The following is a 72,089-nucleotide window of genomic DNA, read 5'->3' on the forward strand; positions in this document are numbered from 1 at the left end:
GTTTAGTTTGTGGACACAACTCTGTTCCATTGATCTTTCTATCTATTCCTATGCCAGTACCACACTGTCTTGTTTATTGTAATTTTGTAGTAAATTTTGAAACTGGTAAGTTTGTTCTTTTTCAGAATTGTCTTGACTATTCTGGGTCCCTCGCACTGCCACATGTTTTTAGGATAACTCCATTCATTTCTGCAATAAAAGCTTGCTGGGTTTTGATAGAGATTTTGTTTAACCTGTAGATCATTTGAAGATTAATGCCATTGTAACGATATTAAATCTTCCAATCCAAGAACATGGAATGCCATTCCATTTATTTAGGTCTACTTTATTTCAACAATTTTTTTTGTTTGTTTTCAGAGTACAAGTTTTAGACCCTTTTGTTAAATTTATTTCTTAGGGTTTTTGTTTTTGTTTTTGTTTTTTTGAGATGGGGTCTCACTCTGTCACCCAGGCTGGAGTGCAGTGGCACAATCTCAGCTCACTGCAACCTCCGCCTCCTGGGTTCAAGCGATTCTTCTGCCTCAGCCTCCTCCTCCTGAGTAGCTGGGACTACAGGCATGCACCACCATGCCTGGCTAATTTTTTTGTATTTTTAGTAGAGACGGGGTTTCACCATGTTGGCCAGCCTGGTCTCGAATCCCTGACCTCGTGATTCGCCCACCTCGGCCTCCCAAAGTGCTGATATTACAGGAGTGAGCCACTACGCCCGGCCATTTCTTAGTATTTTTACTCTTTTGATCTATAGTAAGTAAAATTGTTTTTATCTTTGAATTTTTAAATTTTTAACACAGTTCAAATCAGTGTGTCTGATTTCATCTCCTTCTCTAACAAACCAGGGTGCCACAACTGCTTCAGTTTCTCTGCCTTCTCTTGGTCTATGATGACTAATGTACGAAGGTATCTGCTGCATCAAACTTTAAACTTCACGTTATCCTTATTTCTCTTGACCTTGACAGATCTGGCATCCTTTCACCTGGCTGTAAGCAGAAAGTCCTTGGTTTCCTTAACTTTTTGAGGCATGGCAGCATGTGAGGCAGGGAGAGGACACAGACCCACACAGCAAGTGGTGAGAAGCAAACAGTGGAATTGTTTTCTTAATTCCATTTGTTGATTGTTTATTGCTAGTGTATAGAAATACAACTGATTTTTGTATATTGATCTTGTATTCTAAAAACTTGCTCAACTTGTTTCTTAGTTCTAATAGTTAATTAATTGATTCCTTAGGGCGTTTTAATACAAGATCATGTCATCTACAAATAGAAATTGTTTTACTTTCTTTCTAATCTGGATGCCATTTATCTTTTTTTCTTGTCCAATTGCCCTCACTAGAACCTTTAGCACAAAGTTAAATAGAAATGGGAAGACGAGACATTTTGTCTTGTTCCTGATCTTAGACGTAAAAACGTTGTCTTCCGTTATTATGTGTGATATTAGTTTTTTCATAAATAAACTTTATAGTTTGAGGAAGTTTCTATTCCTAGTTTGTGGATTGTTAGCGTAAAAAAGTGTTGAATTTTGTCCAATAGTTTCTAAAATTTTTTTAGACAATCATGTAGGCTTTGTCCATTTTTTACTTCTTTAATTTTATTTTTATTGATACACAATAGATGTACACTTTTTAGGTACATGCAATAATTTAATTCTTTCATATAATTTGTAAAGATCAAATCAGTGCAATTGGGATATCCATCACCTTAAATATTTGTCTTTTCTTTATGCTAGAAATATTTAAATTATTTTCTCCTAGCTACTCTGAAATATACAATAGATTACTGTAAACTATAGTCACCCTACTCACCTATCAAACATTAATTGATTTTTGGTAAACTAATCTAATCTTGCTTTCTGGCATCAACCTCACTTGACCATGGTGTATAGTCCCTTTCATCTGTTATTGGATTCAATTTGCCTTCATTTTGTTGAGAATTTTTATCTATACTCTTAAGAAATATTGATCTGTAGTCTCGTGATGTCTTTATCTGTTTTTGTTATCAGGGTGATACTGGCCTCATAACATGGGTTGGGAGATCATCCTTACTCCTATTTTTTGGAAGAGTTTGTGACGAATTGATATTATTTCTTCTTTAAATATTTATTGGGTTTTTTAAATACATTTTTTTAAATGCAATTTGGGTAGCATGTCCAATAGGAACAAATGAGTGTCCACCCTTGAATTTCATAACCCTGGAATTAATCCATGTAATCTATGATCCACAACTGTATTACCAAAGTTCGAGTTACTCATAGGAAAGAGAAAGAAGTTCTCTAATTCGTCCTTAAAAGTTTTCCAAGTTCAGAAAAAAAAAAATGTTGAAGAACACGAATCTCCGCAGGAAATGGTACTCCTGTACCCCCAGCTCGCTCTCCCTCACGACCCCTCGCTAGGCGGGGTTCGGGGCCAGGTGAACGCTGATCTGATAGTTGACACGGGATGACTGTGGCATCATCCTTGCTGCCGTCAGTATCCTGAGAGGGAGGAGGTTGGGCCGGGAGGGTCTCCCGGGGCGGGGCGGAGGAGGAGGGAATGCAAAACAGAGCCTCGTCCCCGGAACCCAAGAAGCAGCAACGCCCCTCACTATAAATTCGGAGCTGCCTCCTCGCCGATGATTCCAGCGCCTGACACCCAGGACCCCAAGCAGCAGCGAGTGTGACAGGACGTCTGGACCGGCGCGCCGCTAGCAGCTCTGCCAGGCCGCGGCGGTGATCGATGGGGAGCGGCTGGAGTGGACCCAGCGAGTGAGGGCGCACAGCCGGGACGCCGAGGCTGCGGGCGGGAGACCCGCACTAGCGCAGCCGGCCCTCGGCGGGACGTGACGCAGAGTCCGGGGCGCGGGTGAGTCCACGCGGACCGCCAAGCATGCTTGGGGGACTTCAAGGGTGGGGTGCTAAGTTTCATGTTACGGTGTCCTAACTGCTGGCTCTATACTGGGAAGCTCTCGGGGACCAAGGAAAGAGCGACCATAGTTCTGGTCAGCGCCTGCCCCTGGAGCTGGCCACACTTTCCCAACTCAGGTGAGGGGCTTCTGGAACGGGAGGGAACAAGGTAGGTTTGTTTGCCACGTGCCTCGAAATTCTCAATCCGTTTTAACCAAACTCTTCCGTGTGCAAGGAAGAAATCTACAGAAATAAGATGCAACTCAATAAACTTTCTTCCTGAGGCTTTTAGTTAACTCTTGTATTTTAGCCATCATCTGAGCGGGAAGCCCGTATGACTCTGCAAGGCGTTCGTTTAAAAGTTGTGCTACTTTTGAGGTGAAGTTAAGAGTGTCTCCATCCACGCCCTCTGCTTCCCAGACAATGTCCCTGCACTGCTCACGTCCCTTTAGCTCTCTCCCTGCAAACCATAGCGGTGGGTCCTAGACACGGGACATCGCTCCAACCTGGGCCAAACTCTCCCACCCTCAGGGTTCCCGGATGTCCTTTGAATGATCAAACTGAGGAAGGAGAAGCAAGATGTCTCCACACCCCAATCCCTACAGCCTTAGCCAATGCATATGTGTAACTGAGACAGAATTTTAGCAAAAGGTCTTCTGCTTCCAGGACTAAACAGAGCCTCTGGCAGGCCACTGCCCGACACCCACCTCCATCCTCCAATTTTCTTAAATGTCCAGGTAAATATCTCCATAATGCCAGCTTGCTATAGTCTGCCGAAGACCTCAGCAATTCTTCCCCAAAGCGTCTCCTTCTGCACCGTTTTTTTCGGGCAACCATTTGTGATCTGGCTATTGAGCCCACCTGGGCCTCTTCTCTTTGTCTGCTGATAGCTTCGTTAAGTATTAAAAACCTACTCCCCCCACTCAGGAGCCCTCTCTTAATGAAAGTTTGGGTACTCACTTCCCCCAGGGATCAAATTTGGGACTTGGCTACATTTATTTCCTGTGTCATTCTGAGAAGAGAAAGTAATAGTAAGAGGCAAGAAATTTGGCACCCTATTGATCTATTTTATTACTTTTTTGAGCAACTTGTGCTTCCCGCTGAAGATGCTGCATCCCAACATGATTCTCTTATTAGTTACCACCTGAGGGTTTTGGATCTCCAGGTGTTTATTTCACATAGCATATGCTTTAACCCCCTTATAAGTCTTCTCTAAGGAAGAAACTGCCATACTTCCCTTGTCTTCTCTGGTGTTTCCCTAGCTATAAAGGCCCCACCTGCATAACCTGTCCTCAGGCTGTGATGTATTCCCGGGTGTCCTGGTACCTTCTCCTTCCTCTCCACCACCCTTCCTGACAGTGCAGGGGCAAGAAAGCATGGGGAGAAGGGAAATGGAAACTCCCACTTAACTTGCTGTGTGATAGTAAGAACATTATTTCACAACTCTGAACCTCAAGTCTCTGCCCATAAGGTCCCCTCCAGTGATATAATTCCTTAATTTCTTTTGTTTTTTTGGTTATTGCTTTAAAATAAAAGTCTAAGCTTAAGGCTAGGTTATAGAAACTGCCCATCATAATTGCTAGGTCTCAACATTTGCTTAAGTTTTGTGATTCTTAGTTTCAAGTCTGTTACCCACTCTCTCTCCCCGCCACCTTTTTTTTCCCCTGACTTCATTGTTCTTTGTTCCCATCCTGAGGCCTTGATTTCTGGTTCTCTTCTTTGACCTTAAACTGAATCAACTCTTCCATCATCCAACTCAGAAGAAAATTGGTTTTCTTCCACCGGTTCCACTGATGCCAATGGAAGACTTGTCTTCCTTGTGATTTGCAAAATGTCTTTCAGTCACAGGTGCTGCGGCAGTGCTGCTGTCCCACAGCATTCTAAGCTTCAATCTTTCTCTCTCTTATCCTGGGTCAGTATTCAGAAAAGGACAGATTTGTGGGTTGTTCAGGTTTCTCACTTTTCTTTTTCTTCTTTCTAGTTTGGGGTATTTGTGTATATAATTTTGTTTTGGTTTTTTGTTCCTGCTGCTACTTACGACTACTGTTGTTATTTCAATTATGACTAATTAATACTAATGACTAGTTTTCCCCTATGCTAGAGGGAAAATAAGGAAGAAAAGTTTAATCTGCTACTTACCCAAAGCCCAGGTAAAATGCTCAGCTGAGAAGGAATTTAAAACTCATAGTTTAAATGCATGATGCATGTCTGCTGTCATTTTATCTGTGCTGCCACAGTGTCCGTTCCAGCAGATAACTGAGAGTTGCTGTATTTTGCTTTCAAATTTGTTAGAGGGACAAAAATAGTGACCCCTCACATTTACGTGTTTTGGCTGCTTAATGCGAGCTCCTGCTCTCTAGCCGCGTGCTTATTAGTTTACCTAGCCCTTTTTCTGCTCAGTCATGACTGGAGAATGCCAAAGAGTCTCCCAAGTAGGCTACCAAGTTAAGAATTGTGTTTAGAAGTTTGAAGTAAGTCCAAGTGTTGTAAAGATTAAAACGTTGTTTTGAAGATATGCTGTGTCAATAAACAAATATGGAGCCAGAGCAACACTGACAAATCAGCTTTCCAACACATAATGATTGGAAAATGCTATTATTTTTCTTCAAAATTGTCCTAATGTTTCTTTTTCAAAATTGCCTAAGATCATTGGATTATGTGGTTTGTGTTTCTTTTCACTGTAGGTGCTTGTTAAAGCAGTATACTCAATCTCTGATAAGCAACAGTAAATTTGATCGATTTGTATCCTAAATTTAGCTATCACTTTACATTTTGTTTTATTCACAATATGAACTTTAGCTTCTAAAAATCAGCTTTTTAATAGCTTAATATATAAAGCCATCTTAAATCAAGGAATATCTATAGGGACTTAAGGTAATATTCAACTAAATTGGCAAGTGACTACCATTATCCTATTAAAGCTCTAAAATACAATGTTTCAATCACAGAAAAAAAAATCTTATAATTTAAAGAACTATAAATTGCCAGATGTTTCCCTAGTTATTACGTTAGTGACAAATTAGACAACTGGAAATAGAAAACAGAGTATATGTTTAGAACAGTCATAAAAGGACCAGTGACTATTGCTGCTAGCTGTGGTTGTATTAACATTAAAATATTTGCTATCTGATTTTTCTTCTTTCTTATCAAAGCAGATGCTCACATGAGGAAAAAATTTCTTGCATATGAAAATCAAAATTGTCTTCCAAAATATTTAAGTAACAAAAAATTCATTATGTGGTATAAATGCTGTATGATTACATTATTCTTACAGTTAATTTAGAAGGGTTTGAATTTGTTTTTGTTTTGTTTATGTTTGTTTCTTCAATAGGTGCATTCTCTAACTGTCTTAAGTAGAAACAAAGGTCTAGAATCTCTCAGGGATTATCAGTCTCCTTCCTATTACCAAGAATATTTTTATTGTATTGTTAATCTCACATGTAATTTTTTTTAACATTTAAAAGTTAGGAAAATGGGTAAAAAATGAGTGTGCCTTGTTTCCTATTATTACAATGTGCCTTCCTATTTCAAGTCCCAATTCTAGATTTTCTTAAAACTTAAAATCATAGAATTAATAATCTTTCAGTTTAAGTCAACTTTTATGTGATTTCTTGTCCACTTATACACACATCGATGCCTTCATCTTCACCAAATAATGTAGAAATTTTATTTAGATCAATGGATTTAAGTACTCTGTATGCTTAACTACAAAATAAGGATATTGAGAAATACACATATGATTGTGTACCTTTTTTTTTTGAGACAGAGTCTTGCTCTGTTGCCCAGGCTGGCGTGCAGTGTCATGATCTCGGCTCACTGCAACCTCTGCCTCCCAGGTTCAAATGATTTTCCTGCCTCAGCCTCCCTAGTAGCTGGGATCACAAGTGCATGCTGCCACACCCAGCTAATTTTTGTATTTTTAGTAGAGAAGAGGTTCGCCATGTTGGCGAGGCTGATCTCAAACTTCTGACCTCAAGTGATCTCCCTGCCTCGGCCTCCCAAAGTGCTGGGATTACAGACATGAGCCACCGCACCTGGCCTGATTGTGTACTTTTAAAGAGAATTTGTTGTTGCTAATTTGCTAAGTTTATTTAGATATTTTCTCATTCTATATTAGTTAAAGCTCCTCTTATCTACTTTGGAAAATGAAGAATTATGTCTATAAAATATATCAACAACAGTTGCAGATACTTACAGAGGAAATACTGTAGATCTGAGTGATATTAGGCCCTGAGGACACACGCCAAAGTATAAAAATCATCTTTGCCGTAGAGAGATAGTAGTCAAGCTAAGCACATATTTTGGCATGGTTCTCTAATAGTCTAATGTTAGTAGGGTGGGAAGCCATTTAAAAATGGCCCCTCCTTCCGTCCTGCCTTTCAGACCAGATGGAATGTCTAAAGTGGTCACACTCTTTGGTTCTGGCCACTTCTGTAATAACCACTGCTCCTTTCCCCTCCTTGTGAGATTATAACTCCTTTGATAGTATGGACCGCACCTAACGCACCCTTCTTTTCTTTTATTGAATGTTCCACGGAGTCACTTGCTTGCCTGTTTGTTGCTTATTTGTTTGTTTTGGCTGAAACTACAGAAAATGTTAAATACATTTTCAGACCCTTATATTTTAAAAAAGAAATGTTAAGAAATAGATAATTTTTCTAATCTCATTTAGATACACTGTCCTATTACACACAATGACAAATTTGATGCTTTTGTCTTGCTAATTGAAGAGCTAAGCATGAATACAGTTTTTCAGTCTACAGCAGCAATGACAAGGGTAAAGTGGAGAAAAGAGTAAGGAAAGAAAAACTTAAAAAGAATAAAATGTTGAAATATCAAATCGGTGGTTCTTAAGATGACAGAGGCAGGTAAGACGAGAATACTGGAATCACCCAGGGGGCATATGAAATCTGTACATTTCACCCACACTTTCTTTTCTCCCCCTGTCTTCATTCCCCCTGTTGAGACACATTGTATTACAAATTAGGAGGAAACCATCTAAAATTACCTCACTATCCCAGTTCCCATATTAGCATCATGAGTATCACCTGAGAGTTTGTTGGACCTGCAGAATCTCAGACCCTGTCCAGACCCATTGACTGCATAGGAATCTGCATTTTAGCAAGATCCTCAGGTAATTCAAATGCACATTAAGGGAAAAGAAATACAGTGTACTGTACCTGTGGCTTGTTTAGAATAATTATGAAGACGTGTTTTCTTGGCTCTTAACTAACATTTTTAATAGAGCTAATATTTATTGAGTACATAAACATGCCAAACACAATGTTCAGTCTTTCTTTAAATGTTTTTTTATTTAATCCTCACAACAACCCTGTGAGATAGTTACTGTTTTATCCTTATTTTATAGATTGGGATACCAAGTAATAATGAGATAAGTAGTTTACCCAAAAGCTGTAAGTGATACAGTCGAGATGTAAACATAAGAATTCTAATTTCATTGCCTGTCCTCTTAGCTGTTACCTACAGTGTCTGCTCTATACTGGGCTACCTACTTTTTAAGGCCAACTAATTATTTGAAAATTTATTTAAAGTTTTAATTTGAGATCAAAATCTCTTTCCCTCATAGATTTTTTTTTTAAAAAAAAGCAGACAAGATCGATTCCATTTTGGTCTAATGTTTTCCTGTCACCTTACCTTTAAGTGCAATAATGGGAAATTCTAGAAATTCCTTCTTTAACTGTTTGAAAAAACACCAAAACTATGACAGCCTGTCCAAATCCACTAAAATATATTTTTATATGCATGCTTTTTGTATATCAATTATATTTCAATAAAGCTTTTTAAAAAAATAGTAGATGACATACTTTTAAAAATTAACTTTTGAGCCCAGGTGTGGTGGCTCACACCTGTAATCCCAGCACTTTGGGAGGCCAAGGAGGGAGGATCACTTGAGGCCAGGAGTTTGAGACCAGCTGAGGCAACAAACTGAGACCCCCATCTCTACAAAAAATAAAAAATTACCAGAGCATGGTGGCGCACACCATGGGACTACAGGTCCCAACTACTCAGGAGGCTGAGTTGGGAGGATTGCTTGAGTCTGGGAGGTGAAGGCTGCAGTGAGCCATGATCACACCATTGCACTCCAGCCTGGGCAACAGAGAAACACCCTGTCTCGAATAATAATAATAATAACAACAACTTTTGATATCTCTATTTTTTCCCATAAAAATCCAAAATTTTCTGTTTACTTTTTGGTGCTCTCATGCTATAAAGTAAATTCTCTCTTGGATTGAACAAGTTATTTTCTGTTTTCTACATACACATAGACTGTTCCGCATTCCAACTCAAATTACATATTACTTTTTCGGCTTTTAATAGAAATGCTTATTTACTACAAGCATGGTTTACAAAAATGTAGTAAAAAATAGTTACTAACCAGTCAATGCTCAAGCAAGTGGTGATGTATTTTAAGCCAGTGACTCCCCAAATGATTCAGTCCCTGAACTATTTCACCCATTGCAGGTAGATTCTCTGGCATCCATCAGTTGGATCTGTCCAAATATCTCCTGTTTTGACAGGGGCTTATTGATGTTGGTCAAAAGACAGGTGTGTATGGGTTCCCTGGGATCATGTTTGAGGGGAAACCTGTGCCAACAGGACTGAGCAGCCACTTTTTCAATGGTATTGAGAAAATTTGTAGGAGATAAAATTTCACCAGCTGCTTGAATCTAGAACTGTAGATATTCAGGTAGCACTGACGTTACATCTAATTTGTAAGTTATGGGTTAGGGCAAAATCAATCCAGGGCTGCCATCATGACAAGTAGTGGAAGTTTGAGAGAAGGAGAAATACCCAAAAGATATCTTACACATAGCAGGCAGAGTTTCTTAGTACTAATAAAAAATAAAGTACCAGTGATCACCCTCTATAGCCCTTAAGAGTCTCCTGGTTTCATGAAGCCCCAATATTTGTGACTGTGGCTGAATGCAGTCTGCACAAGGTTTTCTTTTTAACAGTTGGAAAAAAATCTCACAGCATAGCATTTTTTTCTTTTTAACAGTTGGAAAAATTCTCGTAGCATAGCATTTTTTTCTAGTACATTTCATATACTTAACAACTTTATCAGCACATATACTTTCCTTCACACTTATAATTTTATCAGCACATATACTTTACTTTTTAACTCAAATTCTTCTTGCCATCAATTCAAATGCTCCTGCCCTTAGAATGAGAATTTTCCATTAACCCAGCTTCAATAATCTAACTCTCTTTCCCATTCAAATGATGTCACTTCATATAAAACACATTGTATCATGATGTCTCCCAGCCCTCAGTTACACACTTAATTGCTGCCACTTTATCGTGAATGAAAAAGAATTTGATGTGATTCCTGGGTAATGATTTCTTGAGTATGTCCTGGTCTGTTATCTACTGAGCTACCAGAATGGATTTTTGAGAGAACACACAACTATTCCTATTCCTTTTAATTTCCATTAACTTAAGCCATATGATAGAACATTACAGTTGTTATATATTTTATATGAATATAAAATGTAATATATAATTTATATATTTTAAAATATTTAGTGGCAAGGAAAGATAATAGTAAGTGAAAAAATCAGTTTATAACACATGAATCATAAGTGTGATCCCATGTATGTGTATACCTGGTAGATGCTTGTCAAGGTGCCATTAAGGTCTTGGGTTATTGGCATCTTAATGACATTCATTTAATTATGTTAGGATTGATTTGTTAGTAAAATCACTTACATATTTTTTAAATGCATGCTTACCTGTTGAGCCAATAAGAAAAATTAGGAAGAATATACAACAAATCTTAAGAGCTTTTGAGGATGATTTTTTTTCTTTCTTTCTTTCTTTTGTATGTACCTACAAAATTTTCTATAATGGATCTCTATTGATTTTACATTTTTTATTTTCTATTTGTCTTGGAATTTCTATTACTTTATTTATAATTCACTCTAGATTTTAGGTACTAGACAACTACTATTAACTCTCTGGAGAATGGTTTATAAATCTGACCCTTTCTGTCATTTTTTTTTTCTACGGTACACTAGTGTCTCACAGAGTCCACAGAATTCACAGTGTCATGATATTTTATAGAAGAAAGCATTTTATGGGAACTTTCTTTTGTTAATAGATCCTTCCAATGCTAACATTGTTTTATATAACAATGCTAAAGTTGGTATGCCTAAATGCTAAAGTTGGTGTGCTAAAGTTGGTTTAAAAATTAACCTATATACAATCTTCTTGAATAACTCAACTTTAAATAAAAATTCTTATTTAAAAAATCCTCCTATATATAATGAAAAATATTGATGAATTTGACTACATAAAAATAAATGCTTATACAGTAAAAAGTACCATAAACAAAGTTATCATCTAAACAAGAAACCTGGGAAAGCTATTTGCCAGCCATTACATGTAAAATTCCAGTTTCCTTAACATAACATGAGCTCTTTAATGTGAGAAACAATAAACAACCTAATTGAAACATGAGCAAAAGCCATGGCTGAGCAAACTAGTAGAAGAATTACTATGGAAACAATAAGAAAATGAAAAGAAGTTCAACCTCATTCATAATTAACGAAATGCAAGTCAAAACAAAGATATACCTTTTACTTACCAGATAAAGAAAAAATGATTTGATAAAACCCAGATTCTTGGTGTTATAAATCGGTATAACCTTAACAGAGGACATTTTGTGAATATCTATCAAAAACTTAGCATATACAAACAATTTGGTTCAACAGTCTGTTAGAATTTATTATACTGATACATTCATATAAGTACAAAAGTGCATATATGTAAATATTATTATTGAGACATTTTTTAGTAGCCAAAAGGAAAACTGAAAAAAAAGATTAAGGCTCATTAATAGCAGACTGGTTAAATAAACTATGTGTCAGTACAATGAATGAAATATTGTACAGCCATCAAAATGAATGAGGTAGATTTATATATGCTGATGTAGGAAATCTGCTAGCCATCATAAGTAAAATAAATAAGAAAATACTATGATGTACAAAAAGAAAAAACTATAGATATACATATTTATATACATGTGTATGCATTTTTTATGAATATACATATTTATATGCATGTGTATGCAAGTCCTAGAAGGAGACATAGGTAACTATTAGTAGTACCTCTGGGAAGTAGATGCAGAGAAAAGTAATAGAGGGTAAGGATATGTTTACTTTTATTTTACATCCTTCTGTAACTTGACATTTATACGACACATTAGCATTACTTCTGTGAAAAAGAAAAACAGAAAAGGTAATCTTTTAAAAAGGTATTTTTTAAATTATGGTAAAATAAAATTTGCATAAGCTTTATACTAAGTAATAGAATCATTTAACCAAGTTTAGCTGTAGATTCACAAGTAAAAATCCAATCTATTTTCATATTCTTACATTTAGTAGCCATGTCTATAGAAAGAAATGGCTAGGAATGAGACTGCACTATTTTGCCCTAAAACATTCTTTTTCTCTTTGCCTAATGTGTATCTACAAGGGCATTGGGGAAGATGTTACCACAGGCAGGAAGATGATGAGATCCTGTGCCCACCACTTAATGCAGTCCAGCTCTATATAAGGAAAAATATGTTCTCGATGTGAACCAGACGGTTTCATTCCCTTCAAAAACATTCTTAAGATGCAGTGTTGAAGCTTACTCTGTAAATTAAAAAATAAAAACCTGACTATATTCAGTGAAACGCGTTAATCATTTTTTTCTTTTTAGGTTTGATATTTGACAAATTGATCTAAAATGGCTGGGTTTTTATCTGAATAACTCACTGATGCCATCCCAGAAAGTCGGCACCAGGTAAATGCCTTACATCTACAGCAGTGGGTCTGTCAGCAGTTTTCTCTAATGTGTCAGAGGTGGGGAGAGTGCAAAAACACACACACACCATTATCTTGTGAAAGAAGTAGAGGAAGCAGAAAGTAATGAAATCCCAGTGTTACCACATCCCCTCCAATATACAGATTAAGAGCATATGTATTTATATGGTTTTAAACATAAATAACATCAGAATTACTAAGCTATTTCCATTCATGTGCTGATAATGAATCATGTGAGGAAGTCCTTTGGCAAGGACTCCACATGGCCACAGGTGATTGCTTTGAGCAGTGTTCTTCCTGTGTAGGGCTTAAGAGGACCAGGAGGGAAATGACTGTACTCTCTTGTCAGCTACTTCCTGGGCGATTTGGGTTCTTTGATACCCCAGTGCTCACCTTCAGAAGTCTTAAGACCATAAACCTTAACAGTTGACCTTCTCACCTTCAGAAAACCCAAATGTCTCGGAGTTTCATTCCAACAAACTTCCACCTTCCTCCAATGATGAGATATAGGAAAAAAGACAATGTGAAATTGGAGATGGAGGTGCCCTCTTAGCCTCTTTACAGGCATGAGTCACATGGCAGGGCATTAAACTCTCTCACAACCTGTTGTGGAGCTCAGCAGGGTTAGCCAGGACTGCTTTGTCTATCTAACTCTTCTTACATGGGCCCATGTGATGTTTTTCATAACAAGAGTCCGGGATTTACCTAACTAATAAGATTTCTCCCGCCCGTCCTTACAAAAACTCAGTTCAAAGAACGAGCCCTCGGCTTCCCCTAGTCCCCTCCAGGGAAAATGAAGAGTAGCTTGTCCTATTCTGAATATGTTGTGCTCCCATTTTATCAAAGTAGAGGATAGATACGTAGGTGCTGGGTGGGTAGATAAATATTAGAGGGATGCTTCTTCTTTGCTGTAATAGATTGGCAAGTAGGAATCATTTTCTGGAAGGTACTCCACAGTGGTGGTATTAGAAAACTATTTAGAATGCCTTTAATCTTGGAGATAAAAATAGTAACGCTTTACAGAGTTCTGTCAATGGATATCTTTAGGGATGTTTTGTTTTGGGAGGTTTTTTTTCTGATTTTGTTTTTTCAGGTATAGCGAAGCTTGGGAATCTGGACTGTGGAGATTTTCCGCAAAAATCCAGCTCTGGAAAGAGTGTATTAAGATGCATATCCTAGGATGACACAAAGACAGTATACTTTATTTTACATCTTAAAAGTATTGAACAGAAGGAGTTTTGTCCATGATACCCCATCAGCCCACTAGCAGGAAAAGCAGGACACTTACCCAGGGGGTTCCTGCTGGAAATGATTCTTGGAATCAGCCTTCCTTCTACTGTATTTGGGAAGTCTTTGGTTTCTAACACTCACACATTTGTAGCAAAGCTTCCAAAATAACTATGATGTTTTGCTTAGGAATAACAAAACATGGAAGAAAACATTCTGTGAAATTTTCAACTTTTTCAAACCTTTAAGTTTCAGATGAATAAGCAAAACATACTTAATTCTAAGAAGCTATTTTTTGTTTGTCAAAGAACTGATGTTATACCAGTTCTAATATTAATTAGCAACTTTGCCCTGGTTTTCCTGTAAAATAATCTCCAAGGCCCTATCTCAATCTGTGGGCAGTATACTGAAATACAAAAAGTGTTCGCAAAAGGACCTTCTGAACTTTGCAATCTCCCTTTAAAACTTTTACCAACTTAAAACTACAGAACTCTGATCTCTTATTGATTTAAACCAGTGATGTGTAAACAGCACTTCAGAGCTTGTTTCACAGGACCAAAAAATTTACGCTGAAATCTACGCATGACAAATGGGAAAAACCTGATTAGCACATTTAAATGAATAAATAAAGAACCATATTCAATGGCTTAAAATTATGGACCTGCATCATCCATTATGGTAGTCATTTACTATATGTGACTATTTACATTTAAATATAAATTTATTAAAATTAAACTAAAAATTCAGCCCCTCTGTTGCATTACCCCCATCTCAAGTGCTCAGTAGACACATGTGGTTAGTGGACAGCACAGATTTAGAACATTTCTATCATAGGAAGTACTACTGGACAGTACTGCTGTAAACACATTTATTAATAATGCAGCAGACTTTAATGGCCATTTGGTAAGAAAGTTTTCTGCTCTTTTAAACTTATTTGGGAAGTTTTTAATACTTTTGAAATTCCGATTTCCTCAGTGTTAGATTATCTAATATACAGCTCTCACAGACCACTTTTTGTTTTTCCTGTTTGTTTGCATATTAAAATACATAGGATTAAATGTTTCATGTGCTTTTCTAAAGTTGCACTTCTTGATTTCTTAAAATTGTGAAAAGAAGTACCCACAGTTATATTAAGAACTAAAATATATGGCTGTTGGCTTGGTTACCAACATTGCTGACAGCTCCAAGTAAGCAAAAGTAAAAAAGATGTAGGATCATTTTTAAAGGCCAATATTTTCTTCCTTACTCATTACCTTCTGTAAAATTCTGTAAGATTTTCCTTAGTTTTCCAATAATGATAAACATTTCTCCATTGCATAGACATAATTAATTGATTTTTAAAGCAGTTTGAAAGCCAAACAAAATAAAGGCTAGAATACTCCTTATTTTATTTTTTTAATAAAAATATACATATTAGAAGCCTATATTTTTATTTAAATTGTATGTCACTGATAAGGTTTGGATATTTGCCCCTCCAAATCTCATGTTGAAATGTGATCCCCTGTGTTGGAGGTGGGGCCTGGTGGGAGGTGTTTGGATCCTGCAGGCAGATCTCTCATGAATGGCTTGGTGCCCTCCCCGTGTTAATGAATGAGTTCTTGCTCTGAAACTGTGACACCTCCCCACTCTCTCTCTTGCTCTTGCTCTCGCCATGTGACATGCTGGTTCCCTATTACCTTCTGCCATGATTGTAAGCATCCTGTGGCCTCACCAGAAGCAGAAGCTAACACCATGCTTGCTTGTAAGCCTGCAGAACCAGGAGTCAGTTAAAGCTCTTTTCTTTGTAAATTACCCAGTTCAGGTATTCCTTTATAGCAACACAAGAATAGACTAACACAGTCACAGATAACAGTAGTTTTTCATTTTTCATCAATATAATGATCCTGCTGTATTCTTAAAGTTCTTAGTCACTATTTGTCACTAATATGATAACATTAATAAAATGTGAGTCTCAGTTACTTTCCAGTCACTTGTACCTAGCAGTTCAATTACATTTAGTTCCTGGACTAATGATCGTGTATTACATAAGGCAAAAAATTAAAAACAAATTTGTCTTTGAGTCATCAAAGCATCAAGGGTTTGAAATAGTCATATAACTAGCTGTGAAAAAGGGATATAAATATCCAGCTGATATTTCCTTTACACATTTAATAGTATCATTTTTCAATGAAAACATAAATAAAATATGTTTGGAAGCAGTTTGGAATTTTTAAATATTAATCTCGGAATCTTACTAACAGAAAACAAAAGCAAGATAAATGGTAGCCATTTGTGTCTGGGTTTTTTTTTTCAATAAGCAGAAATGAAGCTTGCTTTATGAAACATGTTTACTCCAAATAACCTACTATTCATACAATTCTCAGTACCATTCTTTCTTTTCTTAAATATTATAGCCAGATGTGCTTAGCACATAACTCTATAGAAAATAATAATTTAAATTAGATTTAGATATAGATAGACAGACAGGTGTTTTTGAGACAAAGTCTCACTTTGTCTTCTAGGCTAGAGTATAGTGGTATGATCATAGCTCACTGCAGCCTTAAACTCCTGGGCTCAAGCCATCCTCCTATCTCATCCTCCCAAGTATCTAGGACTACAGGCACATGCACCATGCCCATCTAATTTTTTTTTAATGTTTTGTAGAGATGTGGTCTTGCTACACTTCCTAGGTTGCTCATGAACCCCTAGCCTCAAGTGATCCTCCTGCCTCAGCCTCCCAAAGTGCTAAGATTACAGGCATGAACCACTGCCCCCAACCAATATTAATATTTTTAACAATTGAAAGAGCTCAAAGAAATTGCTTTTAAATTTAGAGGCCCTGTTTTGCTGATAGGAAAAGCTTTTAGTCGGAACCAAGAGTGCTGTTGTCTTTCCCTTCAATTAGTCATTCCTTTTAAGACTTTTAAGAAGATTTAAATGTATGAGTCATTTTTTAAATTCCACAAAGATCTAGTATATCTCAGAAATGTAATAATACAGTGCAGACACGGTGGAAAATAATTATTTATCTGAAACCGGGCCTTAATGCCTTTCCTGAATCTGAACAAATGTTCAACTCACCCAGAGAACTGGGACAACAGGAACAAGGTATTGCAAGTCCAAAATCCAATCCAAAGCAGCATTCTTCCTCCCCACCTCTAGGCAAGGCCAAAATACTTCTGCACACAGTATAGACACCAGAAAAAAACAGAGCCACTGTAGATGAAACCAGTCAGGGAGTAAGAGCTGTCTTTTGATCTAGAGCTTGCACCTTTGCTCCTCAGTAATACTCCCAGGTCAAAAAGGAAAAATAAGATGAGCAGTTTGCTGCCTCCTGGTCCCTCCAGCCTGGTCAGTGAACAGAGTGGGAAGATAAAACAGCCAAGTATCTTCCTTGACAATGCAAAGCAAGAAATCCAGTCTGCTTTGGGAAAGTGAAAGCAATGCAAATTCAGATTACTAATCATAAGAGCATCTCATGTGATATACAAAATTATTGTATAGCAGTAATGGGTCAGCCATATTTTATTCAACACTGAACCATTAATGCATGCTAGTCTTCCTTTCACTTACAGAATGTTTATCTATACATGACTAAACAAAGAAGGAGCGCTGGAAATGGTCCTGTGAAAAATACTGGCTCACAATGTATCAGCTGAGTTTGGGGCAACTGAGGTAGTAGGAAGCTCCCCCTGGACTTCTGCTAGAATTGAGATTTAAATAGATGGATGAATTAGACAAAACATAGTCTCTGAAAGAGTGAGAAATACAATATTCACCAATTAAGTAAAGGAAAAATCTACACTATGAATAAACAATAAATGTGGATAAATTTGAAAATTTGAATCTCAAACCCCTTAAGATAATGTGACAAATACAACAGACCTAATTTAACATCTTAAAGAGATCTGTGTGACCTATTTTGCAGCTTTATTTTCTTAGGACAATGCTTCAGTATCTTTAACTTTCATATTTAATCATTTTTTTTCTTTTTTGGTTTCTATGGTATCACCATCCATCAATCCATATTGGTTGGAGGGGGGGAATATATATATATATATGTATGTCTCCCAAGAGAAAGTAATTCTGCAATCTTCCTCAGCAATTCAGTCTAACAATTAAGAACCCTTAAGCTAAATAGAAAAATTCATTTCACAGGAAAGTTTTACTCAATATGTATAATTAGTTTTAGTTAACTTTATTAATGAAATGTCGCAAATCAATTAGGTTTGCAATAATCAGATGCTGAGGACCCAAGAGGAACCATTCCTCTCACAAGAGGGGAAGGTGATACACAATTTAGTTGGGAAGCAAATGTAATTAGATTTGATCAATTGAGTATTCCTGTCCTGATGTGGAGTCAGTCACATACCCAAGCCTGAGAATATATTTGAAAAGAGGTAGAAAAAAACCCAGTGTGACTTAGAAAATGTCCTTGTGGTCCTATTGGCCACAACTGGCAGCCAAAAAGGTCTTTGAAACCACAGGTAGACAGGTTTTGTTCAGACAGGGCTATGTTTCAAATTTCTCTTTCAAATCTGAATGGTTTTACGTAGGGCAATATATAAACTTTCCTATTTGTCACAGACTCTAGCACTCTTTAATGCCTTATACTAGGTGTTTCACACTTATTTAACTGCCCAAATCCCAATGGCCCTTCAGTTTGCAACTATCATGACCTAGAAGTTAGCTATTGAACAGTTATGAGGTACCTTAAAGTTTTTTCCCTTTGCCTCTAGAATAGGAATATCAAAGAAATGTCATGATGATAGGAATACTACTGAAAGAGGATATTAAACACTAGGTATTCCTACTTAGGGCTACAGTTTGCAGCAGATTCTATTGTGTTTCAGTCAATAAGTGTTTTTGGACACCTATATGCCAGACACTATTCTCAGCATTGAGCACAAAGTCATGAGCAAGGTAGACAAAAATGCTTGGCCTCATAGAACTTACATTCCAGTGCATAAAGATGAGAACAATCAAGTAAAATTTATAATATGTTGGATGGCATGGAAAATTGAAATAAAGTGGAAAGGAGGCTTCAGGTTTAAAAGAGTGTTTAGGGAAGGTCTCCTTAGGAAGAAGGAGGAAGCTATGTGGACATCTGGGAGAAGATCGCTCCAGGCAGAGGGTAGAGCAAATGCAAATTCCCTGAGGCAGCAACATGCTGGCATAGTCAAGGCACAGCGAGTATGCCAGGGTCTTCAGAAACCACAGAGAAGAGTGGATAACAAAAGTGAAATCAAGTATTGAAGAGTATGAACTGACAGAAACTAGAGACATATTTAGAATGGATGTCAGAACAGGAGAAATGGGTGGGATTTTAAAAGCTAAATGATTTAAAGACTTAAAATGCTCTGAAGTGTAGTGAAATGTTCCCAAAACTGCAGATTTTCCCAGGAAACCAGGTGCATAATTTAGTCATCAATGACTGGTTCTGTGGCAATGACTCTAGTAATTAGACACCTGCATTTTATGTCAGTTCCTTCTGGATACTCAACTACCTTATTTGGTGCTTTTGGTTTACTTCAAATATGCATTGCCTATCACTGACCTGTAATCCTGTGTCTCTGGGCCTGAAAATACAACTTTTCATGTAGTAGAGAATTAGGACTGTGCAATATTGCCACTAGATTATTTTTAATGAAAGCTTTGCCCTTTTAGATAAATACAGCAATGTATTCAAACAAGTCCTAGGGATACCACTGAGTGCAAAATGTCATGTACTAGTTATTCCATTTAAATTATTTTATCTTCAAGTCTAATGAGAAAATTCTAAATAAAATTATATATTTGGGATTGTGTGTGTATCATCCATCCACATATAAGTAGGAGTAAAATTATTTAATGGAAAATTTCAAATAGGCTAACTCTAAAAATGTACAGATAATCTGAATGAGAGAAAACTATCCTCACTTTGTGTTATTTTTCAGTGGTAACATTTTCTCATAATCCCCATGCTTTTTTCATGTCCTGCTATTCTTTAAGATTTCCTAATGAGGATTAGGGAATAGGCGTATTTAACAATCTGTGTTTGCAGGTTGGAAACAAGAAAATGAAGACTAATAGTTTCTCTCCTGCTAGTTTGATTTTCTACAGCTCCTCTCCTACCAGCTTAGGCAGAGGACTTAGTTACTATTTCCAACAGATGGGAGCCAAGGAAAAGACAAGCATCTGTGATGTCATGCCTCCCCCAAACAGGTAGCTGCCTCACCAGCCTCCATTAGAGACATCCCCCAGAGTAAGAAATAAGAAATAATCATGAGTAGAATGAGAAAAAAATGCAGCTTCCTTTATTTGAGAAAAACAATAGTAGCTCAATGCTGGGAAGTTCTGTGGCCTAAAGGGCTTTGAAAATAATGCAATTTCTGATAAAAATAAATTCCATTATTCTTGCTTATTGTCACTGTTTTAGTCAAATAAGATTTTAGCAAGCATATTTCAAATTGTTCTAAATCTAAGTAAATTGGTAATTAAATGCTATCATTAGAAAATATTTTAATATCAGAAAAATTGGACCATAAGAAAGTTAGTTTACCCTTGTATTCATATATACATGTGCTTTGTGCTAAAAATTGTTATTTAGTGAGAACCTGTGACTATATTAATTAATGTAATTTAATCTTCATATTTCTCTGACCGTTAGAGAGTTTGTGAGTTGGATAACTTTCAAACAACTAGTACCCTGATGGAAATCCAGAATTTTGTTAACCCAGATCACAGCTGTATACTTAAACAGTATGCAACAGTGGCACTTACCCCCAAACCGTATCCTGTCGAAATTTTTTTTAGCGAATTAAACTGAATTGTGTTCAGAGATCCACAGGTCCAAGCAACATTAGGGAAGGGGTAAGGTGGTCCTCAGCAAGGCCCTTTTCAGAGCACTCCACCAGTGCCCTTGTCCTCCTTGGCAGAGCTCCTCGGCTATACTCCCTTTCCTAGTCTCCCCTATCCCACAACGGAACCATACTTATCTCATAGAAGCCCTGGTCTCACAGAACTAAAAAGGAGGCTCCTAGAAATGGGGTTGTGTTGAGTTGACAGAGATGTATGGCTCTTTAAACTGAAATATAATCCAAAGAGAACAAGATCTAGTAGAATTTCAGGTCCTAAGCCTGGTTAAATTTCAGGTCCTAAGGCTGGTTAATAGTACAAATACAGTTATTTATTTATAACTAGTGCAAGTACAGTTATTTATTTATAACTATACAGGAATTTATTTCCCAGTACCTTTAATATTACTAACATCCCATAAAACCAGCCATGTAAGGAACTAGAACATTTTGAGAATATGCAATACATAACCTTAAACAAGAAGTTTTCATTCCTAATTAAAAAAAAAAAAAACTAGTTCATCACAACTTCCTTCAAATCCTTCTGCCACTGATTTCTCTCCTGAAAAGAGATATTATACAGCATTTTAGAGAAAACAAACATCTCTAAGTCACAAGGAGTGGAATAATCAAAGTTGCATTTTAAGCAACATTATGGTTTTTTCTTTGAGTTCTCTGAATTTGAATAGTTTCTTAACCTTAGTTTTTTAACTGCTCTGAAAATGGTTTCTGTCCCTGGTGGACTCTTGTTTCAATGCAGTATTTTGTCTGGTAGAGTCACAGAGTTAAGCCATCATTCAGATCAGAAAAAATAAAAAATAAAAGAGATGAATTAATCTCAATGGCACAGTCTCCTTATTCAAAAAATAAAAATAAAAATGAATCTCAAGTCCAAGAATGAATCATCTTTGAGACTCTCCCAGGTGATCTAGTTTTAAGGGCAAAAACTTTGGGGAAACTGTTGGGGGAGCAACTGGTGCCCAGTACTGTTTCACACACGTGGTTTTTCTTATCTATCGCTCACAACACTTAGACATAACTGGAATTATTGCCTTTGTATTGTTGTTGCCATTTTATAAAGGAAGACAGAAAGGATCAGAGAAAATAATAGTGAACATCTATTAATTGGACACTTACTGGTGTCAGGCACTGTGTCAGGCACTGCATTTTCTTATTTAATCCAACAAAAAACATAGGCTAAATTATCTTATTGGCTCCATTTTCTTTACAGAAACTGAGCCTAAATTTCCCAAATGGCTAACCAATGCCAGGGCCAGCAACTCAAATTTGGGAGTAATTCCGACACCTTGGTTCCAACCATTTTTCTCCCAGAAATAACCCACCAAATTCACCAGAGGCTAAGATCTTACTGTTACTGTTTAATTAACTGCTACAATTGCGGCATTTTAAAAAATATAAATGAGCACTGTGCTAGTATTTAATTATAGGTTTATACTGATACTGGGTGCAAGTATAAGCTAACATCATTTTGAATTATAGTAGAAGAGTCAGGAACTCTGAGAGGAATGTTCAGGATAGAATAAAGCAGATATTTTAATGTCACATTTCAGTGAGGAAAATTGTTAATTCATATGCCACCAGCCATCAGCAGATATGTAACAGGAAATGAAGAAAAACTTAACTACTTTAAATACTGTGGTCTGTAGTACAAATTATTGTGCCGTGAATTAGTTTCCTTCTGCTGTAGAATTGATCATTTTGATTATGTAGACAAGCAGTGTTAAGACATTACTAAAATTATTCTTGAATCCTAGCTTTGAGATCTATATAAAACACTAGGCAATTTGCCTGCAAATACATAGAAAACAATTTTTAAAAGGATTGGGATGAGTTATTTTCCCCTCTGTTAAATATTAGCCTTTGAAATGAACCCAGCTGATCTGCCAAATAACACTTGGAAATTGTTGTGTTTTAATAAAGTGACAGACTGAGAGGGAAGCCACACTAGACGTCCTTATGCTTTTAGAGGCCTTACAAGGCAGGAACATTACGCAATAATGCCTTTTAAAAGAAGTGAGCTTCCTAGTATTACACCTTGCCTGGCAACAAATGTAGCCACTTACTGAAATGCAGGCGTAATTAGAATCTATGAAAATCTAGCATCAGAATCCCAAACCTCTATGCAATACTCAGTAAATTACAGCTTTTATGTCTGTAATATTTTCAACCATTCTACTTAAATATGTGAATACATGAGTGTGGAGTTCTTTAGGAGGCCTGCTCCATATGCTAGGGAAAGGTTTCATCATTTCTAATCAGGATGGCCCTGTAAATGGGATGCCTCATGTTCAGGTTTCTGGAAGGCTCAGAGCCTGGGCTTCTACTGGCAGAGGGTAGACCCAAATGGACTACTCTAGTGAAAAATCTCCAGGTGAACATGGAACGCAGTGAAAACCTGGGGTATCCAACTTGCAGTAGAGGCCACCAGCAAGTGTCACCTCTATTATAACTTTAACCAGGCAAGCTCAGTCTCATGTATTAGTTTATAAAATTGCAACAGAGCCTTCTAAGACTGAAAAGACATTAGTTTTTAAACCTATATAGTATGACCTAATTAAATGAAATTTTATTTTAAAGCCCTCATAAAAGTAGTAAAATTGGTGTTTTAAATAAACCAAATGGGAATTCAACCACTTTTTCTTTTGTTCCAATAGGAAAATAAATGCTCTAAAATTTGAAGTTAAAACATGGATTTTAAATATATTGAGATAAAAACTATTTTGCATAGGCATTTTGAAGAAAATAAATTGTTCTCGTGATTGTGATTGGCCATTGATTTCCGTGTTTAAGAATATGAAGTTAAAACATGGATTTTAAATATATTGAGATAAAAACTATTTTGCATAGGCATTTTGAAGAAAATAAATTGTTCTCGTGATTTGTGATTGGCCATTGATTTCCGTGTTTAAGAATATGAAGGTGCGCTCAGCTGTCTACTAGAAATAACAGGGGAGACTCAGTCTTGTTCCAAATGGAAGGGCTCCTATTCGGTTTTCGCCTTCATTTCTTAAAGTGTTGTGATTTTTTTATTCCCTGGTGTTATGTCTTGAGATTTTAAATCTTAAAACATGCAATTAGGTATTGAAGTTGAAAGCCGAAAGTCTCAGCCAGCTAGTAATGGTTTTTTAAAATAGGTAATACAGACCTCTAGTGGTTGAACAGTTTGAAAGCCTCTGCAAGAAAAGGAAATTGTGCAGAAAGTGCCTGCATTTTAAGGGGAAAAGTTAGTTAAAATTATTCAGATGATAAAATTCACATATTTCATAGAAAAAAAAAAAAGCCAGAATGGGCTTCAAGGGAAGGTGGCACACTTCTCATCCTTTTAGATGTTCCTCAATTCCTCTAAATAAGCAAAAACTCTCTGGCCAAAGTCACAGCAAGAATTCTGGATCTGTATTATTTTTCTCTAAAAGATCTTGTGAACAGAGCTGCTAGATCTCTGTATTATGTGAAACATATATTTTTGTACACAGTTTTGCCTCACTGGGGCTTTGCTTCCTTTGTACTCCAGAGGCTCCCCGTGAAAACAATCTCCAGCCACCTCAACTTGCCTGTGCTGTTCTCAGGTTCTGTCTATGGGGAGCCACACTTCAGTGAGCTCAGCGATTGTATGGCTCTTTAGTCTACATGAGAGGGAAACTCCATGTGCCTCTAGACTAGTGCTTCTCAAACTCTAATGAACACCCAAGTCACCTGGGGAATCTGCTTAAAATGCAGATTCTGTCTCGGTCTGGGGTGGGGCCTGAGGCTGTCTTGTTCATAAACTCCCAGTTGATGCTAAAGCTGCCCATCCAGGGCCACCCGGAGCGGCAAGCCGGCTCCAGGACAGCTCTCTTTATTTTTTAGTTACATTTTTTGTTTTTACTCATTTCTTCTTTGTTTGCCCTTTTACTTTAATGACATCTATTAAATTTTTAATATTTGGATCTGTAAAACATTTAAAGTTCTCTTTCACTTCACTATGTACAAGTATCTCTGGGAATCTGTTATTGAAGTTTTGAGAAGTTGATCTCACATTTTAAAATAGATTCAGTGTCATCTCTTTATCTTGAAAAGTTCATGATAGTTGTGAGCATCTCTCTAACCACTTGAAGCTATTGGGCACTTGTAGCTACAATTAAATATCTGATTAGCCATATTGGGAGAGTGGGTGAAAACAGGTTTTGTGCGTGTGGTAGATGTGTAGGAAGCTAAGGACCCAAAAAACAACCACCTCATAAAATCAAGCAGAACCTCACACACACACACACACACACACACACACAGAGGTTCAAAGCATAAGTGTCAACAGATCAGAGGAAAACATGGGAGAATGTATTTTTTCATACCAAATCTATTAAAATTCCATCATCTAAATAACTTCTTATCATAGCATGTTGTCGACCTTATTTTTCAAATCCATAATTTTAGAACTTATGTCATGGGGTAGTCTAAAAGCCTCTTGCAAACTTTTAACATCTAGTTTCAAATCAAAAATAATATGTTAACAAGCTGTAGCATAGAGGGAGTACATAAATTATCATCATTGCCCTGCATGAATAGTAATTCACAGGTTTGGCTCAGACACAACTTAGATGAAATAATTAACTATGTACAGTACTTAATAGTATAAAAGTAATTAATCTAGCTGCCTCATACTGGTTTGGCCTAAATAAACATGCAATAAAAAAGCCATAGGATTTTATTATTTTTTTTACTCACGTTACTACTTTAGTATGTTGGAATTTTAATATGTCAGAAGAAAGATATCTTTGCATTAAAAAAATTTTTCTTTTCAAATGTTAATGTACTGATTATAACTAAGTGAATTCCATATATTTATAATTGTGGGCAGATGTTCTCAATTAATAGTTTTATTCATTCTACTTCACAGTTTAGTGAAAATGATTATTTTAAATTAAGGTGTAAATAAGAACAAATGAGATTTTTATTGCTACAAATCACACAGAATTTGTTGGTGGTGCTACAATCCTGTGTAGGTATAGCTTTGGCAAAACATTTCAGATAAGCTTGTTTTTCCCCCATGGGTTCTGGGAGGAGGTGAGTTGTCTGTTTGTCCTATAAGGTCTTCACCAGCAGGTTCAGAAAGGTAAAAGGGCAAGGTCATTAATTGGCTAGAGGGCAACAAAGAAGGTAGTTATCCTTGTGTGGTCAAGAAAAAAGGGCTCAGGTGATCTTGCTCAGGAGAGAAAAGGTTCATTCAGCTCCAGTCCTTTTGGTAAAAGCCCACTCTCAGTGTATGAGTGTTCCTTTGCCTAATCATCTAGACTATAACATGTTTTCCCCTATATGACTCCATCGATTAATCATTGCAGTGTTATCCCCACTTCATAAATGGGCAAAGAGGAGGATGAGGCTGAGTAGTTCTTCCAAAATCAAGTAGCATGTAAGATGTAGGAGCAAAACTCAAACCCAGAGACTTCTGCTTCCAGCCAAGATGGAATAACAGGGACTAGATTTACCTCCCCACCTAAAACAATTTTTAAAACTGGACATACATATGAAACAATGGTTTTCAAGAGAGTGGACATCAGATAACAAAGGGCAGTGATCCCTGGAGGATAGGAAACAAATGACCTGGGATTTTCCCAGCCCACTGCCTGGAGGAAGTTTGCAGGCATGACACAGGGATGGTACACCCAGGCGGAACTCGGGGTCCTCCCTGAGTTAAGGACATGGAGCTGGGAGTCCAGAGAGGCCAAGGAGGCTAGAGTTCAGAGTACCAGAGAGTTGAGAGCTGCACAGAGAACCCAGAGATCTGCAAAGGGTACCCCTTGTGCTTCAGTGCATGTGGGTAAATAATCACCCAAACGTGTTAGAGAGAACAAGCCCCAGAGGTCATCAAGAGCTAGAAAATAGTTCCTATTTCCACCAGCCACAGTGGAAAGTCTCATAATTCATGGAGCATCAGGTAGCATACTCAGTAGGTTCTTGCCTCAGGAATGGGAAAAATTTAGCCCTAGACTAATTGCTGCTCTGGTCCCACCTAAGAAACCATAAAAGTCAGACTCAAAAGAATTAAATTATTTGCAAGTAACTCAACTGCTTTTCAGAAAACAACTGGAGAATTTTTGTAGGAATACAAAAGCATCCAATATCCAACAAAGTAAAATTCACAATGTTTAGCATCCATTATAAAATCACCAGGCATGCAAAGAAGCTGGAAAGTACAACCCATAAAAAGAAAAAAAATGAATAGAAACAGACCCAGTCAGTAATGACACAGATGATAAGATTATTACACTATGACATTAAATGGTTATTGTGACTATTTCACATGTTCAAAATGCTTGATGGAAGTTCGAACATATTAAATAAAGACATGGGAGATATAAAAAAGACTGAAATTGAACTTCTAGAGATGAAAACTACAATGTCTGAGATGAAAACTTAAACTGGGACTTCAGATGCTAAGACTACATTTGTTTCACATCCCCCACAACATTCTTCCCTGGACGCTGAGTTTCCTCCCAGCAGCTGAATACTTCATGCTTAATCCTTTCTTAATGCTGAACTCTCAGAAAAACTCCTTCATTCTAAGAAGAGGCGGGAGGGTGCCACTCTGTAGCCCCTTTCTCGTCTCACTCTGGTCCCTGCTGGCCTGCAACAGATTCCACTCCCTTCATGCACTGATACTCCACTCTAGACTGAGCCCCCTCATGAGGTAGCCATCAAGCCATCCGCAGTCATCAGCATGGCACCTTCTGAGTCAGTTACGAGAGTTTGCATCATCAGACCACCATTTTCCATCTCTGTTTTCTGACTCACTCCAAAACTCTAGTTAAAAATCATGAAATGTTATCTCTTCACATGAAATACAATTAATATGGAAGTCAGCATTTTTGCATCTCCCAACACTTCACATCCAAGGAGCTGTGTATGAAATCATGAACTATGTTCTTCCAGCCAACCAAGCAATTAACCAAAGTATACATGTCCATGTTGTCCTTGTACAGAGTTTGAAATATGCTCATGAGAATTAAACTATTTTTCAATAAATCTGAAAAATCAACTTGCTTGTCCAGGAACTTTTATTAGGGATAGAATCCCAAACAATGAATGTGCTAGCCAAGTGTTACTATTAATCAGAAATACTCCATATTCATCCAGGATTAATCCTGTGTAACTCCCTCAGTCAGTGTAGCAATGTGTTCTCTTCCTGTACTTTTTGTGTGTGTGTGTATTCCCAAATCTGCAGTGAATGTATTTAGGAAATACATTAGTATCAAAAATACAAATGTAGCCTTAAAACATAAATGTACAGATAATTTCATACTTGTAGCAAAGTTCACTTCAGAAACACTTGACAAGAACTATTCAAAAATAAATATTTTCAGTATTTATTTAAAATATTTTAAAATGTAAACTCCTCACCAGTCATCTAGCCAGGGCCACTGAGTGAGTGTGGCTCTACGAAATAGCTTCAGTCCCTTTCACTACTGATGACCTTTTGAACACAAGATAATATTTGTCGAGTAAATGTCAAAATAGTATAAGAATACCCAAATCGTGGATTCTATGCTGTATTCACTCACATAGAGACATCACTTTGGAGCACTTCAGAGCAGCACCAGCTCTAAGAGATGTAACGGTATGCTTTACAGGATAGAAAAACGAAAAGGGAAAAATAAGTTGCTAGCAAGAACAATGAGGGGTGGGGGTGAAGCTCAGGCTGCCATTCTGAAAGCTTCCTCAGACTGAGTCAGGCACATCTCACGAAGTGCAGACCGTGCAGGCTGGCTGTGTGAGATCAAGGGTACACAGTAGCCTCATCCCGTCACATCTCTGTGTTTTCCCGTAACCTCCAGCTATTCAGCCATGAATCGCTGAATGTAGAATGGAAGGGGGAATGTCTAACAAACAGAGACATACTTCAAGTCTTCAGTCTAGTTAAAACATTGGAATGAGGGTCTGCAACATCTTTCTGGGGCTTGGAGTCTTGTCTCAGTTCTAAAATGAGATGGTTGGCCTGGATCCTAAGTTTCAAATTGGCAGCCTTTTTAACTAAATCTAATCTGCAGAAGAGTTCTGTTAGGTTTCACAGTGTTGGGTTTTAAAATATATATATATTAGTTGAAAACATTTTAAAATAGGATCTTTCACATGGAATTTGAAATTTTAAGTTTATATTTTAAAGTTAGCTGTTTTCCCCCACCTCATTACAATTGGCACAATTGACTATAGCTGAGAAGTGACCCCATGGCCCCCCTCCAAGAAAGGGGGAGGGCCCTCCATTCACCACCATGTCCACTTCACCTATTTCTCCCAGCCTATATATGTATTTGAATATGTGAACCCTGGAATGCATAATGTCTAGGGACCATAACAACAATACAATGCTATGAATCTCTGACTTACAAGGAATCTCTTATGAATCTCTGACTTACAAGGAAAACAAAAGACTGTAGAGAATAGTAGTTCAACCACATTTTAGGTTAAAATAGACTTGACTTGGATAACCTGACAACCAAAACATCTTTGATAATATAGTAATTGTGTACGTTTACTGTACAAAGGGCATACATATACTTGTATTTCTCTGAAGAAGAAAATCAATAAATTTGACCCATAAATTTCTTTCTGTAGCAGACATTTTTGTGACTTCCTGACTCACAGGAGATAAAGCTACCCACCAAACCTAAATCAAAAGTCCATAAGTTGCAGAATGACTTTTTATGTAAAGAGAACATACTAGTTTCTGATAAGATATAAAGAAACCATGTAATTTATCTAGGGAATGGCTCTAAGCTAATCATTTACTTATTTATACAACTATAGCTACTGGAATAGACTGATGCCAAAAACATATTTTCTCTGAATTAGAATCTTTTTCATATCAAAATATCCAAAATTATTAGCATATTATGTTATTCTCACAAAGTCCTAATGAACTTCACAAATCTGCCTGCTCTATTCTGAGTACAAAAAATATTTAGCCTAATTTGTTTTTCCGTTATTTTATATAGTAATAAAGTAATACCAAAAGTGTTATTGCCAGGAATAATACAGTGTTGTATAATTATTAGAAAGTGAACTCATGAAATCCTATTAAAAAATAACAACTACCACATGTTAAGTCAGATAATTCACAGAAGAGACTTATGTGAATACTAGGGGAGCTGTAGGCAACAAAATTTCTCTCTGAATCCTGCATTTTGAAGGAAGTTTCTGTCATTTAATTAGTTCAGGTTTGATTCACCAACCAAAGGTCTATAGTGTGATATGTTTTCTTCCTCCAACATAAAGTTAACTTAAAGTCATCTGTACTTTATGTGTTTATTCTTTCACCCCCCAAAAGTAATTCTTTAAATTGCTTTATGGGATTAATAACAAATTATATCATTATATATTATTGTATTATTAGGGCTTCTAACTTTATTCTAATCAATTTATTGGCCATATATAATAATGCAACAAATTACATCTGTAAAGTAAAATTTTATGACGCAATTTACTTAGTATATGTATAAGTCTTATTCTGTTGCCCAGGCTGGAGTGCAGTGGCACGATCTTGGCTCACTGCAACCTTCGCCTCCTCGAAGGTTCAAGCGATTCTCCTGCCTCAGCCTCCCAAGTAGCTGGGATTACAGGCCTCCGCCACCATGCCCAGCTAATTTTTGTATTTTTATTAGAGACGGGGTTTCACCATGTTGGCCAGGCTGGTCTCAAACTCTTGACCTCAAGTGATCCACCTGCCTCAGCCTTCCAAAGTGCTGGGATTACAGGCGTGAGCCACCACACCCGGCCGGAGACAGGTTCTCCCTGACCTGTGAGACTGCAAAGGTGGTGTTTCCTATGAGGCCAGCCAGATAATAGACTCTGCTAACATTAATTAAATTAATGTTCCTTTTTAAGATTCTAGGTGCTAAATATATATCTCTTGGTCTATAAATTAGCTTTGCACTTCAGCTATTTAGTAAACTTGTTTTTTATTGTATCTGGTGTATTCATACTGAATGGGTATAATATACTGTCTTTTGAAAAAATTATTTTATGCTCATAATCTCAAAACACTCTTCCAAGGGCAAGGTAGAGGCTTCATAGTATTAATATCATTTCCGTTTGTCAGATCAAAGTTCAATGAAGGTTTAATGATTTGTCCAAGATCTCAATTTCTAGAGAAGCAAAGAAGAATCTCCCAATTCTAGTTCTAAGTTTCTTTTTTCCCTTGCTAAATCCTTCAGTCAACTGATATTTTTTATTTTTTAGACGGAGTCTCACTCTGTTGCCCAGGCTGGAGTGCAGTGGTGTGATCTCAGCTCACTGCAACTTCCACCTCCTGGGTTCAAGCGATTCTCCTACATCAGCCTCCCGAGTAGATGGGATTACAGGTGCATGCCACCATGCCTGGCTAATTTTTGTATTTTTAGTAGAGATGGAGTTTCACCATGCTGGCCAGGCTGGTCTCGAGCTCCTGACCTTGTGGTCCGCCCACCTTGGCTTCCCAAAGTGCTGAGATTACAGGCGTGAGCCAACATGCCTGGCCTGCAGTCAACTGATTTATGATCATCAACTTCTTAAGTTAAATTGCTCTTTAACTCATTGCCTTTGGTTTTATGTATTAAGATTCAGCATCAGCATTCATGGTATCTTTTCACTCTTAATTCTGAGTGTTTCCGTCTGACTGTTTTTTTAATTTTTGTACTTTATGGGCTTTTTCTTCATTTACCCCCAATTATCCAGGAAAGGCTGTGTGCCTCTTTTGGAAGCTCTGATGTTCTCAATGAAGAGACCTTTTAAATGACCTTGTTTGTCCCCCCACCGAGTTGCATATCACAACTTCAAATGTCTCACTAAAATGTTACCCATTTGGCATCAGTATACAGAAAAGGCTGCACTCTGAGATAAGAAAGAACAGTGGTGTTTTCATAGTAAGAGAATAGAGTTCTTAATGGGAAAGGGGAGAGTATAATTTCCACTGATTTAGCTGGTCTTTCAAACTTTATGATGCTTTTCTCCTTGAACTAGCCTATAAGAAATTTGTAGGGAAAATACCACAGGAATCAAATTTTGGGCATAGATGTCTATTAATATTGCTCCTTACAAAGCTTTTTCCCAGAATTGTTTCTCCGTGCCTACAAAAACTACTCCATGCCTTTATTAGTCAGAAAAGCAGTTTTTTAGAGAAGGCAAGTAACAGAGAATCAAGCTAAGTAAGTGAAACTCTGTGATTGTCAAACTTCCAGAAAGTAACATTTGTAACTAGGTATGGTATGTTTGTCCTCTCTCTTCTCTCTACTTGGTTTCTAATGAAAGCCTTGATTACATGTTATATTTAATGTACTGTTCCACAAAGAAGAAAAGGCCTAATGTGAATGCACCACTGAATTTACACTTAAATATTGCAGTCAGTTCAGACCAGAAGGATACAGATCTATGTCCTCTGATCCTGTCAGATTCCCCGAAGTGTCTATGGCAGCGATACCACAAGAGGGCAGGGTTTGACTTCCGGACTAGGTGGCTTCCTCCCTTCAGTGCGGACCTTGGGACCACGACAATAGCCATCAATCTCTTGAAACCCTAATGATGAATTTGAGCTCAAATTCCCTCTTCAGCTCTATCTGTGCAGAATCCTGAAGTTATTAAAAATGCTTACAGAAGGTAATTTCTAGAATGATCTAACACAGCAGATATTTAGTAAACTCCCTGTTTGAGAGCTCCTACTAAGCACCCAACACAGCTTTAGACTTTGGTTACCCAAAAGGATTTTATCTTTTGTGAGGGATCTGTAGTTTTCCCGGGACGACATAATGCATAAAACAAAAGCCTCCAATAAAATTCAGTATACAATTAATTTATTTCATAAAAGGTGAGAGATATAAATTATCAAAAGTTAAAACAAAAAGTAGGGACCAGAGCAGGGTTTTTCAGTAGCAACTCTATTGACATTTTGGATTAGATAATTTTTTTGTGTGGGAGCCTGTCCCACGCATTGTAAAATGGTTAGCAGTATCACTAGTCTGCCTGCTAGATGCTAGTAATATCCCCCACACCTCCCTCTCCCACACTGGGAAAATCAAAAATGTCTCCAGACATTGCCAAATATCCCTGGAGTACAAAATCAGTCTAATTGAGAGGCACTAGACTGGAGTATAAAGAGATGACCACGCCAAAAAATAAAAATAATAATAATAGAGCCTTGAAACATTACTTACAGAATGTCAAAAATGTAAGGACCTGCTCTCTATTCCTGTTTCTTAACCTGAGCAATGGGAATAATGATGCCTTCCCTCATAGGTCTCTTGTAGAAATGAAAGCAATTAATGCAACACTTGGCACATAGTAAGCATCCAATGAATAATAAGTGATCAGTGTTACTATTGCTAATATTAAGCCACTATTATAAGTCCTTTCTGTTAATCAGCAGAAACAAAAAGAAGTATAAAATAATGGCACATTAAATAAACTTAAACACTTGTATGTCATTTTGTGCTAAAGTTATGAAGCTGAAAAGATTGAATTGACATTTTCCCCATTGATAGAAATCACTCAAAAACACTCCATCTTCCTTGTGAAAGCCAAAGGCCAGCAGTTTCCACATCCCCAGCATCTGATGAGTAGTTAATGATCCAGAAATAAACTGTTAGGTGCTTCAGGGAATTTCTACGTATAGAGAAGTTCCATATAAATATTTCTCCGAGAGGTGGATTTAGAATGATAATTCACTTTTACCCTCCGAATTTGATTTATAAGCTTCACCTATTTGGTGGGAGATAAGAACCAAAGTTAACTGAGGAGAAAAAAAATAAACAAATGATTTCAAGTGACCATGATCTTCAGCTGGAACCAGTAACCGCAAAAATTTTGAAACTGCAAAGCAACTGGGCTGAAGAAGTTCAGCCAAAATTATTTGTTTATAAAAACTAGAGAGTGTCAGATATTTCTGTCACATTGGCTTATTTGAAATTTCTGCTGGCTCAAATGAAATTGTATTCTTCTATTTCCTACTGTGGGGTTCCTTCCCTAACCACAATTGCTTTTGGATTGGAGACTTGTAACTCTGAGAACAAGAAGAGCCTCAGCTTAGCTAGCTGAAAGAACCAGAGGAGAGTTTTAATATCTCCTGAAGAAAGAAAAGCACTAACAGGGTTGTTATAGCAGTGTTCAGGATGAGTGGAGTCAACGTTGACAGTTTCTGACTTGAACAGTTTTGTTGCTGGTAATAAAAGCAGAAGTCACATGCTGAACGTGAAGGTGAGCAAAGGAGAACTTGCGATGGCAAAATTGAAAACAAGAGGAGATGATGGTCTTGGTGTGGCACAGGATGTTAAAAAAATTCTCCTGTCCTTAAGGAGTTACTGCTATATGAGTAATGTGCCACTTCCCTACATAGCCTTCTATGCAGAAATGCTATATTTCCACTTCACAACCCAGAAGGTGCATTTTATTTTACATTTAGAGGAGGAACAAACAATCAGAAGGCAAAAACTGGTGCATTATTTTATGCAATTCTCTTGGAAAGAGTTCATTTTTAACTTCTCAGACAGCACACAACTACTGGGAATATATTTTAATTTCAAATCTGATGTGTGACATCTGGTAACTCATTTATTGCTAATGAAGTTTTCACAGGAAGCAGCAGTCACCAGTAGCTCATCTTATTTTTCAGTTGGCAAAGTGTTGTTTACCTTTTATTGGCCTGGCATCGGTGTCTCTTATCACAGGATATTTAATTAGAAAACGCAAGTAGCCTAACATAGAAAAGAAATGGAGTGGTAGATAATAGTAGATAGAATGGTCTAAATATTTTTGTTACAGTGATGTAATATCACTGTAATTTATGTTTAAAAATTATGTAATACTCAAAAGGAATTTTCAGAGCTGGCAAAACAGTCTGGTCCAAGCAGCCTTTCAGCAGTGCTTTTCAGCCTCCCCTCTCTGAGTCTTTCCACCCCTTACTGGTACTTTAGTTTCTTCCACTTCTAGCACCACGTGCAGTTTCCCAATTTCTCTACCCAAATTTGCTCTCAGGGAAAAAAAAAATTAAATTAGTCATTTACACCACAGTGTGAACTTAATAACACCAACAAAAGTTCCAAAGCTCTAGGGTCTCATGGCACCTCCAGATCCATGATCTCATTCGGTGTTTCCAGCAATGTTTTGCACCAAACTGGACACATGCTTGCTACTTCATCATCCTCATCGTGAACATTATTATTATTATCAACATTTTCCAGATGAAGAAAATGAATCACAAGTCAAGTGACAGTCCAAAGGCTCCACAGCTCATAGGAGGTAAATCATGTGCTTAATTCAGAACTTTTGGCTCCCATCACTATGCTCTTCCCACTGTCTTAACTCTGGTTCTCACCTGAGCCATTGTGTTTCTTCTCAGGTAGATCTTAGTTCTCCCTGAGAAGGTATGAAGGTGGGTATTCCACCCTACCTGAATTATAGGAATTTCAGATATCTGTGAGCACCTGCAAAGGGGATTTTACTAGATGACATCCTGCTGGGCACAGTTTACGCCAGTCCTGAATGTGTAATAGAAATATGCAGTTTAATGAGTAAGTTTCTCATATGCAGGTTTTGATGCTTCATAAAGGTTAAATGAAAACATTTTAGCGGAGGGTACTTTTGTTGTTTGTTGGATTGGTTTTGCCTGTTAATCAGGATTATCAGCATTTAAGCCAGAGTTGCAAATTAAGTTGCCTACAGGGCAGTGCTTTTCAAATATTAGTGTGTATCAGAATTACCTGGAGGGCTCATTAAACACAGCTTGCTGAACCCCACCCACAGAGTTTCTGATTCAGTAGGTCTGTGGTGGGGCCAGAGATTTGCATCTCTAACAAATTTCTGGGTGATGCTGATGCTGTTGTTTCAGGGACCACACTTTCAGAACCATTGCTAGGGGGGCCAACTAGGGGACTTCTGTGAGTAAAAGCACCTACACTGTGCTTCCAGTACAGCTGCCAGCCCCAGTGTGATGAGCACTTGAAATATGGCTAGTGTAACTGAGGTGTCCTGGAAGCATACATTATACCCTGGGTTTTGAAGACATGGTACAAAAAATGTAAAATATCTTAATAATTTTATATGGATTACATGTTGAAATGACAATAGTTTGGATATATTGGATTAAATATTTTATCAAAATTAATTTTACCTGTTCCTTTTTACATGTCAAACTTTTTTTTTTTTTTTTTTAATACTTTAGGTTTTATGGTACATGTGCACAATGTGCAGGTTAGTTACATATGTATACATGTGCCATGCTGGTGCGCTGCACCCACCAACTCGTCATCTAGCATTAGGTATATCTCCCAATGCTATCCTTCCCCCCTCCCCCCACCCCACAACAGTCCCCGAAGTGTGATGTTCCCCTTCCTGTGTCCATGTGTTCTCATTGTTCAATTCCCACCTATGAGTGAGAATATGCAGTGTTTGGTTTTTTGTTCTTGCGATAGTTTACTGAGAATGATGACTTCCAGTTTCATCCATGTCCCTACAAAGGACATGAACTCATCATTTTTTATGGCTGCATAGTATTCCATGGTGTATATGCGCCACATTTTCTTAATCCAGTCTATCATTGTTGGACATTTGGGTTGGTTCCAAGTCTTTGCTATTGTGAATAATGCCGCAATAAACATACGTGTGCATGTGTCTTTATAGCAACATGATTTATAGTCCTTTGGGTATATACCCAGTAATGGGATGGCTGGGTCAAATGGAATTTCTAGTTCTAGATCCCTGAGGAATCGCCACACTGACTTCCACAAGGGTTGAACTAGTTTACAGTCCCACCAACAGTGTAAAAGTGTTCCTATTTCTCCACATCCTCTCCAGCACCTGTTGTTTCCTGACTTTTTAATGATTGCCATTCTAACTGGTGTGAGATGTGATTTGCATTTCTCTGATGGCCAGTGATGGTGAGCATTTTTTCATGTGTTTTTTTGGCTGCATAAATGTCTTCTTTTGAGAAGTGTCTGTAAACTAAAGAGCTTCTGCACAGCAAAGGAAACTACCATCAGAGTGAACAGGCATCCTACAAAATGGGAGAAAATTTTTGCAACCTACTCATCTGACAAAGGGCTAATATCCAGAATCTACAATGAACTCCAACAAATTTACAAGAAAAAAACAAACAACCCCATCAAAAAGTGGTCAAACGTTTTTAATAGAAAAATTACAATTATATATGTCTCACTTTCTATTTCTTTTGGACAGCACTGAACTAAAGAACCAGAAAATAGAGGGGTGTATTAGTGAACTACAGAAAATTCAAGTCCCAAAAGCTGTAAATACTCTGAGGACCAAAGAAAATGTATACATTGTTCAGATTTGCCCTGAGGGGTCAGTTTGTACCCAAGCATTTGCTGCCACAAGTATTAAATGTAGAAGCAATCCAATATCTACTATTTTACTTTTCTTTCAGGGTTAATCAAGTGCCTTGTTATAATTCTTCAAACTAAAAGCATTATTATAATAATGAAAAATATTTCTGCTGAACTTCCGAATAACAAAATTTAGTAATATTTTGAAAGTCTGAGCTTTATTCATTTTACTTACCCTTGTATTATAGAACAATTATATTTTTAAAAATGCTTTTATGTCTTCCAAAGAACTTACTTTTTATTTTTAGCAGTCCATGAAATAGAAGTGAGAACAGGTGTTGGTATTCCCATTCTAAATATCTTGTAATATTTAAAGGAAAACAAAGTGAAAGATTAAATTGCCCATGTAAGATTGTGTTGCCGGTTACTGGCAGAGCAGACTCTTTGCCAGGACAGCAGTCCAGTGCTTTCTCTTCCAGGCTGTTCTCCTATTCCTCAATTTTTACAGCATTTTTATGTTAATAAATAAATAAATAAAAAGTAAAGAACTATAATGCATACAAAACTATGATGGAAGAAAAGGAAACTATGTGATAAAATCAAATAAACATGACCCTTATAGCTTTAGTTTTCTTAGAACAGAGGCCCTTTAACTCTTCAGAATGTTGAAACCTTCTCTTGAAGTACTCTTATAATACTCTGCCCTCACCTCTGTGTTTTTATCTGGGCAATTAGACCACATTAACTAATTGCTAAACTTTAAAAAGTTGTATTTTCTTACAAAGAATCTGAGAATAGGTTGATTTTCTATGTTATTTTAACAGTATCACATTGCGCCCCCCTCTTCACAGGACCATGTAATCTTGACTCTATAACTTCATGGCAAGCTTTTAATTTTGATTTTCAACCATGTTCCAAACTGTACTCTTTGACCTGGTAGTGTCAATAACATAAGGGATGTCTGAAAGGCTTACAGCCTTTGGCCATAAATGGAACGAAACAAACTAGTCCAGATAGGGCCCAAACTCATAACATTGACCTCATTAGTCTAAGACCACAACCAGCTATCCAAATGTGCCTGGGAAATATTTCTTTGAGTAATAGTTAATTTTTTAAAAAGAAAGAAAAAAACCTGTGACTATGATAATCTTATGTTGAGTTTCTTTATTCATCTTGAGTAAACAGTAAATTTTTTCACTTTGTTGTTTCAATACAAAGAGTTCTTGTATTAATAATATAGAATATTATTAAATCAGTGTAGGATGAAAAATATTTAGATAGCTGATTTAACAATATGTGATAGCATTAATCAACAGCCTTGTTATAATTCTTGAAATTGTTATTATTCTACTTGTCAAGCAATTTTGCCCTTCTCGTCAAACGATGCATACCTGTTCAATGGAAGGATTATAAAAGTTCATGCTTCGGAAAATTTTTTTAAGAGTATAACCAACTCCCTGAGGATACAGGGGTCCAGGGAAGCTAAATGACTGCTTCAAGGTCTCCCAGCTAGTGAGTGGGAAAGCTAAAATTAGAACCTCAGTCTGCTCCCACATTTTCCACCAATTTGCAGACTATCATTAAAGAATATTTCCTCTGCAATCAGAATATTGAGCTATTTGGAAAAACATGTACAGTATATCAAATATTCTAGCTTCATTTAAAATTTATGGTTATGTGGCTTGTATAATGTTAAAAGCTTTAATCTAAAATGAATTGCCATGTGGCCAGTAACCCTAACATAAAACTCATAATACATATAAATTCTCTAATATTATCATAATTTCTTAAGGGTGCAAATTAATTAGTACCTCTTTTCCTGCCCAATAACTTTCCTCACACCCCTTAAAATGGAATTTGAAATGAGATAAACAGTTGCTGCTACTGAATTAAAGTTTCAAGGAAAAAAAGTGAGGTGGCTTCATAATACAAAATCTGTAGTTTTTTTCACAAGTTGGATGAAGCAATTGTTATTGACTAAGCCTACATTGGTGCTGCCCTTGTCTCTGTTGAAAAGAAAAGCTTGTGAGTAGTCTCCAAGAGCCGTATTATTAAAAATGATGTTTCCTCCCCATGATGGCTGAGATACTAATCCACTGAAATGTGGCGATAATTCTTGTGAGAAAATTCTATGAGTCTATAAGTCTGAAGAATTTAGAAGAGTGAGAGGACAGAGGTTCATTTACTCACAGGCCTTCTTCCAAGTTAGGTTTTATTTTCCTTTTCTCCTAGTCTCTGGAGTCTCCTCTCTCCAGACACCCTGGAAAGCCATTCACGGCCTTTCATATTTAACATAAGAGTATTTAATACTAACACCAGCATGTCGAAGGAAGATGTTTAAAGCATGTGAATTAGACTTGATCATATATGTTTCATTGGCACCTGTTTCTCTTTACTTTTTGGAATAAAATAAAAACAACAAAAGCAGCTAAGAACTTTGGATAGCGATGTGGGTGGGAGGGATTGGGACGCTCATCACAACTGAGTTGTTTAATTTATAGTAAGTAGGAACTTTTAGAGTTGAGAGAAGTTTAATTGTAGTTTAGTTTCATTATTAGACAGTAGTCTTAAACAATTCCCAAGAAGCTAAAATGTTGGATTAACATTTTACTTTCATTGTAATTCATATCCTAAGTATAAATTTTAATATAAATTATAAAGTTTCTGAATTTCCTTTCATAAAACTGGGTTCTTTGGGTTCTTAGTTATTTTGGATGAAACAAGGGGAGGGCTAGTTGGAAATGATGGAACATTTAACCACTGTCACCACAGTTAGTCACAATTGGTGCATGCAGAATTAATAAAGCAGCTTGCCTTGTTTTTATTTCTTGTGAGGTCAGATGACAGTGGATGATATTGACTTGGGAAGATGGCCAGAAGCCACTATTTACCATGTACATATATCAGAGAGCCATTTATTAAGTTTGAGGAGATTGGATCTTAAGTACTTAATTAGAATGACATTAATAATTTTAATAAAATGTTTTGCAATGAGAGAACTATTCACTCAGAAATTGCAGGGGTGAACAAAATCATCTCCAAAGAAATCATTTAACATGAAGTTAGGCTAGGATTAGCAACCAAGAGCATGGCTTTCTCCCATGCATCTGACTTAAAAGCAATACTTGTCTCTTGCCCCGTGGTGCCAGGTGTTCTGCCATGCTTCCCTCTTCGTGGCTGCCAGGATTCCCGGTATAGAGGCAAATACAACCTGTAAAGGCTCAAACGCTCCATCAAAAGCCATGACTATAATCCAAAGCTATTAGGTTTAAGCAACTTATTTGGAAATTATCACCTTCAAATAACATGTAGGGCAACCTCAGTAGAGATGAAAAGGATGAAGCAGGCATGGAAACTGCCCTTCCTGCCTTAAATACAAAATGCCAGATCACAGCTCTGAATAAAAGTGAAGACCACATTGGGCCAGATCAGGACTAACACTAGATACACAGCTGAGATAAAGTTCCAATGACTTTGGCAGTGTGAAAGTCAGGACCACTAGGCACATGTACTGAAGGCAATTTAAGCTGTGTTTCCTGATTAAAGCCAGGGACTGAAAAATCACTGCCTATTCATGATGAAAGACTAGAAAACTTCTGAAGACCAGACAGAGTTTGAGAGTGGTATAGATACTAATCTACTAAATACTGCAAATATATAGTATCTGCAAATATTTATATAAGGTTGAAAACTAAGCTCAGAAATGAGCATTAAAAACTCTTCCAGATCAAGGGAGTGCTGTACCCCCAAGCTGAAGTTGCATAGGCTACCATCATCCAGACACTCAGTCTTCCCAAGCAAGTTAATTCCCACCAAAAATGAACACAGTCAAAGATTACAAAACCTAAGCAGAAGTCCATTATCAAGAAACAGTGTCCACAGGTGCAATAAATAGAATTTATACCTGAGGAACTATAAATAGTAAAGCAATTGGGTAGGGGCTCTTAACAGACAGATATTCAAAATGTTAAGGAAAATAAAAGAAGAAGTAGATTTCGTAAAATAGGAACAGAGGGCTAAGAAATAAGAACAAGTAGATCTGAAAAAGAAAAGAGTAAAAACCCTAAAAATATTAGTGCCAATTTCTATGAGTCAATGAATTCACAAGTGAATACCTAACGGTTATTTCCTGTGGCCTTACATGGCAGAGAGGGGCAGGGGAAGCAACATAGGAGCAGAAACAGTTGCTTTCTAAGTCTGAATTATAAAATAGGAACAATAAAGACAACGGTTTATTGAACAGAATGGTTTATTGAGCTGTCCACTATAAGCAAATGGCTTACAAACATTGGCCTACTCTTTTTGATGCTTGAGAGAGATACTTTGATAGAAGATTATTCCAAAATATAATTACTTGGTCTTTTAGTTCTCTCTTTATTATCATAGGAAACTACGGGGAATTTTTTTTTTCTTTAGATTGCAAACTAGTTTTAAAAAGAGCTTGTAATGAACAATTTAATTAGATTGGTTTTGGCTTGCCTAAAAGCTTAAGAAGGTATTAATATTGTAATCAAAAGTCTTGGGAAAGCATTCCTAGAATAAAAAAAGGAAAGAAAATCTTCATTCTTATGCTTTAAGAACCAGGAAAGCTGTCAAAGGATATAAGGTAACTCTTACAAAAGCAATTGTAAAATAAACGGGTTTGGCCACAATGAGCCAACACCTATGTTTGCCACAGACTTAGGTTCCCACCTGACTCACGGCAAATTTATTCAGCTGCTTAAGATTATTTTTTACTCATACTTCAAAAGAACAACAGCCTGGAATTTTTAGACTTTTAATGGCAATGGAAGGAACTTACCTATGATAAACATTTTTCTTTACTCTCATGCTTTCTTAACCCATGGCTGTTCTGAGTCAATGTTTGCCTTGCATTCAAAAAATAATAGTAAAGATTCAAGTAAAACATATTCATTAAGCATTATTTGAAAGATATACCAAGTGCTTTCACATTATCTCACTTTATTCCTACAAAGATCATGTGCAATAAATATCACTGTTCATGTTTCCTACAGATGAAAAAAAACTGAGGGTCATGTTCAGAGAAATTCGATGACTTACCCAGAGCCACACAGATTTGTACATGGCAAAGGAGGATTCCATTTCAAGTCTTTCAACCCCAAATTCATCTTCCTTCCCTAAGGGGAAATGGTGCTATGGAACTCATGTAAGCCACAGAGCTTGGATAAAAGGAATAGTAAGTCCAAAAATAGGAAAATTAGGAAGAGGTGGATCCTCCTATGTTTTTAATCAGGGTTCTATCTACCTATAACTCTTCTGGGAAAAGCAGCAGGATGTGACTGAAACATAGCTGCTTTCTAGATCTCACAAATCTGGCTTTTCTAGTCAATCACATCTCTCTCTCCTTCGGCTTCTCACCAAACCAGCATCCGTTCAGCTTCAAAGAAAAAAGAGCCCTACTGTTTCCCACTCATTTATCATCAATCTAAAGTAACTGCCAATCACAAAAGTCCCATCTTTATTTCTTTCCTTAGAAACAAATTTCTCTAGGGAAGCTTATCAGTAGCAGAAGTGCAGACTGGGAAATGGCCTATGTCACCCTTCCATCTAGAAATGCCCAGTGCACATCCAGATCCCACACCCCCAAGAGCGTTGTGCAATATCTGTTAATTTATGAGAGCTATTTCCCATACATGATGCTGCAGGCATTAGTAAGGAGGGGAAAGTTCAAGTGATGACACCATCTCTACTCCACCTTGGCTGGTTTCCAGGTGCCATCTCCTGATCCTTCTCCCCACCCCCACTGCCCTCTCACCATCCTTCCCCCAAACCCCACACTCCCCACCAATCTGGGTCAGTGATAAACACAGAGTATTCCACATGCCTCTGATGTGATATAACATTCAACCCACTAAAGATAATACTGCCTTTAAGGCTCCTGTCCCCCTGGCTAGACTCAAACTGTATAGAGGAGGAGAACTGTGACTTTATTCCCCTTGCATCCTGGACACCCACACATAGTAGATGTTCACTGAATATGTGATAAGTTGGTGAATACCCACTAAATGTGCTATTTGCATTGCTACTTCCTTGTGCCTCTTTCTACTGTTTCTATCGCCTAAAATTCTTCTCCCTTTTTCCTCCACCCTCGAGTAGGAAAAAATTTGTTTCCTTATTGGGCAGGGAGTCCTGGTTATTATACATTTATGTAAAATGTTCTTCTAATTGGTATATTCCATGCTATGTCCAGATTCTTTCAAGTGAATTCTCATTAAGGTAATAATACCTCACCGAAGTTTCCAGGGATGATCCCCTAGCTGTTCAAAGCTACCTTTTATATATTAAATACCAGTCAATATGAATCAGTGGTAACTGAAAAAATGGCTGATAGCTTGTGCAGGAGTTGGAGTACAAAACTATGCTTATAAATTGATCCTCACAAAGGCAGATTTTTTCCCACAGAAATTGTATTATGAATGCTATAGTTTGAGACTAGTTAATAAAATTCTACTCACTCCAAACATAGGATTAATGGAACCCACATGAGTTGTGTGCTGTCAAAGTCGAGTCAAGAGGAAAGAGAAGGAGGAGAAGAAACTTTCCTCCCTGTTCTCACAGCTCAGGGCACCCAAGGGATTCTAGACCATAAAGTGTACTCCCTTCTATTTTTTACTGCCCTTATTCCCAAGCTGAACCAAATATTTACCTCTGCCCTCATTTTCAGTTATGGAGTTCACCCAGGCCCTTTTCAACCTTCGAGGTTCCTTAACCTTTACATTACTAATTCTTTTTCTAAGCAAAATCTAGCTGATCTCTACTAGATGGTTAAAGGATAGTAAATAGGTAAATTAATCCACATTAAGGCACAAATGACTGCTAGCCATAACCCTTAAATGACTAATTAATTTTTAATAAAGAATATGTGTTTATATAAATGAATTTATACTTCTAAGTTGGCATAAGTTCAGAAACAATAATAAGATGAACTGGAAAATCTACAAGGTATAGGGAAATCCTCTGGGTGAGGAAGAACTAGTCATACCTCCCTAAAAGCCTAGCGCTAGTTTCTGTTACATTATTTCTTCTTTTCATCTTCTGTTTTCTAAACCACAAGTTTCCAAAAGCACCAAGGAATTTTCTACCTGTTTATTTCATTTTGTTTTTGTTTCTGTTTTTTTGTCCAAGGTGAGGCCCAAGTTGACACTGAGTATTCTCTGTGAAACTCTGCAAGGAGCAACATGTGATTTCACAGAAATTAGTCTTGATACACTATTTTCATAGCTGTAAGTTCTATGCTGCTCACCCATTCATTTGTCCATTCGGTCACTCATTCATGAGACATTTATCATCTGCCTCCTGGAATGTACCAGAGCCTACACCAGTAAACAAGGAAACAAGTAAACACTAGTAAACTTTAAACAGGCTCTCCCCACAAGCAACTGACCAGTGGAGAAGACAGATATGTCAACAGGTGATTACAATAAAGTATCAAGGCTGGGTGCGGTGGCTCACACCTGTAATTCCAGTATTTTGGGAGGCCAAGGCGGGTGGATCACCTGAAGTCAGGAGTTTAAGAGCAGCCTGGCCAACATGGCAAAACCCCATCTCTACTAAAAATTAAAAAATTAGCTGGGCATGATGGTACACACTGGTAGTCCCAGCTACTACGGAAGCTGAGGCATGAGAATCACTTGAACCTAGGAGGTAGAGATCGCAGTGAGCCAAGATCGTACCACTGCACTCCAGCCTGGGCAACAGAGTGAGACTCTGTCTCAAAAAAAAAAAAAAAGTGTCAAACCTACATCCAAAATGTCAAAGTACTCAAAAAAGTTGGGAAGGCTTTACCAAAGATGTGACCTTTAGGGTAGATAACCCCTGTTTGTGGATACTAATGTCCTGGTGAGTCAAAGAAGAAAAGGATGTACATTATATAAGCTGGATGCAAAAAGGAACAATAATGAGGACATGCAACCAAAAACTTACATAGGGAGAACAACTTTACTTAGGGAAGGCAAAGAGGCCACTTAAGAACTCCTTCACATGTGTTATCTCTTAAAAGTTGACTACTGGAGTAGTATCCCTTGCACAGCATCCCTTTGCACCAAAGTGAACACTACTCTAAGAACATGTGTTCAGCTCTCCTGAATGCCAAGCACAACCATGCTTGGCATGGCAGTGGTGTCTTATTTCTGCTCCTCTTTTTCCCCAGGGCATGACGTTACAAGAGAATGCTCAGCCATGTTCATCTGGGGACCTGCTCCTGGTAGAGCAATAGGATCTGTGTGCCCAGCACCACTGCCCACCTAGCTGTCCTGGCCTGTGCCCAATGCTGACCTTCACCTCAGAGTGTGGCTGTACCACATTCGGTGATGTCACTCTCACTGAACCTTCAGCCTCCTTCCTGGGACTTCCTAATGGACTCTTATCCAGGGCAGAATGTGTTGATTTTCTAAATCACATAAATGAATAGCTTGACTGTTGATTATGTAGAAAATCAGAGCAAATATTTGCATGGCTTTGTGCAGCTCATTGCTAAGCATCTGATTCTCCCCAGAATTCTAAAAAACCTGCTGCTTTCCCAAGCCCTCAGTAAAGACATGCTTTCTTGATAATCCTGGCCAAACCTATTCATTTGACATCTTTGTTACACAAATGGTTAACCACAGAGTTAACTTCAGAAATGGCTGGCAGGTATGAAGGTTAGAAGATTCATGCACTTTTGCTAGACTGAATTGGAAGTTAAAGAATAAGTAGTTACTGACTGCAGCAGCCTGGAAAACCATGGAAAAAAATCCTATTCCTCAAAGTCGAGCCCTACCTCCTATGCCTCTTAAATCAGTTGCCACAGTGACCAATTTCTCAGTCACCTAAAGGCAGCTATTCTGACCACTTAAGGGAGAATACTTATAATCTTTATACCTAAGTAAAGATTGTGAGAGGAAAGAAATGGTTTAAAGAATATGAATGTGTCACACTTCTGAGGTTAATGATAAATGAATTGGTCCTGCTTACCTCAGGAAAAACTTTCAAGTCTTTCTGAAAAACTAATTTAATTCAGTAGTATTTTCTAAATTTAGGTTATGTTTTTAATCAATTTGGAAACCAAGATTTACTTATAGAAAAAAAGGAAAATGACCTAGATAGGTTTATTCACACAGAACCCCAATTTCACTTCTCTGGATGATACTTACCATTTTCTACAAAAGCAGTTATGTTCTAAAATTTAAATGTGCTTTCTTAGGCTTTATCAGTCCACAGTGTTTCCTTAAGAAATATGATCCAGTATTTTTTCCTAAGACTAAAGTTGAGTTACTACATTTATGACTGAGAAATGAATGTTTGTTTGTTTACAACAAGAATTTTTTTTTTACCATTTTATTTTTATTTTCCCCAGGTGCATTTGATATAGTGTTTGCAACAAATTCGACCCAGGCGATCAAAAGATAAAAATGATTCTCAACTCTTCTACCGAAGATGGTATTAAAAGAATCCAAGATGATTGTCCCAAAGCTGGAAGGCATAATTACATATTTGTCATGATTCCTACTTTATACAGTATCATCTTTGTGGTGGGAATATTTGGAAACAGCTTGGTGGTGATAGTCATTTACTTTTATATGAAGCTGAAGACTGTGGCCAGTGTTTTTCTTTTGAATTTAGCACTGGCTGACTTATGCTTTTTACTGACTTTGCCACTATGGGCTGTCTACACAGCTATGGAATACCGCTGGCCCTTTGGCAATTACCTATGTAAGATTGCTTCAGCCAGCGTCAGTTTCAACCTGTACGCTAGTGTGTTTCTACTCACGTGTCTCAGCATTGATCGATACCTGGCTATTGTTCACCCAATGAAGTCCCGCCTTCGACGCACAATGCTTGTAGCCAAAGTCACCTGCATCATCATTTGGCTGCTGGCAGGCTTAGCCAGTTTGCCAGCTATAATCCATCGAAATGTATTTTTCATTGAGAACACCAATATTACAGTTTGTGCTTTCCATTATGAGTCCCAAAATTCAACCCTCCCGATAGGGCTGGGCCTGACCAAAAATATACTGGGTTTCCTGTTTCCTTTTCTGATCATTCTTACAAGTTATACTCTTATTTGGAAGGCCCTAAAGAAGGCTTATGAAATTCAGAAGAACAAACCAAGAAATGATGATATTTTTAAGATAATTATGGCAATTGTGCTTTTCTTTTTCTTTTCCTGGATTCCCCACCAAATATTCACTTTTCTGGATGTATTGATTCAACTAGGCATCATACGTGACTGTAGAATTGCAGATATTGTGGACACGGCCATGCCTATCACCATTTGTATAGCTTATTTCAACAATTGCCTGAATCCTCTTTTTTATGGCTTTCTGGGGAAAAAATTTAAAAAATATTTTCTCCAGCTTCTAAAATATATTCCCCCAAAAGCCAAATCCCACTCAAACCTTTCAACAAAAATGAGCACGCTTTCCTACCGCCCCTCAGATAATGTAAGCTCATCCACCAAGAAGCCTGCACCGTGTTTTGAGGTTGAGTGACATGTTTGAAACCTGTCCATAAAGTAATTTTGTGAAAGAAGGAGCAAGAGAACATTCCTCTGCAGCACTTCACTACCAAATGAGCATTAGCTACTTTTCAGAATTGAAGGAGAAAGTGCATTATGTGGACTCAACCAACTTTTCTAAAGCTCTGAACAAAAGCTTTTCTTTCCCTTTGCAACAAGACAAAGCAAAGCCACATTTTGCATTAGACAGATGATGGCTGCTCGAAGAACAATGTCAGAAACTCGATGAATGTGTTGATTTGAGAAATTTTACTGACAGAAATGCAATCTCCCTAGTCTGCTTTTGTCCTGTTATTTTTTATTTCCACATAAAGGTATTTAGAATATATTAAATCGTTGGAGGAGCAACAGGAGATGAGAGTTCAAGATTGTTCGGTCCAATTTCCAAAGGGCAGTAAAGTTTTTGTGCCTGTTTTTAGCTATTAGCAACTGTGCCACACTTGCACCTGGTACTGCACATTTTGTACAAAGATTTGCTAAGCAGTAGTCGTCAAGTTTGAGATCTTTTTGTGAAATTCAACCTGTGTCTTGTAGGTTTACACTGCCAAAACAATGCCCGTAAGATGGCTTATTTGTATAATGGTGTTACTAAAGTCACATATAAAAGTTAAACTACTTGTAAAGGTGCTGCACTGGTCCCAAGTAGTAGTGTCTTCCTAGTATATTAGTTTGATTTAATATCTGAGAAGTGTAAATAGTTTGTGGTAAAAAGATTATATATCATAAAGTATGCCTTCCTGTTTTAAAAAAGTATATATTCTACACATATATGTATATGTATATCTATATCTCTAAACTGCTGTTAATTGATTAAAATCTGGCAAAGTTATATTTACTTTAAAATAAAATAATTTTATTACAACGTATTTATCTTCATTACTTAAAATAGATGCTAATTTATTTTAAAATAAGACTACCTTGAATGAGTATGAATATATTTTTATTTAAATTTTGATACAACTGATAGTTTAATATTATTGGTTATAGATTTTTTATCCTGACATTGAAAAGATAAAGAAAAAACATTTTGTTCTACAGCATGACATGGAATAAACACATCGTTTTGAATTTTTCAGTTTTTCACACAACAAAGAAGAAAATTAACTCTTGCTATAATGCTAGAATAATACATTATTTTACGAGTAACTTAATAACAGAATTTTTCTAATTGTATACATTATCATTGTAGGAAAGTTAGAAGATATGGAATAACATAAAAATAAAAGTCATGTTTAGCTTTCCCAGTCAAAAATCATTATTTTAACATTTGGGAACTTTATTTTCTACTTTTTCATTCATTATACCCACATATATGTGTCAATCCTGATATTGAAGTCATGATGTGTATAGTACTTTGTATACAGATTTTTTACTTAATGTCATAGCATAGTAGTTTCCTACCCAATTAAATATTTTTCTAAAACATTTTAATATTTGTGTAATACTACAAAATATGGACATACCCTGATATAGTTAACTAGTCACCAAATTGGAAAATTGAGCTTTTCCTGATTTTTTAGTATTATAAATTACACTGAGATGAGCATTCAAGTATGTGAATCTGAGAAATTTCCCATACTCCTAGAAGTGGTGCAACTAAAATACATGTATGAACATTTTTTAATAGTCTAACTACCTGTTATCAAATATTTCCCAGAAAACATAACAATTTACAATACCACCAACTAGGTATGAATAGATATCACCATAACCTCAGAATGGGGTATTCAGTAAATTTTTTTTTTTTTTTTTGAGACAGGGTCTCACTCTGTCCCCCAGGCTGGAGTGCAGTGGTGTGATCTCGGCTCACTGCAACCTCCCACTGCTAGATTCAGGCAATCCTCCCACCTCGGCCTCCTGAATAGCTGGGACTACAGGCCTGCTCCACCACTCTTGGCTAATATATATATTTTTTTTATAGAGATGGAGGTCTCACTATACTCCCTAAGCTGGTCTCAAAACTCCTGGCCTGAAGTGTTCCTCCCACCTTGGCCTCCTAAAATGCTGGAATTACAGGCGTGAGCCACCACACCCAGCCTAAATGTAAGCAGGAAAGAGAGATTTACCATAAGGATCCAGCTGCCACATGCAAGGGCCAGGATGCAACTGTGCCTGAAAATTGTGCTTTAACATTTCTGCTCCCATTGGACAGTTGCTTCATTCTTCTATTTAAAGGATTTCAGTGCTCCTGAAGTTCATACAGGGCAAACTGAAGTGCTCATTCTGACCCAATAAACTGTGGCCAAACGGTTGGAGTTATGCGTAAAATAATTGATGGTTGCTCTGGGCAAGGGGGTGTCATCTCAGAGAGAGGCCTTGGCCACTGGGCAGAATTTCCACAAAGCAGACTATATTACTCTCACATTCCCAAATATAAAGTTTTTGTGAATAAATATGGTTCCATATGCCTTATATTATTTATATTATTTTTATATTATTATTTTTAATTTCATTAATGTAATGCCAGCCACTCACCCCAAAGGTCTTCTACTATTTTCACAAAGGATCACCTTGAAAAAATAAATTTTACCTTATCCCAAGCGATAGCATAAACATCCTATAGGAAATCCCTCCAGGCCTCCAGGTCAGCTTTATAACTGTTCTTTTTGGTTTGTTTTTTTTTTCAATAGTTGAGGATTTTTTGTGTGTGTTTGTTTTTTTTGTTGTCATTTTGTTTTGTTTTGTTTTGTTTTTTGAGACAGAGTCTCGTTCTGTTGCCCAGGCTGGAGTGCAGTAGCGTGATCTCAGCCCACTGCAACCTCCGCCTCCCAGGTTCAAGTGATTCTCCTGCCTCAGCCTCCCAAGTAACTGGGATTACAGGCACACACCACCACGCCTGACAAATTTTTGTATTTTTAGTAGAGATGGGGTTTCACTAGGTTGGTCAGGCTGGTCTCAAACTCCTGACTTCAGGTGATCTGCCCGCCTCAGCCTCCCAAAATGCTGGGATTACAGGTGTGAGCCACCATGCCCTGCTCAACAGTCATTTTAAGCCAAGTGATTGTAAGCATTTTAAACTTGCTGAACTATTTCATAGGTTATAGTTGACAAGATTTCTGATAGATAATTGTATTTAGATGTCTCCTATATCATGTATTTATTAATGGTGTTAATAACATGTTCCATGCCTCGTTTTCATTTTAATTTCATCAAATTATGTTGGGATTTTACCCCATCTCACTTGTGAAATAGATGTTACTAACCTTGATGATTATTCTTTCTTTTTCAGTGATATCAACCTAATCTTGGAGTTGAGACCCTACTTACCAAAATGTTAGGATAGGATGCCATTATGTATTCTTCATGAAAGTATTTACAGGTTAGGTAGACTCCTTATTTTTGGTACATTTAAAAAAACACATACAGAAAAGAATATTTACCTTAGAGATCTAGGTGCTCAACAGAATGCAAAAGCTACATTTATATTGAAATATATATTTCAATATACACCCATTTACACCCATTTCTGAGGTGTAAATTTCAATATACACAATATTAAAATTCACCTCATTCTAAGCTTTGGGTGAAAAAAAAGGCTAGTCAGATTTCTAATGCTGGCTCTTTCTCATTGTGGAAATTCATCTTTTCGGACATCAGTTACATCATTTTTCAAGTACGGTGAGTTGGCTTGGTGAAAGAAGGCTTTTATATTTTATTTTACATTTTATTTTATGTTTGAGATGGAGTTTCACTCTTGTTGCCCAGGCTGGAATGCAATGGCATGATCTAGGCTCACTGCAACCTCCACCTCTTGGGTTCAAGCGATTCTCCTGCTTCAGCCTCCCGCGTAGGTGGGATTACAGGTGCCCACCACCACACCCAGCTAACTTTTTGTATTTTTAGTACAGACAGGGTTTCATCATGTTAGCCAGGCTGGTCTCCAACTCCTGACCTCAAGTGATCCATCTGCCTCGGCCTCCCAAAGTGCTGGGATTATAGGCATGAGCCACCGCGCCCAGCATGAAGGCTTTTATTTAGTTAATAATTCACTCATTCATGGATTTAATAAGTGTTGTATTGTTTCCCTACTCTGTGCTGGGTAACAAATGCTGTGTAACACATAGCAGCTTAGCATGTAGGATAAACTTGTTGCTCAGCTGCTGTGAGCAGTATGAAGGAGAGCCAAGTGAGAAGCACCTCGATTGCAAATCACAGAAAGGCTCTCAGAGTTTTGATACCACAGGTTTTTCAGTTTCATAACTCTGTATACTGGTGTATTTTTTTCCAACAATATGTGCCAATCTAGGAAGCCCAAGAAGAGAAAATAGATTGAAGCAGGTCACAAAAGTTTGAGTGAAGAAAACAAGTTTCAAGGAATTTCAGATACTTGGTATGAAGAGTGAGATATCTGAGGGTAAAGAAAGTAAATCAAGAGTAAGAGAGATACAGAGAGACTGAGTGGACAGGAGGCTGGAAGCAGCCATACACTGCCCCCAAGGCCAGGGTTCAGACCTCACAGGAGAGCTACACACAGATGTTCAAGGCCCCAGGACCATGTTGGATCCACTGGACCCAGACCAACCAGAGGAAGAGGGAACCCAGATATTAGGGTGGGAAGCAAGCCATAAACAGTAGACGGAATGGTATGGGGCAAGCCCTAACCGTATGGATTTTATATAGTTCAGGCTGTATGACTGTATATTGGAGCTAATCAGAGAGTCACATTTTCCAAATTCAAAATTTTGACTGAGTCAGTTAACATATGACATCTGTAACTATATCCAGTCTTGTCTACTTGTGTAGTGAACACTCATGGAACCATCTGAACAGTGTCCATTCTCCCGTCATCGCAGGAATGGTTCTGGCCCACTCAGGGACAGCACCACCTCAGAATGAACCATTTTCCTACCTAACTCCATCCCCAGGCCACAGTTAATTGGTCCAGGCTTGAAGTGGACCAATCATAGTTTTTCATGAGGATTTTTCGAACACGCACTGATGAAGAGCTGGCCCCAGTGTTGGCATTTCTGAGATGTAAGCTCGACACCAGCCGCATCTCTCACCACGTGGAAGAAGCTAGTCTGCATGCAGAGTGAAGTAAACAGAAAAGGCAAGAGAGCCCTGAAGGTGCTTGAGTCCTTGATTCTACCTGCGTCTTATGTCCAGCTATATCCCTGCCCACTCCTCTCTAATCAAGGGACCAGAATACAGTGATCTATAGCTAAGATCTGCAAGTGTTTCTTCCCGCTTATGATCGATAAGAATTTCCCTTTTGTAGTGTCCAGCACATCATACATTGGCAACCCAGTAGGAGTGATACCGTCTACATCCCAAAACTTATTGGTCCCTATCTTAATAAGGGGTCACAAGTGCTACCCCACTTCCATATGTCTCCTTATGAGATGGTAACAGCCCGGACATTCAATAGTGTGTGTTAAGGGGGAAGAGGTGTGGAGATGTAGACGGACCAACAGCGAGAGGGGGCTGAGGCTACTACACTGTCTACTATTGCAAATTATTGTAAACTGAAGTCTCTCCCTGAGATGGCACAGGGGTAAAATACACTTCTGTTGCATGAGCAATTATAAAAAATATGATTTGGACCATGAAATCATAAGCAGAGAGAGGAAATTAGTACTCTTCACCACTTGAGGGCCCAAATGCATGGCTTGCATGTTGCATGGGCTCTCTTTACTTGACAGTGACCTGGGAGTTCTCTGGGTCTCATAGAGCCAGTGAGCACAGCATCCAAACCTGCCCAAATCCAATGGAAAAGGCCTTCATTTACCAAGCTGACACAACTTACATGAGAAATTATATAACTGAAGTTGAAAAGTTGCATTTCAACAATCAGGAAGAGCCAGAATTAGAAATCAGACTGTTTTTTTTTTTTTCCAGAAGCTGAGAATAAGAGAATTTAGCTTTAGTAATATTTAATTCTAAATCATTCATATACTAGGAAGCTTTGTATAATAATCCTTTAAGAGTTTAAAGACCATGAGATTTACCCTTCAAGCAGTGTAATAGGAAAATATTTATCTATATGCACAAGAGATGTAAATTTGATGAAAAAACTATGTTAATTTTAAAACTATTAAAAGCCAGTTTGCTATTATGATTATTTTGCTTCAAGTATCCAAATGATGACGAGCCAAATATGCCCCTGAGCCCAGTTCTTGATTCATTCCACATCCTATAAAGATTCTTTAGAAAAATTGAACAAGATGAGAAATAGGGATCCTGGCTCAACCTCCCAGTGAGTTGGGATATATCTCATGGAACTTTTTCCCAAGCCTGATGAGGTTCTGCTGTGCCATATGGACATGTACAGTTGCTAAATGATAATTTTCCAAAAATAAGCTTCAATTCTCCAAAATGGCAGATAGAAAGCAGCTGGTGTTACCCAACAGCGATAAGCCCTCCTAGAGCTCACCACAGAGAGGAGAGCATCATGTCTGCAGACACCAGAGCAGGTCTGCTGAGAATCAGCCAGCGCCATGTGACACAAGAACCCACAGATGCGGATCCGTCCTGACTGGTGGCTTTCTTCTGGCCATTGCTGTTACAGAGAAGTTTCTAAGCAGTACTCAATGCACACAAAACTAAGTAGAGGCTATATAGGCAATTCTTCAAACAAGCAATCATTATTCTCAGTAATTCTTGTAGTAGGTTGATAGTAGGAGAAAAAAAAAAAAAAACCTTTCCACTGATTATATCACCTTTATGGCTATTTCTTGAGTCTCCCTATCTTTTCCACCTTCTTCAAGAAATAGCCCCCTATTACAATTTGCATGCCCACTCTTGCTGCAGAATTTGTATAGGGGCTCAACTCCCATTATTGCCAACTATGATTTGGACCATGGATGTGAGAAGACTTCAGCAAATCAATCCATCATATTCCTCTGGCTGCAATGAGTTGGGCACATAACCTAAATGAACCCAATTATGGTGAATTTCCTGGTTTTGCCACGAGCTAGCAGACAAAAAGCTTGTTCTTTCCCACTCTATAGTGGATGCAAGGAGTTGTTGTAGCCATTTGTCACTCCAAAGGAGAGGTGGTGTTTCCACACTGGAAGTGTCACAGTGTGTACTTATACCATAAGTATGGAGCCAACATGGTGAAAGACTGGACAAAGAATGGAAATGAATCAAGTCCTGATGACATCATTGGAGAGTTGACTTTCTGTGCTAGAAATTTGCACTGTCCTCCAGACCTCCCTATCTTAAGCAGTTGCGGATGGGTTTTCTGTCAAAATTATCCACCAGAATTTAATCTTCTGCAAAATTATTATAGTTATCATATATTGAGTCCTGATTATAAGACAGGCATAGAATTCTCCGCTTATATGCATTATATTATTTAATCCTCACAACACCCAGTCATGTTACTTCTGTTATTATCCAATGAGACAAAAAAAAAAAAAAACACTTAACAAATTTTACATAATCAGTCCAATGTAACATGACTGGTAAATGTTGGTGTTGACATTTGAAATCAGGCATTCTGACTCCAGAATCTGTGCTATTATTTGCTAAGCTATGTTGCTTTCCTCTGCTCCTCACATCTCCCCTGACCCCCCAAAAATGGCATTACAAAATATGAGTCATGTAGGTACTTTCCAATATATTGTCCAAGCCTATTTATTCAAAATCAATACAGTAATATTTTACTTTGTCTGAAACCGATCTTACTGGATTTCAAGATAGAATTTCAATAGTCTTTGTCCTTGAAAATTGGGCTCACTAATGGAAAGCACTAATTGACCTTAAAAAGCATAACACTGGATTTTACGTTTATTGTAATGTGATTTTGGATGAGCTTATATTGGGTCTAGCAAATAAACAGGCTACAACTGTTAACTGTTACAGTAATTAGTTAAATGCTCTGGTCCTTTCTGCAGCCAAGAATTTAGATAGCACTTACTAAATGGTAGGGGAAAGGAAATTCCTAAATTTATTTTCATATCAAAGTTTTAACTTCTTACAGCCTAATGGAATGATGTTCTTTAAAATATATATGTTTTAAAGAAACTACATTATATTCTGAGAAAAATTTCCTTTTAAGGTGTGCAGTTCAGGTTTGGCAATAGATTTTGGTGAAGAATAGACCTGGAATAATTAAAAGTATGACTTATTTCAACTGTGCACAGAGACCCAGAGGATAAAGATGTTATGATCATACCATGAGTCCTAAGGACAGTTGTAGCAGCATCATTGAAAACTACCTCAAAATGGATGCTATTTAAGACCATGAGAGATAAGGAGACAGTTGAAACAGAAAAGATAAAATATGCTTACTGCTTCACCTTTTGCTTCTGGCTGCAGAACAAGTAGAAAGGAGCAATTACAACCAAAACATTTAAAAAAAAAAAAAAGCAATTAGGTTAAAGGCTGAGGAAATGATCATAACATGATGGAAGTTCCAGCAGCCAAGATGAATCAGAAAGTAGCTATGTAGCCTATCATGATAGGAAAGCTGGGCATAGACATGGATCAGTGTTTTCCAACCAAGTGTGGGCCAGGAGTGGTGGCTCACGCCTGTAATCCCAGCTACTCATGAGGCTGAGGCAGGAGAATCACTTGAACCAGTTAGATGGAGGTTGCAGTTAGCCAAGACCGTGCCACTGCACTCCAGCCTGGGCGACAGACCGACTCAGTCTCAAAAAATAAAAAAACACAAAAAACGAAAAACCAACCAAGTGTGACTGCATCCCCAGGGGACATTTGGCCATGTCTGGAATCACTTTTGGTTGTCACAACTTGAAAGAGGAGAGTGCTACTGGCCACTAAGTGGGTAGAGGCCAGGGATGCTGCCAAACATCCTGCAATGCATGGAACAGTCCCACACAACAAAGAACTATCTGGTACAAAATATCAGTAGTGCCAAGGCTGAGGTCCCTGGGGTAGATAAGGAAGGGAAGAGCACCAGTGAAGCTATGTGAATGCTGCAGTAAATTGTGCTAAATAATGAAGTACCAGTCTCCCAGTTCTTATAACCTCTAAAGTGTCTCTCCCTCTCTCTTTTTCCTGTGCTCCCACTCACTTTCTCAAATTTCATTGAATGTGAACTTCATCCAAATAACCTAATTCATGGGGAAATTGTGTTAAAAAAAAAAAAAAAAGCAGTGTCATTTCTGGGGCTACGTAGACAAGTCTATTAAGCTTCTGCCAAAAAAAAAAAAAAAAAAATTATTCACTCACTCTTTAACGTTAAGAACAAAGGCAGCTGGTAGCACGGCATAAACCTAAAGGGTTATAACCCCATTTCCATGGGAGACAAAATGAAGGTGTGTGTTCCAGTGGGAAACTAATCCTCAGAGAAGACACTAAGTGCAGAAATAAAACATGTAAGCATGTGGTGCTGCTGGCTCCTTCATCAGGACACTCTACAGTATCTTAGCATTTGATATGAGTCTGATGAAAATTTTTATTGAAAAAAATCAAGGGTGTATTTTATTTTTACTCTAAATATTTCCATAGGGATTTGAGGGGCTTTCAATGAAAAGCACATTAAAACAGGGTAATACAAAAGAAACCAGACAGACGAATCACAAAAAGGAAGAAGCAAAACCATTGACTGTATGGACAAAAAGGTGTTGTGACAGATAAGAATATTGGGTTCAGAACTTCCTGCAACCAGGTTGAAAAGGCATCACTAAAACTCCAGTTCTTTTTATCAAAACAAGTGCAGAACAGGTCCCCATATGGAGCAGTCTTTTCGACACTGAATTCCTAAGGAAATTTCTCACGTTGGACTGTGGATAGAGACATAGAGTCACAGAGGAATCATTTTTAAGCATCATTTTTTATTTCAGCCTGATTCTTAGTTGGTTGTTCTTGGAATATTCTTCTTAAAAGCCAAGAGCATGACACCAATTCAATGAAGCTTGGTGATGTAAGGGTATCCAGCACTGTGAGATAAGAGTCACCCAATGGTGTACTTTGACAGGCACAGCAATGTCCTTATGATGTCAATGGAGACCTCTGGGTCCACTGAAACCTTAGATAAGATAGGCTTAGACTCCCTGAAATAGTGCAAGATCTCCAGAAATTTCCACAGAAGCCTGAGGATCTTATGTGTTCATGGTCTCGTTTAGTTTTTGCCATCTGCTTTTCCAGTTCAGTTTAGAGATTATGATCTCACTACTCCACACTGTAAGATGCCATATTATTCCATGGCTGTAAGGTGCCGTATTCCACGTGAAACAGCTCCAATTACACACACACAAACACACACACACACTCAACAGCACACTAACATGCTACATCATTAGGGATTACCTTTGAGTCAAAAAGTCCTTTGTCCCTTGGAACATTTCCCCTCTGGACTCCATGCAGTCCCAGACTTCACTCCATCTCACACATCATTCCCTTCCTTCTCTGCATCCTTTCCTTTTTTATCACCAACTCCCTTGAAGAAGTAAATCTACTTTCTATTTCCTCACCCTTAGCACCCTAGCCATTCGTCTCATTAACTACTCCCTTCTGAATGTCAGACATTCTTTCTTTCCTGCAAAGTTTCATCTTCTCCCACAAACAGACTTTCAGGATATTTTCTTAGAGAAATTCCAGGCCACACTATGCAGATAATGAATTCTTCACCTCGTCACTAACAATCCAATGGTTCTCAAATAGTAGTACCCAGTGCTAATGGTGGGAAGCAAAAAATTCCTCAAGGAATGAAGTGTCTTCATATTTTGATTTATTCAGAATCCTTGCTCCAACAAACCCCATGTTTTCCTTCCTATCTGATGCATCACCTCCTGCTGCTTCTATTTGACAGGGACTACCCAACGGTTCATGGGTGGCAGGGCCCCTGTGCCCTGTGTGAGCATTCACCCTGAAGGCATGCTCATGGGGCTCATCCAATGGATGTTTTTAAGTCCAACAATCTTCTCAACTTTTTTCTTATCAAATTCAATTAACACATCACTGGACTTAGTTTTTATGTTCTCATACCCACAGTTTTTTGTAAAATTTACAACAATATGTTCATTGTAAAATGTAAATCATTATGTGCTTAATACATACAATTATACATTCTAAATAACCACTTTATTTACACATACAGGCGTAAAAATTGTCAATGTTATTCATATAACCATGCATTTTTTAAAACTACTTGGGGGTAAGTGACTAATTTTACAGAAATTAAAAATTAACTTTTGTTCCCTTGAACTATATGTTATATACAAAGTTTCGGTGCCACCAAAGAAATAGCACTCGAATATAAAATTTTCTTTTTAATTCTCAGCAAGGCAAGTTACTTCTACAGAAGGGTGCACCCTTACAGATGGAGCAATGGTGAGCGCACATCTGGACAAGGGAGGGAAAGGGATTCTTATCCCTGACGCACGTGGCCCCTGCTGCTGTGTCGTTCCCCTGTTGGCTAGGGTTAGACTGCACAGGCTAAACTAATTCCAATTAGCTAATTTAAAGAGAGTGATGGGGTGAGTGCTTTGGCAGGAAAAAAATGGTTATGCAGGGTGGAGAATAATAAGTCAGGGTGGAGCAGGTGATTGGAATGAGTCACGGTGGAGTAGGTAATCGGAATGAATCAGGGTGGGGTAGGTAATTGAAAAAGATTGCTTTACGAGGAAGTTAAGTTTAAAAGTAGAAGGCAAAGAATTGAACATACTGACATATTAATTCTTTGAAGAGAAATTCAGAATTCATATTTAACATATATGTTATTTTTATAACTTCTAATAGTAACAGCCATATCCAGATGTTGTTAGAAGCAATAATGTAAAGGATGCAATCCACACCCTGTGCTTATCTAGATTTTTTTTTACTTAAGAATATCAAAAACTTGCATCAAATAGTATATTTTTCTCTGATGAGAGCCCAGAACCCACTCTTTAGATGAGAGAACCCAGTATTGCTCCCCCTTATTTCCCCCTCCATATTCAATGCCTTCCAGAAAAGTTATGACTCCAAATTAAATTTGAAACTATTCTCTGAATCCTTTTTCCAAAAAGTCCTTGTTATTTTCTTATTCAAGATATAAACCCAAGATGTTCTACTTCAAGAAAAGAGACCTGCCATCACCATGATCTGGTGACTATATTGGGAAGGATTCTAGAATATTGCTCTAAGCAAATTCAGGAGTAAGTATAGGATACACTGCCTACACGCATTTGGGGCTCATTCCAAAAGTTTCCTGGAGAAAAACACCAGTTTAGAATTATGTAAATAACTAACACCTGGAGTTTTCTGCCACTCTCATTAGATCCAGGTAAAATTGCTGTGACACTACCTCATCAACCCTAAAATCCATAAAGGTCTGGCCGGGCGCGCTGGCTCACGCCTGTAATCCCAGCACTTTGGGAGGCCGAGGCGGGTGGATCATGAGGTCAGGAGATCGAGACCATCCTGGCTAACACGCTGAAACTGGCTAACACGGTGAAACCCCGTCTCTACTAAAAAAATACAAAAAAATTAGCCAGGCGTGGTGGCGGGCATCTGTAGTCCCAGCTACTCGGGAGGCTGAGGCAGGAGAATGGCGTGAACCCAGGAGGCGGAGCTTGCAGTGAGCCGAGATCGCACCACTGCACTCCAGCCTGGGCGACAGAGCGAGACTCCGTCTCCAAAAACAAAAAAAAGTCTGGGTCTTTTCCCCTAGATCTCTGCAAATCCTGAGGGGACCTCCAGGTTTCATAGATGGAGTTCCCCTTGATGCTCCCAGGATCAACACCTGGGGGAGAATAAAGGAAATGGGACTGGGAAGAGGATGAAGTTGGGCTGCGAGGAGATGATCTCAACGCAGGTCTCAGACAATCCCACAGGGAGTTCTGGGGCAGAATGGCCGTGCAGTTACATCAGGTTGGGGTGTAACCACTATACCTTTATAATAGAGCTGATCTTTCTACCGCTACATTGACCAGTCTGTGGATGTGGTCTGCCCTCAGGAACAGGTTCCACCTAGATAGCTCTCACCAGCAGAGGACAACTGTCCTGATGAGGAAACTCGGCTCTCAGGTGTGGGCCACAAATCCTCCCAGCCCCTGAGGGGATGAGCACTCATCCCCTGAGGGATGTCTCAGCGCTGAAAAAAGGATCTGAGCAGAGCCCTGTGGTGTCCACTTCTCCTTTCTTCTCCTGCTCCCCCATGGGCTCCTCCTTTAGCACAAACTGCTTCCATTCTACACCACATTGCCCTGGGGCAAAACACAGCTCTTTCTTCATTGTGCCTAAGAAACCCACTCACATCAAGCACTTTTGTGTTTCATTCAATCCCCTCAAAAGGGGAGGAAGATGTGCCGCATCCTGGAGCGTGGAGCCCTCTCTCCTCTCCCTAGCATCATACTCTTCCCCTCCTCCTTTCTATTCCTCCTCTCCATTCTGGTTGCTGGAAGAATCTCCAAATTTCTTCTTAAGCAAGGTGAAAAAATGAGTTGGCTTTCCCTAGATTTTTTTTTTCCAAAACCTGAAAACCTACATAGCCCACAAGAAAAAGAACACGAGACTTGCCTATAAAAGAATTCACCCTTCATAGAAAACACTTGAAATTTAAAGTGCTGGAGTGATTTTCCTGTTTCCTATAGATTGAAAAAAGAGACAGGGGGCTTCAAATAATCATAATCCAAATATTTTTTGAGGCCCCAAGCAATTCTTTTTTCCTATTGTGAAAAATTGTCAAGTCATGAAAACATAAGCACACAATCAGTATTGTTTCATGACCAAACTTGTCATGAAGTTATCCTGACCTAAATACATACTCAGATCATTCATTTTAACTTTCTATGTACAAACCTGAACAAAAGGAAGATCCAGCTATCTGTCTTCTGTATTAATGCAACTGGCTCTCTTAAAACTCTCTCTTCCCTAGCCTTCATGGATAGTACACTATTCCGGATTTCTGCCAACATTCAGCCCACTCACATCTCCCCTTGTTTTGTACCTCTTCTGTCTCCTGCTTACCTGATGTAGGTGAGTACCAACACTAAGGAAGGAAGAAAACGTATGTAGCTTAAACCCTCCCTGACTAAACAGCCTGGTGAAGACACTCCTGCCATCAATGGTTGACTCAAGTGCCACCCAGACTGTTGGCACTTGACACTGAGTTCTTCCCTCATCCGCTGCCCTCACTGACACTGCTGGACTGAGAGACCTGAGGGTGGGTTTATGGTGACAGCCCCAGAATTTTCCCCAAAACCTGCTGGCTTGTTTGCAGCACCAATTCCATGTTCAGCTGCTGGGCAACCAAAAAATAATAAATGAGCTCTCCAAAAAACATTTGTTACCAAGAAGGAAAGGACAAGTTAAAAAATGATAATGATGAGAGTGCATTCTGGATGCAACAGGAAAGTCATGACAGTTGCTGTTGGTGTCAGCCTACTGCCTGCCTCTGCATTGGGCTCCTGGCCTTCCTTCTTTTGGCCTCTTTCCCCACATCTCTTCATTAACCAAAGAGGTAACTCTTGGCTAATCTCTTACTTACCATAAAAACTAATTTCATAAATCTTCCCCCCATCTCTTATGAAGTCAGATTTCAGTTATGTCAAAAGGCTCAAATAAACCTTCGTATGTTATAAATTTTAGGAAAAGAAAAGTCACTGGGTAAGGTCTTCTCCAACCCCCTTATTTTACAGATGAAGACACCGAGTCCCCAGTAGGTGAACCCAGGCATAGAGGAAGGTTTTCTGCTTTAACATAGGACAACGCTTTAAGAGCAACAGACCTTTAGAAATAGAATCCCAACTCTTAAATATCAGACAGAGAGGAGAGAACTTTGGAGCAGAAGATATTTCTAGGGTTCTTAAAATCACACCTTAGGCCAGCCCTGAGAATAGAAAAAGGCAATTAAAAGAAATGACAGATCACCCCCACCCAGGGGATCTGAAAAAGGGGAAAAGGGGAAGGTAGATTTGCAAGTAATTAGGAAGGAGAGGCCTAAAGGTTCATGCAGAAGCCGCTGTAATAAGCCATCCCAGCTCAATAGCAGCTTGTCCTATTTAATTCTTCACAATGACAACTCCTACATGCCCCCAGGGGTTACACCTTCCAGCTAGAGAGACACCGAGCAAAGCAAAGGGCCTGTGGCAGCGAGTAATCCAGTCTGCTTCTAAGGCAGTGCTTCCCAAACTCTAAAAGCATTCAGTACACTTCACCTGGGAATCTTGTGCGGCTGCTGATTCCGTTAGTAGGTCTAGGACAGAGCCTAAGAGTGTGTATTTCTTACAAGCTGCCAGGAGATTCTCTTGTTGCTGATCTGTGGGCCACACTTCAAGTAGTGAGGATCCAGTACATGAGGTCAGAGTTCAGCCAGAGTTTAAACTCAAATCTCCCACTCCTTGGCATGTAAACCATGTGCTCTCACCTCAGAAGTATTTCCTATATGTGAGAGTTATACTACAATAAAACTTGGGGAGCTTTTGCTCAAAACATAACTTTTATTATTTTGGCATGGTGATTATTTTTGAAATATCATTTAGACTGCTTGAGAACAATAACAGAAATTCAAAACACTAAAAGTGTTCAAGCAAGAAAGCACTTCCAAACCACAAACCAAGCTACTATGCCTATTTCAACACTGGTGCTAGGGTTTCTCTAAGATCACTCTGAGTCATCAAACATCTCCAAAGCATCTTTAGCTCTCTTTGCCATTTAACTTGATATTGCTTTGAGGAACAAGGTGCAATTTCTTGTCTGTAAATGAGAATGCTCGGACTTTTGTGCAGATTCAAAGACTCAGTCTGCGCAGCAACCCACAATCTCAGGCAGACTGTCTATTTAAAGATGGAGGGATAGAGCCATTATATCTCTTTCAGACTTTTATCTTCTCTCAAATGCATATGGATGCACAGCAAGCAAACTGCAATGCCACACTTCCCTGGTCATTGAATATCCTGCAGTGTACTTCTTAATTAAAACCAGCATCACAAATACGATTGCTTAAGTGCCAAAAACCTGGCCCGCTTAATGACCGATCAGAGAACTACATGATCGTTCAATCCATTCAGAACCTTTTTTTACCCTGAGGTAAATATAGTTAAGCTGTAAATATTCTTACTGTTTTCCATCAAATGTGTTTTTTCTTAAAGTACTACTTCCTTTTCAGCATCAAAAATTCAATTTCACTTTTGTCATCAGAAATTAACATATGTTATAATAATTTATTACATTTTAAAATCTGGAATTTGTAGCAATGCTGGGGATTAAGGAATAATTTGAGTGAACGACACATACAGTGTTGCCTAGTAACACAGGCTGATCTGTACAAAGCCATAAATTGCAAAATTTCATAGCAGCATAAAAACTTTTACTGGCACTTAAGCGTATTTTTCCCTGATTGAAGCAGAATTCATGCAACAATTACAGCCACATGACAAAAGCTGGTAATGATTAGCCTTCAAGAGCCGCTGTTATTTCTGACAGTTCCAAAGCTGTTTTTGTTTGTTTCAGGAAAGAAAGTATCAAATCCTTCACTGACTAATCTCACTGAAAAGACAGGGTTGAGCCTGTTAATTAGCCAGTGCCAGCATTGTAACTGCAGCTCCCAGTGAAGAATGGAAGAGTTATGTAATAATTTCCAATGCCTATTAATTTGTGTCAACCAAAACCAGCTCCATATGTACCTATGCACACTTTACAGGGCAGCTCTCTTATTATGTAAAATAAAGGTAGAAACACATAAGAAATACAAATGTGTCTGCAGCTATCATTGAGAAAAGAACTTCATGAAGATGAAAGCTGAGAGCCAGGAAGGTTATTTTCATTTGTTATAACAAATATCTTAAGGAGCTATCTTAAGATATCTTCAATAGTTACAGTTCTTGAAGTAAAATTACAAAATATAGTTGCTAAAGAGCCCAAAGGAAAATTATATTCACATTGAATTCAAAATAGCATGCTGAATAATATCCTATAGCCAGCCCAGAGAAAATATGAGTTTGTGGAAATAATACTTTATCACACTCTGATATACACTACACACAGAGAGAGATAAAATAAATGAGTGTTTCACTGATGGGATACTGGGTGATTTTCTCTGACAAACACATAAGTTTCTATGAATAGATTCACCAATGTGAAGGGATTCATACTATAGCTCAAGGAAATTGAGAAATAAATGCTTTGATCCTTTCATAAACTTTTCATTCTTCTAGCTATAGCGTGAATAAAAAAACACTTATAAAAATTTAATAGGTAATGTGGGCACAAAAGAATATATTGTGAAACACAAAGGAAGACTTGTATATTCAGGTTGAGTCTTTCAATCAATTTTGTGGCTGAGCTTCCTGGTGTACATTTCGATAAATCCTAATTTACTTTCAGTCAAGCCTCATAATGTCAAACTTCTGGTTTGATTTCTCAGAATCCCCCATCCCTAACACAGCTACAGCAAGATACTTGGAAAGATCCAGATGCCAACAGAGGAAATGGAACAAGATTACACAGAAAGCAGAAGTGGATGTCTAAAAATAGAATAAAAACAGATAAGGGAATCCACCTAATCCCCAAATCCCACGTCCAAGAAACACCATCTGCACATCACACAACACTTAGAATGCCTGGAAATGGTCCCAAAGTATCATGAGCCCACAATTTAGTGATGGTCAGACCATGAAAAAGTTGATGAGCCTCCCTGAGTCTGTTTCCTCCTCCATACAATTGGGAGATTGGATTTGATGAGTTCTAAAATTTCTAACAGCTCCAAGGTGTTATAACTAAATCCTTCCACTGCTCTATAAGAAAGGCTTCATGACTTTCCACTCTGTCATTTTACTTATAAGCAACGGAAAGGAAACCAGCAGTCAGACTGAGAAATTAAAATTGGTTGAGGTATGACATGCTTTACTGATATTTAATGTCACATCACAAAATGAGTCCTACATAATTACTTAGCACAGTGCTTGATGTATAGTGGACACTCACCAAAAACCACCTCCCACTTCTGCCCCTCCTCCACACACACATAACCTCCATACGTGTTTTGCTATTTGCCCTCCCTTATGGAGTACACTTCTATGATTGTGAGTGCCAATTATGAACGCTGAAAGTAACAAGTCTGAAAAACCTGTTCAGAATATGGCAGTACATTGCCTGGATTATGAGCACACTTAGAGTGACAATTTAGCCACTAATTTCTGATTACATTTTAAGGCTGGTCAACTTAGATATTTTGAAAAGAAGTTGACATTTGTCAAATAAGTCCTAATGACAAGTGAAGCATGTTTTTGTATACTGTGTTAGAAAGCAATAGAAACACTAAATTCTTGAATGATCATTAAATTAATTAGATGGATTATGAGTACTTTATGTTTTGTTCAAACTAATTCATTCTATAAAAAGGCTACAAAACATGGATTCAATACCCTACTGAAAAGAAGAGAAGCTTGAGAATAATGGAAGCTCTGAGAACCTTTCTACAAATAGCCGAAGAAAAAATAAATAGATTTATCAAATTGCTGCTTATTTGTGGATAATGAGAATTTTTTAAAAATACAGATTCTAAAATACCTTGGAATTCAACTTACAAGGGATATGAAGGACCTCTTCAAAGAGAACTACAAACCACTACTCAAGGAAATAAGAGAGGCCACAAACAAAGGGAAAAACATGTGATCCTCATGGATAGGAAGAATCAATATTGTGAAAATGGCCATACTGCCCAAAGTAATTTATGGATTCAATGCTATTCACATCAAGCTATCATTGACTTTCTTTAAAGAATTGGAAAAAAAACTACTTTAAATTTCATATGGAACCAAAAAAGAGCCTGCATAGACAAGACAATCCTAAGCAAAAAGAATAAAGCTGGAGGCATCATATTACCTGACTTCAAACTACACTACAAGACTACAGTAACCAAAACAGCATGGTACTGGTACCAAAACAGATATATAGACCAATGGAACAGAACAGGGGCCTCAGAAATAACACCACACATCTACAACCATCTGATCTTTGACAAACCTAACAAAAACAAGAAATGAGGAAAGGATTCTCTATTTAATAAATGGTGTTGGGAAAACTGTCTAGCCATAGGCAGAAAGCTGAAACTGGATCCCTTCCTTACACCTTATATAAAAGTTAACTCAAGATGGATTAAAGACTTAAATGTAAGACCTAAAACCATAAAAACCCTAGAAGAAAACCTACACAATACCATTCAGGACATAGGCTTGGGCAAAGACTTCATGACTATTACACAAAAGCAATGGCAACAAAAGCCAAAATAGATAGGTGGGATCTAATTAAACTATAGAGCTTCTGCACAGCTAAAGAAACTGTCATCAGAGTGAACAGGCAACCTACAGAATGGGAGAAAATTTTTGCAATCTATCCATCTGAAAAAGGGCTAATATCCAGAATCTACAAAGAACTTAAACAAATTTACAAGAAAAAACAAATAACCCCATCAAAAAGTGGGTGAAGGATATGAACAGACACTTCTCAAAAGAAGACATTTATGCAGCCAACAAACATATGAAAAAATGCTCATCATCACTGGTCATTAGAGAAATGCAAATCAAAACCACAATGAGATACCATCTCACACCAGTTAGAATGGCGATCATTAAAAAGTCAGGAAACAGATGCTGGGAAGGATGTGGAGAAACAGGAATGTTTTTACACTGTTGGTGGGAGTGTAAATTAGTTCAACCATTGTGGAAGACAGTGTGGTGATTTTTCAAAGATCTAGAACTAGAAATACCATTTGACCCAGCAATCCCATTACCAGGTATATACCCAAAGGATTATAAATCATTCTACTGTAAAGATACATGCACACATATGTTTATTGCAGCACTATTCACAATAGCAAAGAGTTGGAACCAACCCAAATGCCCATCAATAATAGACTGGGTAAAGAAAATGTGACATATATATGCCATGGAATACTATGCAGCTATAAAAAAAGATGAGTTCATATCCTTTGCAAGGACATGGATGAAGCTGGAAACCATCATTCTCAGCAAACTAACAAAAGAACAGAAAATCAAGCACCACAAGTTCTCACTCATAAGTGGGAGTTGAACAATGAGAACACATGGACACAGGGAGGAGAACATCACACACCGGGGCCTGTCAGAGGGTGGGGGAAGGGATAGCATTAGGAGAAATACCTAATGTAGATGATGGGTTGATGGGTGCAGCAAACCACCATGGCATGTGTATACTTATGTAACAAACCTGCACGTTCTGTACATGTACCCCAGAACTTAAAGTATAATTTAAAAATACAGATTCTCTGAAGTAATTTTCTAAAACATATTACTTGAAATTTCCAAAAACTTCTTAAAGATGAACATTGTATAACCATCAATAGCAAAACTAGGAATTCTAAACTATATGGTTATCAGACTTATATGTAAATTATGTTATCTCCTAAACTAACCAACATTACTGAAGTGCTTTAGGCATATCATTACAAAATGTAATGCACTTTTATTAAAAGTCCCTGGACTTAATTGAAAGGTGAAAAATGTGGTAAATCTGTCTTTAAAAAAAAAAGTATTCAGTTCTTCAACCTCATAACTTAGGAATAAGTTCTGGGTATCCAAAATTGGGGGAGTTTGGCTTCTTAATCAAAAAAGGGCAAGTTCTGAATTAATTTGTCTTATCTACAATGTTATTTCATTCCCAAAGGAATACATAATATTTTTATTATACTTAAAACAGCTTTATTTTAACTATCTTTAGCATTTCGGAGGGGGTGAGGCTCTCCCCATTTATATGAATAATGTTAGATATATAAATTGCCTGATGTAAAGGTTTGAAGAGGACCAGCTTTCTAAAACGTATTTCAAAGCAGCAAATGTTCAAATAATGTACTTTTCTAAGAGGAATGCATTAGAAGTGCTCTACCTTTTAAATAAGATGCAACAGACAGTATCATTATCACCTGTTAGTCTAGAATTTTTAATAGAAGAACTAATAAAAGGTAACTTAGTGAAGTGGGAGGAAAAATCAAGCATGAGTTTGGTTTTTTTCTTCTACTAGAAATAATGACTTTCTACAATCTCATGGAACACTGGAAAGTGGTTTTCAACTTGGAGACATAGAAAGTAAATTAGGTCAACGTCCACTGCATCTATTTTCAATTACTGAGACATATAGTCCCAGCCAGAGTAAGCCAAAATTGTCTAAGATCTGGGCATCATAATGAAAATATCTTATACTAAAATGTATTCCCCATAGGTTAAAATGCAAAATGAGAACCCAACTTTTTATTACTCGTTAAATGAAATGTGTAGTCTTTTTCCCCTTTTAAGGTCAAGTATACAGTATTTTGGAAAACAAACCATAAAAACATGATTAGAGAGAACAGAGGAAGTCATTATTTTCTCCAGTCATAAAGAATGTAGCATCATTCTATCAATCTAATGTATCTTTGTAACAGCAGTGGCAGCATGTGGCAGTGCTTAAATTGCAAATACAGTATTTAAGAAAAAGCATGGATTAAAAGAGCACTCACATGAGCTGGAAAATAGCCACATGGATTATATTTTTATAAATTCTATTTCCTTTTCAAAGCACCACTTAACATTATATATTGCTATATTATCTACCTACACAGAAATAATATACTCATCGGGCCAAAATTCCTAAAGTAAATCCAAGTGTACATAATTAACGGCTAATGAAGATAGAGCCCATATTGTGATATATGGTGAATGTAAAATCAGTGCAGAAATATTGAACCTGAATCAATACATGTATATAAATAACATCCCTTGATTTAGTTTGCCTTTTTGGAAATATTTATATCACAAAATTTGAAGATAGTAAGATGCACCTTGTCAATGTTAACATCAGAACAGAATTCACGCAAAAGCTTATCACAAAGGCAAATATTTCAGAGCATGTGGTTTTTACAAAGCACAACTTTATTGCTGAGACAATTCCAACCCAGTGTCAGTTTTTCAGCAACAGTTGCTATCAATCTGTCATATTTAGGGCAGTTATACTTTCAATATGCTCCACTAGAGGCAGCTGGATAAACTTGAAAGCATTTTTAAAAATATGTTTAGGAAAGTAAAGGAAATGACCTGTAACATGGTAAACACACCACATTGTACATGAGATTCTCACTAGTCTAGCTTTATCAAGTCAGGATATCTAGGATGGAATGAATGTTTAAGCCAACACTCATGCTCAGGATTTCATGTTTCAGGACTTAGTGATGGCTTCCATTTCCAGTTGGTCTTCTTTTAAATGCTGTTTGGCATTTTATGTGGGCTTTGGTTGTCAATAAAATAAAATAAAATAAATAAGAAGGTAAATTCTACTAACAGCTTAATTGTCTGCAATGTAAGATGAGCAAAATCTAAGCAGACATTCTGACTAAGAGAGGGCATAAGACAACTTGGAGATTCTGCCAAATCCATAGGAGAGGACTTTTCGTTTGGTTGGTTGGTGGGCTGATTTTCAGCTTTTTAATTTTTTTTAATAGAGTGGAGATGTTGTAACCCTGTCTTATAAGCTAATAGAATTAGGAAAGCTGCCTCCATCCACAGCAGTTTGTTTTTCATCCCAATGGTTTGTCAACATAATGAACTAGATAAACAATCTGCAAAAGAAATAAAGCTGTCCTTATAGATAGGCTAGGGAAATGTCAGGCCTCACTTGTTACTGAAAACTCAGCAGAAACTTACAAAGACACAAGAACAATTGGGAGGATGCCAAACACACAAGCCAAATAAACTGAAGATTCTCCTTCAGGCTTCAGTTTCTTTGCTTTTCCTACATACATCTCACCCAGCATTTGGCTAGGCACTCTTAACTAAGAATGTTGAGGTCATCAGAAAAATTGGCCTAAAAGAAATCAAGATTTATGATTTTTAAAAGCAGTCCTTTTTTTAACACCCTTAAACCGATGTTCACCACACTCAAAGTTGGTTGGCAGACTGAAAACCAGAATATTTTATGTCTTCAGCTTTTTTTAAAAAAACAAAATGCTCCATTTCATTTGGCATTTTAGAATTATTCTTAAAAAGAATAAATCCTACCTCAAAGCAAATTGGGAAGATGATAGTGCCAACTCTTCCTTTGAGCCCTTCTTGGTTCATGCATGAGCCATTCATTTTCAAAGGGAGATGCTAATGAGCGGACAGACACCAACTAAGGTGTCCTGGTCCATAAAAATGCATGTGTGCTAATGCTAAGAAGGACTCTACACTGCCTACCCCACATCTCCCGCACCAGCTTGAAGTGAAGTAGTCAAGGGGGTAAAATATTCACATAAATGAGCCAGTCTTGGTAATAATATTACGTTCTAAGTGAATCAGTGCTTTCATTTTGCATGAGATCATATTCCAACATACAAAATCTTGGTAGGTTCAGTACACAGTTATTATGTTAGACATTTTGTTGACCTAAATGATAATAATAATTATTATTCTCATATATTCCCTGCACTGCTGGATTCTGATTCTTCATGTTAATTTGATATCGCAGTTAAATGAAATGTACCTTCAAGAGGTCAAATGTGCTGGTTGAATGTGCTGGGTGACTGATGTACACAAGGCTAAAAGCTGATGAAAAGAAGAGTCCAACAGACATGCACTTAATCATTCATTCAACAAATATTTTTGAGCACTTGGCACTGTTAAAATTCTTAGGTATATACAGCACTTAGGAAATATTAAAAAAAAAAAAGCAACTTTGCCATCATGGAAATTACATTCTAGAAGGAAGAAAAAGAAAATGAACAAGATGGATAAGTAAAATAAGTAGAATATAAGTAAACGTATAAAATACATAGAATAAAATCTCTCAGCATTTGCTTGTCTGTAAAGGATTTTATTTCTCCTTCACTTATGAAGCTTAGTTTGGCTGGATGTGAAATTCTGGGTTGAAAATTCTTTTCTTTAAGAATGTTGAATATTGGCCCCCACTCTCTTCTGACTTGTAGAGTTTCTGCTGAGAGATCCACTGTTAGTCTGATGGGCTTCCCTTTGTGGGTAACCCAACCTTTCTCTCTGGCTGCCCTTAACATTTTTTCCTTCATTTCAACTTTGGTGAATCTGACAATTATGTGTCTTGGAGTTGCTCTTCTCGAGGAGTATCTTTGTGGCATTCTCTGTATTTCTTGAATTTGAATGTTGGCCTGCCTTGCTAGATTGGGGAAGTTCTCCTAGATAATATCCTGCAGAGTGTTTTCCAACTTGGTTCCATTCTCCCCATCACTTTCAGGTACACCAATCAGATGTAGATTTGGTCTTTTCACATAGTCCCATATTTCTTGGAGACTTTGTTTGTTTCTTTTTACTCTTTTTTCTCTAAACTTCTCTTCTCACTTCATTTCATTCATTTGATCTTCAATCACTGATACCCTTTCTTCCAGTTGATCGAATTGGCTACTGAAGCTTGTGCATGTATCATGTAGTTCTTGTGCCACGGTTTTCAGCTCCATCAGGTCATTTAAGGACTTCTCTACACTGGTTATTTTAATATATGTGATAAGTGCTAGGGAAAAAATAAAACAGAACAAACAGATAGTAATTGCCATGTTTGGAGGGGGGGACAAATGAGGTGGTATCAGGAAAGACCTCATTGAGATAGTGACCTTGAGAAAAGGTTTGAAGACAATGAGAGAGTAAGCCATGCAATGTCTGGGAGAAGAGCATTCCAGGCA

General features: G+C 37.6%; 1 protein-coding gene and 1 pseudogene across 4 annotated transcripts; one reads left to right on the forward strand and one right to left on the reverse strand.

The window, feature by feature from the left end:
• Positions 1–792: 792 nt before the first annotated feature.
• Positions 793–1,020, reverse strand: LOC100433504 (large ribosomal subunit protein eL38-like; annotated as a pseudogene).
• Positions 1,021–2,565: 1,545 nt separating this feature from the next.
• Positions 2,566–48,426, forward strand: AGTR1 (angiotensin II receptor type 1). Of its 4 annotated transcripts, XM_063722264.1 has the most exons (5): positions 2,566–2,833; positions 12,601–12,684; positions 42,060–42,241; positions 44,191–44,288; positions 46,400–48,426. In XM_063722264.1, the coding sequence occupies exon 5, from the start codon at positions 46,455–46,457 to the stop codon at positions 47,532–47,534; it is 1,080 nt and encodes a 359-aa protein (XP_063578334.1). In that variant the 5' UTR covers positions 2,566–2,833; positions 12,601–12,684; positions 42,060–42,241; positions 44,191–44,288; positions 46,400–46,454; the 3' UTR covers positions 47,535–48,426. The 4 variants fall into 4 exon arrangements, with proteins under 4 accessions (XP_063578334.1, XP_002814202.1, XP_002814203.1 ...); XM_002814156.4 differs by lacking the exons at positions 42,060–42,241; positions 44,191–44,288; XM_002814157.4 differs by lacking the exons at positions 12,601–12,684; positions 42,060–42,241; positions 44,191–44,288 and having other exon boundaries at positions 2,567–2,833.
• Positions 48,427–72,089: the final 23,663 nt, after the last annotated feature.

This window comes from Pongo abelii, chromosome 2 (genome assembly GCF_028885655.2).
Source record: "Pongo abelii isolate AG06213 chromosome 2, NHGRI_mPonAbe1-v2.0_pri, whole genome shotgun sequence".
In the NCBI taxonomy this organism is placed as follows: domain Eukaryota; kingdom Metazoa; phylum Chordata; class Mammalia; order Primates; family Hominidae; genus Pongo; species Pongo abelii.

Bases quoted from the DNA above. Each gene is read 5' to 3' on its own strand.
- AGTR1 (XM_063722264.1), top strand. From the start codon at position 46,455: ATGATTCTCAACTCTTCTACCGAAGATGGTATTAAAAGAATCCAAGAT.